The sequence below is a fragment of the Rhinolophus hipposideros genome (genome assembly GCF_964194185.1).
Source record: "Rhinolophus hipposideros genome assembly, chromosome: 21".
Taxonomy (NCBI): domain Eukaryota; kingdom Metazoa; phylum Chordata; class Mammalia; order Chiroptera; family Rhinolophidae; genus Rhinolophus; species Rhinolophus hipposideros.
In genome coordinates, this window is record NC_138067.1 from 50,186,476 (window position 1) to 50,243,181 (window position 56,706).

Here is a 56,706-nt window from a genome sequence, read left to right on the forward strand (position 1 = left end):
AAAGCCGACTGGAGGCTTTTATTGACCAGTATACAGGGGAGCAACAGTGTTTTATGGCACGGTCTGTGAGACTCATTCATCATATAAACATCCCAAGCCAATTTATCTTGGTCTTTAAACAGACGAGGTACAAGGTCCCACTATATCTTATTTAAGGTAAATATCTTCTCAGTGTTCAGTCTCTCAGATATTAGAGATAACTGGTCTTCCTTCTCCTCATTACTTTTCTTTTTTTTTTTTTTTCTTTCTTAACAATAACCCACACCCTTTGGACCAACTTCCTCATTACTTTTCTAACTGACAGCTGTGAGGGAAAAGCCAGAGCCGGCAACTGACTTTCCCAAGCAGGGGGAAGGGGAGGCAAAGCCCTTTCCCATATTTGTTTCAGGCTGCTCATTGGGGGTCCCCACCCAGTTCCGCCTGGCTTAGGTTGTATCTCCCGTGAGATATCTTACCCATCTTTGGCTGCAAACCATCTTTTGGGGACCAGACAGAGAGACATAAGGTGTAAACGCAAGGATGGAACAGAGTCCCAGAAAGGCACAATCTCACAGACTCTTCTTTCCTTAAGGAAAGACATGGAGGGACAGTTGGCTAGGCTGTTGTGTGACTACATGTTCACAAGGCAAACAAGGATTCTTTCTCTGCTAGAATCTTCGGAGGGATTGTGGCCTGGTCCTCCCTGTACCTCAACCTCAGAGTTTTAAGCCATCAAGTTTGTGGTAATGTGTTACGGTAGCTACAGGAAACTAATGGAGTAACAATCATGATTTTAAAGGGTGATTTAGAGGGTCTAATGCCTTCTCTGCCTTGCCTGCATGAATGCTTATCTCTTGCTTTCTGTCTCCAACCCATCTACTCCCCACCTGGAACCCTTAAAATGGGAATCAGATCATGTCATTCCTCACAATTAAAGAACAGCGCAATCAGAAGCCGTATGTGGGACAGAAGTTGTGTGCATCACAGCACTAGCAGGAGGGAGGCCCCAATGCGATCAAGAGGAGGATGCACAACCAACTAGGGTATGTGTGTGATGGAACCCACATGCAGCCACACGGATGTACACTCAGGGAAGGAAACCAGGCAGACGTGCAAACTCGGCGCGTTTCAATATACAGACCAGCGAAGCTTCTCTGTGTTGAGAGAAGTCAGGATGGCAGTGGCTATGAGGCGCATGGAGGGCTCCTCGGGGCCAGAGACGTTCCGTTTTTTTTGCTCTCAGAGCTGATTCTGTAGGGTGCTTGCTGTATGTAAGATGTGTGTGCTTTCCTTTACTTATTAAAGCCTCCATCAAAAAGTTAAAAAGTTCATAGAAAATGAAAGATGATCAGTGGTTGCCAGGGGCTGGTGGGAGAGGGAAAGGGGAGTGCTGATGGATACGGGGTTTCCTTTTGGGATGTTGAGGTGGTGATTGCACAACACAGTGAATGCATAAAATGCCACTCACTGACTGCATGCTGTAAAATAGGTAACATGACGAATCTGATGTCATGTGAATTTTAACCACATTTCAAAAACAGCTTTAAAAGTAGTGGACCCAAAATTCATCTTGTAGCCTACAAAATTGGCAGACTCTAGACAGTCATCATCTCCATGCGTCTGTTTGCCCTTTTATACATGTACTGAGTGCCTATGGTGGACTGGGCTAGGCATGGCAGATACTGCAGTGAGCACAAACAACTTGGAGTGCCTGTCTTTGTGATTCTCTGTATTTGAAATGTGTAGGAAGACAGGAACCAGCCACAACCCCAAAGCTCTTATCAAAATCTGATTTTTATGTGTGTGGTAAAATATACACATGAACTGTCCATTTTTACTATTGTAAAGCATACAATTCAGTGGCATTAAGTATATTCACGATGTCCTACACAACTACAACTGTCTATTTCCCAGATGAAATCTGTGCAGATGGAGTAAGAGATTGGAGTGATGCAGTCACTAGACCTCCCAGAGAAATAGCTTTGGGGATGACACCTGAAAGTTGGAAGGAGAGCCAGGTGCAGGTGTGGAGTGTGGGGAAGGGAGAGGGTGGGGAAGGGAGAGGGTGGCTGCCTGCAGGCCTTGGCTGCCCTTGGTGCCGTCTGAGTGATTCCTATAGTCTCAACCCTTGAGACCTGTCTGCAAAGCCAGGATGCAGACAATTTCTAATGGACAAGGACTGGAAAGGGTGAGCTACTGTAAAGGCTGGACAGGGAGCACAGGGGATGAGTGCATAAATTACACTGACTGCTCTGTCTGACCTAATGGCTGGGGCTGCGGGTAGGGGGCAGAGCCAAGAGGTACCTGTGTCTTCTGGATCTCTGAATAGGCTGACTCTTCAGAGAGGACCTTTGAGCTCCGCCCTGGCCTTGCTCGCTTGTATGCCCACTCTAGCTCAGCTAGTCCTGGGATGCCCCTTTTGCTCGAGTCTACCTGAACCTGGTTTCCAGTTGATCCCCCTGTCCCAATGCCATCTTGGCACTTCCAGAAGCCTTGGTTTCCCCATATGGACAAGGGGGCTGGAAGTGGCCCAGCATTGGGTGGTAAGGCGACTCTCCAAGGCCTGCTGCTGGCACCCTGTGTGGCCATGTACTGGGAAGGTCCAGGGCCCAGGAGGAAGGGGAGACAGTTTAGAGAGAACAGGATAGGCCTTGGCAGACCGTTGAAACCACAGGACTACTTACCAGAGTCTAGTGAAAGGCCTGGAACCAGGCAGCTGTCTGGCAACTTCTAGGTATGATGCACCCCTGCTCACTTCCCTGCTCCTTATGTGCCCAGTCAGCTTCAAGGCCTTTGCACTTGCTTCTGCCTTAACTGTCTTTCCTGCAGGTGTTTCGGGACAGCACCTACGGAATTCCACTTCTACACTCTTTACCATCAACTACTTATTTTGATTCTCTGGTCCCTGACCCACGTGCCCCCCTCCCTCGTCTGCCCCAGGTGCCAGGGTAGGTATGGGTTACACCCTTTTTGGGGCCCAGCGCAGGACGGGGTCGCCCAAAGTATCCAGCACATATTACTAAAGGACGGCACATCTCACCCTATGGGCGGCCAGCTACCAACTTTCCTTCCCAATTATCAGAGAAAGGAAAAAAGAAAACAAGGGCCCGCGGCCAGGGCCTCCGAGGGGGGGAGGGGGCGTGGCCCCACCCCACGCAGCTGAGGGGCAGCGCCAGGGTTGGAACAAAGGCAGGCGCCGAGACAAAGCCCCAAGGCCCCCAGTCCCCTCCGGGAACAAAGGCTACGCCCGTCTCTCCTGGACCAGGCACGCCTCCGCCGCCAAGGGTGGGCGCCTGAGGAGCTAGGTGAGGGAGGCTGCAACTGCTCCCCCTGCAGCCTCGGCGTGTGCGAGCCGGGGAGACTCCGAGCAGTGTCTTGAGGCCGGACGCCCAAGCCCCCGGCTCTGCATCCTCTCAAGAGCTGACCCCCACAGACAGGGTTCACTTTTCCAACCCTGCTTCCCTCCTTGGAACTCCACCGCCGTTGAGGTTCGGTTTGGCCACCTGGAAAACCATCCAAGTCAACATAGCTGCTGGCTGGAGACGGGAAGGGGCCAGGCGTGATCTCAAGACTCGCCGCTCTGTAGCCCCTTGGGACCTATTCGATTCGGGCAGGTTTCAGTGTTTTTCACGTTAAACAATGAAAAGGTTAAAACCGAAAAGTCAGCCTGCCGGACCAGAACGCAACTTCTTTCTGGGATGGGAACCCTCCGCCCCTTTCTCAGGCCCGCCGTCTCCTCTAGGTCTCGGCCCCGCCCCCTCTCCCGAACGCCAATTGCAATGACTGGAGACGTCTCCAGGCCGCCAAAGGGGCGGGGATTGAGGCGGAAGCCTGGGCTGACAATACGCGTGCGCAGCACAGCGGCCAGACTGTGGGGCCAGATGGGAGGTGGAGCACTCTCTAAAAGCTGTGAGCGCGGACTGTGCTGCGGCTATAACCTCAATGATGCTCCGCCCTGCCGCACGGGCGACGCCGGGGTGGTGCCGGCGAAGGTAGGAGGATCCAACTCAGGCGCGTGCGTACACGCTGCCTCGTCTATCGCCATCGGCCCGGGCCCCGCCCCCAATCTCAAGGCGCCCAGCACGCGTGCGCAACGGCGTCGGCGCCAGTTATTTCTGTCCCGCCCCCCAGACGCGGCTCTTTCTGCGAGTGGGCGCACGGGCGAGCGGTTGTTCGCGTTGCGTGTCTTGGGTCTCCGAGGCCACCGAGAAGGAAGCGCGGGCGTCGGCGGCGGCGGGAGGCGAGCAGGCAGCGGCTGGCCGTGCCTCGGCAGCGCCCTGCGCGCAGCGGGCGGAGGCCCAAGCGGCGCGTGGCGGCGCTCGGCCTCGCGGCGGCGGCGGCATCGGCAGCGACCCAGCCGTTGGCGGCGAGTGCATCTGCGCCTGCGCGGCGGGCCCCGCGCCCCTCCTCCTCCTGGGCGCCCGCGGCGGCGTGTGAATGGCGGCCTCGGCAGCAGCGGCCTCGGCCTCGGCGGCGGCGGCGGCGGCGGCCGCCGCTTCGGGCAGTCCGGGCCCGGGTGAAGGCTCGGCGGGCGGGGAAAAACGCTCCCCTGCCGCGGCCTCGGCCTCGGCCTCGGCCTCGGCTTCCGCCTCGGCATCGTCGCCTGCGGGGGGCGGCGGCGAGGCGCTGGAGCTGCTGGAACACTGCGGCGTCTGCCGGGAGCGTCTGCGGCCCGAGAGGGAGCCGCGCTTGTTGCCCTGCCTGCACTCGGCCTGCAGCGCCTGCCTTGGGACCCCTGCGCCCTCCGTCGCCAACAGCTCGGGGGACAGCGGCGCGGCGGGCGACGGAGCCGGTGGGTACAGTCGGGCCCTGCCCTCCACCCGGCAGCTTTCGATCCCGACCTGGCGCGCAGATTGGGTGTTTGTGCTCAGTGTGTGGCGGGTGAATGGGCTAGGCGAGAGGATAGGGTCCTGGAGAGTGCTCCGCCGGGCGCTGAGGTGGGGTGTGTGTCTTCAAGTTGGGTGAAAGAAGGGTTTGGCCTCTGCTCTGGGAGGGGAGGTCCGGCCCAGCATGGGATGTCTGACATGGAAGCTGGGGTCCAGTGGGACGATGGGATTATAGAGTCTGGATGTGAACGTGGGATGGTTTCAATTCTTTTTATTCTCAGCAGTCGTGGATTGTCCTGTGTGCAAGCAGCAGTGCTTCTCCAAAGATATTGTGGAGAATTATTTTATGCGTGACAGTGGCAGCAAGGCTGCCGCTGACTCCCAGGATGCGAATCAGGTATGTTTTGTTCTAGAAACAATTAGGAGGGTTTGGGCCTTGGGGAGGGGTCATCAGCTCAGTGGCATGGTTATATCTCCAAAGTTTACTCTTCCTACACTGTGAGCATCTGGGCAAGTTGTTTAGGCTAGGTAAAGGCACCACTTAACGTTTCTTGGATTGCAAATACCAGCATTTCTGGTGATTCTGTTTCCTGACTCTACTTTTGCCTGGCAGTGCTGTACTAGCTGTGAGGATAATGCCCCAGCCACCAGCTACTGTGTGGAGTGCTCTGAGCCACTGTGTGAGACGTGTGTGGAGGCACACCAGCGGGTGAAGTACACCAAGGACCACACCGTGCGCTCCACTGGTACACAAGGCGGATGGCGGGGGGCCTGGGCTGCCCTTCTACATAAATCCTCAGCTGATCAAGTGGGTTGCACATGGTGGATGTGTCCCGGGAGCTTCACGAGGGGGCACTACCTGAAAGGCCTGGTGACAGAACTCAAAATCAGGAGATTGGGGTTCTGGTATGCGGTCTGATGGTCCAGGTGGGGGAGGGGAGAGAAAGGCCCCAGGCAGGGGGAGGGGGGACACAGAAGAAGCTCACAGGAACCTACCTCATTGTGCCTCAGAGTGTACAGAGGGTTCAAGGTAGCTCATCAGGGGAGGCTCCCCCCTGCCCACCCTGTGGTGGAGGAACTGCCCTGTGCAGACAGGGAAATGCAGGGTATTTGGAGAGGGCTGTGAGGGGCCTTCTTGACCTGGGGTTCCTTGGCACCTCCCTTAAGGCTCTGTAGGAAAAAGGGCCCCAGCCACAGCGTCTTGACAAGCTCTGAGGGCTCGCCTTCGGGCCATTACTGACAGTTGTGTTTTATCTTTGGGGTGTGGGTGTCCTAAAGCGCAGCTGGATGTTTCCAGACTTTCTATGAATGTGCTCGCAGTGGTATGGCAACCGACTTGTTAGCTTTCTGGGTCTAGCCTGGTTTTTCATCTACAATTCTGAGTGGCTTTTGGTAGTTACACTGACAGCTTCAGCACAGAGGATAGTATTGGTGGGAAGATGATGGCAGTGGTGGCTTTGTGGCATGAGGAGCAAGGTGGGACAGGCAGAGGATCCTGGATTTTAGGCAAAGGTCAGGGTGTAGGATGAGTTAACATTGAAGGAGCTGATGCCTGGTTTGTATTCCAGTGTCACATAACTTAGGCTGGGTTGGTATTGCCAGGATTTTTTTGGGATTGGGGAGGAAAGTGGAACAGACTCCCAAGCAGCTTTCTAATGGTAACAGACTCTGGGTGGGGAGGGGGTTGTCAATGTGGTATACTGGTCTTTGCGTGGTATAACAGCACTGGGACCTGCTGCCCCCAGGGGGCCTGACACCTTTTTGAGAGTCCTGGTCTGACACCTCATTTCTGCCAGCCTGAGGAGGCTCTGCAATGCCACCTGTGGGCCTATGGTTTGTAAAGTACACGGCCTTCTCTGACCAAAGAAGAGGGGAGGTCAGCAGGCATGGCTCCTGAGGAAGCTGCCTGAGTGGTGCCTCTAGGCCCTGATTCGCTTTCTGTCTGTGCCAGAAAGCAAATGTTCTTCGTGCCCTGGATGCCTCAGTAGCCAGAAAGCCCCCCTGCTGGACAGAGCCTGCTGTGAGTGGAAGAGAAAGGGAACCCAGTGGGGGGTTCGGAGGCGGAGGAACTCTTTTGAGTGTCCACCTGGAGAAGGTTCCAGTAGAGGGACCAGCAGGGGGGAGGTATCCTGTCAAAGGCCATCATCCTCACACTGCCAGAAGCTGGAGGGGGTGGTCTCTTGGTCAGGCTTGGGACAGGAGGTTTTGAGAGGAAGGGTCTGGGCTCTGGGGCCTGTGTTCTTCCTGGGCCCTGGTTGCAGGGCCCCTGGGTTTTCCCAGTAGGTAGCCCAGGGCTGCAGGACAGGCAGGGAGTGAGGCCCCGAGTTGGACGTGCTGAGGTTGGGCTCCCTCCTTAAGGTGGTACCCATTTCCCAGGGCCAGCCAAGTCCCGAGATGGCGAGCGCACAGTGTACTGCAATGTTCACAAGCACGAGCCCCTTGTATTGTTCTGTGAGAGCTGTGACACCCTCACCTGCCGGGACTGCCAGCTCAACGCCCACAAGGACCACCAGTGAGTCCTGCGGTAGGGCCGGGGAGGGGCGCCTTCTGTGTCCAGCGCCCAGGCCCATCTCTGTCTGCCCTTAGGTACCAATTCCTGGAGGACGCAGTGAGGAACCAGCGCAAACTCCTGGCCTCTCTGGTGAAGCGGCTTGGGGATAAGCACGCCACCCTTCAGAAGAACACCAAGGAGGTTCGCAGCTCGTAAGTGGATGCCAGAGCCATGGGGTGTCCCCAGGTGAGGTCTGCCCGGCTTGTCCTGACCCAAGCTGCCCCCCAGGATTCGCCAGGTGTCTGATGTGCAGAAGCGTGTGCAGGTAGATGTCAAGATGGCCATCCTACAGATCATGAAGGAGCTGAACAAGCGGGGCCGTGTGCTGGTCAACGATGCCCAGGTGATCTGTGTGGTGGGAGGTTCTTGGGGACTGGTCCCCTCTGCTGGTCACTGACTGGCTCCATGTTTGGCGGGAGCGTCCTGTGGACTGGCTGCTGATGCTCCCCTTTCCTCCCATCCCTGCAGAAGGTGACTGAGGGGCAGCAGGAGCGCCTGGAGCGGCAGCATTGGACCATGACTAAGATCCAGAAGCACCAGGAACACATCCTGCGCTTCGCCTCCTGGGCCCTGGAGAGTGACAACAACACAGCCTTGCTGCTCTCCAAGAAGCTGGTGTGTGCTGGGGCAGCAGGCGGGGTGCAGGCAGGTGGCCCTAGCCCCCTGTGGTGGCCTCTCACTGCTATGCTCACATGCGCCCCGCCCCCAGATCTACTTCCAGCTGCACCGTGCCCTCAAAATGATTGTGGACCCTGTGGAGCCACATGGCGAGATGAAGTTCCAGTGGGACCTCAATGCCTGGACCAAGAGCGCGGAGGCCTTTGGTTGGTCCTTGTCTGTTCCTGCGCTGCTCCTTGCCAGCACCTAGGCACTGTGCCTCATGTCTTCCTCCTCCTTGCAGGCAAGATTGTGGCAGAGCGTCCTGGCCCCAACTCCACAGGCCCTACGCCCATGGCCCCCCCACGGGCCCCAGGGCCCCTGAGCAAGCAGGGCTCTGGCAGCAGCCAGGTGAGCAGGGGAGGGTCCTGGGTGGTGGGGGGATGGTGTGGTCCTCTGGGATGCCTGTCCACTGAGGCCCAACCTGCTTTGTCCACAGCCCATGGAAGTACAAGAAGGCTATGGCTTTGGGTCAGGTGAGTGGGTCTGCTGATAGGTGGGTGACCCCAGAGCACTGGACCACCACAGACCACAGTCCCTTTTCTGTCTTTGAGCAGACGACCCCTACTCAAGTGCAGAACCCCACGTGTCAGGCGTGAAGCGGTGAGTGTGGCTGTTCTGGGACAGCGGGTGGATATAGGGATAGGGGTGTTGACACCAAGCTATATCCACAGGTCCCGCTCAGGTGAGGGTGAGGTGAGTGGCCTCATGCGCAAGGTGCCACGGGTGAGCCTGGAGCGCCTGGATCTTGACCTCACGGCTGACAGCCAGCCACCAGTCTTCAAGGTCTTCCCAGGCAGCACCACGGAGGACTACAACCTGATTGTCATAGAGCGCGGGGCTGCGGCTGCTGCTGCCGGACAGCCGGGGACTGCAGCCCCTGGGGCCCCTGGTGCCCAGCCTCTGCCCGGCATGGCCATTGTCAAGGTAAGCTTGCCTCCAAGTGACGACAGCTGGGAAATGACTACTGCTGCTTACGCCTGCACCATGCTGAACACCCATCATTTTTCTTTTAGGAGGAAGAGACAGAGGCTGCTATTGGAGCCCCATCTGCTGCCACTGAGGGCCCCGAGACCAAGCCTGTGCTGATGGCCCTGGCAGAGGGCCCTGGTGCTGAGGGCCCACGCCTGGCCTCACCCAGTGGCAGCACCAGCTCAGGCCTGGAGGTGGTGGCTCCAGAGGGCACCTCAGCCCCGGCTGGTGGCCCGGGTGCCCTCGATGACAGTGCCACCATCTGCCGCGTCTGCCAGAAGCCAGGCGACCTAGTCATGTGCAACCAGTGCGAATTCTGCTTCCACCTGGACTGCCACCTGCCCACTCTGCAGGATGTGCCAGGGTGCGGGGCTGTGGGCACTGGGGTAATGGGCTGGCCAGGGTGGGGGCAGCTCCTTATTCTTTGTCCCATCTAGGGAGGAGTGGAGCTGCTCACTCTGCCATGTGCTACCTGATCTGAAGGAGGAGGATGGCAACCCAAGCCTGGACACTGGTGACAGCACTGGAGTGGTGGCCAAGCTGTCACCAGCCAACCAGCAGGTGAGGGTGGGACCTTTCCCTTGATGGTTCAACAGCTCTATGCCCCATCCCCACTAACATTCTCCATACTGCGTTCCTCTAGAAGTGTGAGCGTGTCCTGCTGGCCCTGTTCTGCCACGAGCCTTGCCGGCCCCTGCACCAGCTGGCCACCGACTCTAGCTTCTCCCTGGTGAGTCCTCGGACTTGTGGGGAGTTCTGGGCAGGACTGGGCACCCTGCTTCACCTCCCACCTGTGGCCTTTTACTGTAGGATCAGCCTGGTGGCACCTTGGACCTTACCCTGATCCGGGCCCGCCTCCAGGAAAAGTTGTCACCCCCCTACAGCTCCCCCCAGGAGTTTGCCCAGGATGTGGGCCGTATGTTCAAGCAGTTCAACAAGCTGACAGAGGTGAGCCTCAGGAGAAGGGCAAGGTGGGGGTTGGCTGGGGGAGGGGGAGGGGCTGGGAGGGCTGTAACCCTCCCTGCCATGCCACCCATCTTGCTCAGGACAAGGCGGACGTGCAGTCCATCATTGGCCTGCAGCGCTTCTTCGAGACGCGCATGAACGAGGCCTTCGGGGACACCAAGTTCTCTGCTGTGCTGGTGGAGCCCCCACCCCTGAGCCTACCTGGTGCTGGCCTGAGTGCCCAGGAGTTGTCCAGTGGCTCTGGTGATGGCCCCTGAAGCTGGTCCCCCTGAGCCAGCTCAGCCTATCGGTCCTGTCAGCCCTGCCCATCCCCCTCCGGTGACCTGGCTCCCACTCCTTGGTACCCCATTCCCCAGCCCTTCACAATATGGTTTTTACTTCTGTGGATTTAATAAAAACTTCACAAGTTCCTCAGTCTTGGTTGGTGAGGGCAGTGTTCTGGGGCTTGGTCTCTTTCTGCAGCTATCTCGCCAAGCCTTGGTGGGCCCTGCAGGGGTAGGGCGTCCCTCCTGGACTCGCCCTGATGTGAGTCTCAGTTGAGTGGGAGGGGTGCCCTGTGGGCAGGCAGGGGGAAGCCTGTTATCTGCTTAGTGGTGGCCCCTTTTCCTGAGCACCTCCTGGACTTGGCATGACTAGATGATGCACTAGTGAGCTGGGTGGGCTGAGGCGCCGCAATTCTAGCAGAGTATTGGGAGCCTGCTGTCTTGGTAGTGCTAGTGCAGTGTTGAGGCCGAGGTACTGGAGGCCTGGAAGGGATGCTGCAGCTGGACCCACAGCCCCAAGTGTGAACATGGGTGAGCTTGGCCTGCCGTACCCCTGCCCTCCCCAACCCACACCCCAAGTCATCTGGCACTTGTCCTCTTGACAGCCATGCCCTGAGTGATTCAGGCCCCAAGAGACCTATGTGAGGTCCGGGAATAAGTGTCCAGTATCTTTTATTACAGACAGGGTAAAGTGAAAGTGGGTGTAACTGGCCTGGGGTGGCAGGGGGCAGTCAGTCCCTCCGCAGGTTCTTGAGCCGTTCCTCCAGGTCTGCATCTGCGTCCACAAGGGCTGAGGCTGAGGCCGCAGCCTCTGCCTTCTTCCCACTGGCAGCCACACTGAGTGAGCCTCCAGTGGATGGGAGGTCTGCAGAGAGATGGGGGTTAGAGCCCCTTGTGGGAGACAGTGTAGGGAGGGAAAACCGAGCCCACGCTGTGGGCACTCACTGGACAGCTCGTCTGTCAGGCTCAGTCCCAGCTCATCCAGGACCTGGGACACAACTGCGTCACTAGAGAGAAGACAGAAACTGAGGGTCAGGCACGAGAGTGGCAGTACCCACTCCCACCCTTACTGGTGTCCCTACCTCTCCTCTTCATCTTCCTCATCGCCCATAGCATCGTCAATGGCGTCATTCATCATCTCCTCCTTCATGTCCATTATCTCTGCCTGCCGCTCAAACTCCATCATGATTTTCTGGATCTGGGGCAGCTTGAGCTATGGGAGGAGGGGTGTGTGTGCGCGGGAGCCTGGTGCCTGAAGGGTATGGGGGAGTGGGGCCCCAGGGTGGGAACAGGCTTACTACCTACCTGTCTGTTCATGGTGCCCATGGCCTTGGTGACGCCCTTCATGGCTTGTGCCATGGAGTTGTTGGACTTGAGAGTCTGAATCTTGAGGGACACAGCCTGGATGTTGGCCCGCATCAACACAAACTTGCGCACATAGCGCCGTGTGCGCACCAGATCCTTGGCCATGATGCGCACGGCATCCTGAGGAGACAGGTGGCAGGCAGAGGCCCTGTGGCTAACCCCAGTGCCACTGCTCCCTCCTTCCAGCCTGGTCCACAGGCTCCTCTGAGCTCACATGCTGGGAGGGAGGCTGGGCGACACAGTCACTACCTTGACTTACACACCCTGTCTTGGCCATCTCACACCTAGCAGTTGCAAGCCCGCCCAAAGCCAGCTTTTCCTTTCCTCCCCTAACCTCTTCCTTGCCTTGCCCATCCCAGAAAATGGCACCTCCTCAACCCAGCTGCTCAGGCCCAAACTGTCACCCATCACAGGCTCTGCTCACTCCTGGTTCAGGCAGGCTGTCTCCTCATGGCGCAAATGTCCGAGTACCCCAGGCCCTGTCCTTCTCGCAGGAAACCCTTTGTCTCAGCTTCCACTGTGGCCCGTGCTTCTGAGTGGTCTGAGCTCATCAATCACTTCATCTAACACTTGCTGCCTGGATCTTCACAGGCACGCTGCATTACTCATGGTAAATGGTAAATGGGAGGCCATTTTCCTCAAAGCACCTATCTGTTGGTGTCCTATCCCACTTGCTGCAGTCACAGCAGTGCCTGGCAGTGTCCCAGCTCCTGCCCAAACAAACTCACCATCTGGCCCTGCTTGGCCATCTTCTTGATGTCTGCAATGATTTTCTTCTCCTGGGTCTCCAGCTTTTGTCGTTCACGGTCTAACTCTCGCATGGCCCGGTTCAGGGCCCGTTGGTTCTGCCGCAGTAGCTCCTCCGGTGTCTTCCGGCGCCCAAACAACAGGTCCATGGCAGCAGGAGCCCGCTGGGGGGCCTGGGACAAGGGCAAAGCCTCGCTGCAGGGTGGCAAGAGGCCCAGAAAGGTGGCCAGAGGCAGAGCTAGGGTCACAGCGTGTACTGGGGAGGGATGAGGGAGCCAGCAGGGAGAGGAGGTGGGGATGGAAGACCAAAACAGTGCAGCCTGAAATATCGGGGTAGCCCTAGGAACAGGAATGGGAACAGGTTCTGAAAGTCATCCACAGCGTACCCACACCAGCCCCATCTCCATCACAGAGCCCCAACAGAGGCTCAAGGTCTCAGCCTCCCTCTCCAGACCCGGAGGTGAGGTCCTGTTGTCTCTGATGTAATGAGACTGGAGGTGGATGTGTATGGGTGCACCGGGGGCATTTGGGACCCTGAGCGACAAGGGCAAGGCAGTTGTGGGGGCTTGTGATGGCAGGGCAGGGTGAGTGGAGGCCCTCGGCGCCAAGTTGACAGCATACGGATGTTATTCGTACCGGGAGCTCCTTGAATGCTGAGGGAACCTGGTTTTGGAGAATATGGTTGGGGGTGGTCGGAGACCCCTGTACCCCGAGGATGGTATGTGTGTTGGGGCGCCCTGTAAACACAGGCCAGGGTCTGGAGTCGTTGGGGGCCCCTGAACATCGAGGACGGGATGGTGGGCATCGGGGCGCTTTGCACATCCAGGACAGAGTCTCGCGGTGTTAGGGGTCCTGCGCTCCAACAGCAAGGCGGCCTAGGGCACCCCGATGCTGAGGCCAGGGTCCCAGGGAAGAACGAGGTCCTCGACGCCCGGGCCAAGAGGCCCTCGTACTTGGCCGCCCACGAGCCGCCCCCCGGACCCAACGCCCAGCAGGGGCCACTCACCGGAGCTGGGACAGGGACCCGCTTCCGCTTCCGGGCCTCAAGTTCGGATTTCGGGCGCGCCCACCGACAGCCCCTCCGTTCGGTCGCCTCTGCCGCTGCCGTTTCCGGATTAAACGACCTGACGTCACACACCCCGCCCGCACCCGGAATGCTGGGAGACGGTAAGAACGTGCGTGCGCACGCGTCCTGGAGCAGGCCGGCGTGCACGCGCATGCGCACTACCTCCCGTTTCTCCGTGTCAGGCCTGAGGGTGTGTCACACGTTTGTGTCCCGCCTCAGGAAGCCGGGCCACACCCGAAGTGCCGGTGCCCGCAGGGTTGGTGCACCTTTCGACACCTTCCCCCAAACCACCCCAGAGGTCTTGCATTCCATCACATCACAGACTAGAGGGCCCAGGTCATCAGAGGGCCCCTGAAGTCTCCCTGATGCTTTTGGACCTCAGGCACCTGGTAGCACCAGGCAGGGTCCTCCCCTGTGGGTCCACCACGGCAGGAGGGGGCTGAGGTGCAAATGGCGCACTTTCCCCTAACATAGTCTGCCGGCCAGATAGCCAGTGGTTACTGGATCCCACCCTTGCCTCATCCCAAAGTGGGAATCGTCCCACACAGCCCGAGGCTTGGGGCGTGATCTCCCCACTGCCCCCGGTAATGGACACCCTGCTGAGGGGCGCCCCAATGCCACCTGGGACCACACACCTCCCAGCACTCTTGTCCAAGGAGCCCTGCTGGACATCACCTGCCCCTCCCCGTCCACAGAAGAAAGAGGCGGAGGCCATGCAGTAACATTCCCCTTTAATAGCCTGGAGGAACCTCCAGTGGTGGAGGGATGGGGTGGCAGGGCCCAGGCCACCCAGTCCCCTTGGCTACCCACCCCAGAGCCCAGAGTAGGGGGTTGGATGGCACCCAGCGGGGGGCTAGACAAGCCAATTCATTTCCCATCGCTGAGCAGGTCGGGGGAAGACAGAACCGACCTTAATCACACGGTGGTTCAAAAAAAAAAAATAACTAGGAGTGGGTGGTAGGGAGAGGAGGCAAGGCCAGGGCATGGGATCTCCCCCCACTTGCCGCCCCATGCTCCCCACCTGTGGGCCCCAATAAATATTTGCAGGGGATGCCGGGGCTGTTGACCCTGGCAGGGGTGGGTACGCGCCAACCCTATTTCAGGCAGCGCTCGAAGTAGGTGGAGCCGATGTAACCACCTCGCATGGAGCGCTGCACATTCTGCTCAAACAGTCGCCGGTTGTTCTGCAGGACCTCAGCGGCCTCCTTGTTCAGCGGGTCTTCGGGGTTGGGCTCCTGTGGCCAGTATGGGCAGGGGTCAACATGCCCAAGGGGCAGACAGCCAACCTCTCCAAACCCTACCCACCCAGCCCTACTCACCAAGAAGAGATACTGCAGGCCATAAATTATGGAGTTTATCGTAAGGACTGGCTTCCAGTCCTCTCTGTGGACAGAGAGCATCAGGTTCAGGGACTGGTGAATGTGCGGCTGCCACACGCCCTGCTGGAACTGGACATGTCAGGCCCAGGGCGTGGGACAGTGCGGATGTGAGAAGCTAGGGGGAGGGTGCAGAGTAGGCCAGGCCAAGAAAAAAGCCAAGGTCTAGCCATGAGGAAGAAAACATGGAGATGAAGAGATAGAAGGACACAGACCACAGGGGGTGGGGAAGCAATGAGGGGGGCCTGACAGGGCTGGGTAGAGCAGTGGAGGGCCAGCGCCTTCACCTGAGGATGTTGAGGCAGACGTTGCCCTCGAGGTCAATGTTGGGATGATAGACCATCGTCTCACACTTCACCTTGGGGGGGTCATGCGGGTAACCCTGGCCCACCTGACTCCAGGGAAAGAGAAGGGGAAGTGGATACGTACCTAGGCAGTGCTTGGCTGGGGCTTCAGCTGTTGCCTCCTCAGCCCAGGGAGCCACCCCTGCCCACCTGGAACTCACCTTAAAACTGAACACAAACTTCCCACTCTTGTAGAAGCCCTGTGAGGAAAGAGAAAAAGGTGTTAGGGCCCCATCCTGCAGGGACTGACAGGTGAACCAGGTCTCCCTACTTGGGAACCAGCCCCTGGACCGTGCCTGGGAGTCCAGCTGAGTGTGCCCTCACCTCATCAGGACAGATAACCAGCTTGAAGTTGAGGAGATCGTCGGGATCTGAAAAGCTGATGTCACACGTCTTGGGCAGGTTTAGCTCGTTGATGTCTGGGTTTGCACAGCAGAGAAAGGGAACAAAGAGGGAAGAGTGAGAGAGGAGCGTGCTTAGAGCAGGTACAGGTGCCAGCAGAGCCCCTATGGCTTCATCCAAGACTCCCAGGGCTGTCCTGGGCTTTGTACCCCACATCCCCAACTCTCTTCTTGCTCGTTCTGCTCCCCAGTCTCCAAGCAGGATCTTCTGGGTCCACAACAACACCCCAAATATGCCTCTTCAGTTGTGGCTGTGCCCTACCTCCCGGCCCAGGATAAACTCTGACTCTTCTGAACACACCACTCCCAAGTGATCCCCAAGAGTCTCTGATGACCCCAAACCCCAGGATCCCCAGCCATGACCTCCAACTTTCTAGTGGACGCTGCTCGTCCCCACCTGTCCACCCAAACTCAAGCACCATGGCACCTCCATACTCTAAACCATCCCCTCACCAGTCCCAGGTCTCCAGCCTCTCTCCTCTGCCTGTCATCCCAAACCCGTGAGTCCCCAGACTCACTCTCCTTGGCACCCACTATCCCTCCCTCCTCTACCTGTCACCCTAAACCCCAAACTGCCATATGATGACCCCCAGTCCGTCTCTACCCCATCTGACTCTCAGATTCCCAGTGATCCCAGCATAATATACAAAATCCTCTCCCACTCTTATCCCCAATCGGTGGCTCTCACTTTCCCCATCTCCTTTGCTTGTCAATTCAAGGTTCCCGTTTGACCCCCCGACTCTCAGTCCCCCGCCCCTACCACCACCCTCAGATTCCCGGTCCCCAATACCAGACGCCTGCCTGGCTTTCCAAATATCCTACCTGCCCCATCCTGTACCCCGCTTCTCTGATCCCCTTTACCCCCGTGACTGCATTACCCCACGCGATTTCCCCATCACCCCACCTCAGGATCTGACCACCGACCCCCCACATCCATGGCCTCCAATCTGACATCGCTGACCCTGGGGGGAACATTATCCAACTCCTGGTCCCCCCATAACCTGACCCCAGGCCCTGACCCCCGACCCCTACCCTTCTGGATACGCAGCTGCGCCGCCGACGCCTTCTTGCTGCTGCCCTTGGTGCCGCCCGCCGACTCCTCCTCCTTCTTCTGCTGCTTCAGCGAGAACAGCTTGATCATCCTGCCGCCGCCGCCGCCGCCGCCGCCGCCGCCGCGGGGCCCGGGACCCCGGCCACACGGCCGCCCGCCGCTGCCCGCGCCACTCGGACCCGCCGCCGCGGCCTTCTCCGCTGCTGCCGCGGCCCGTCCGGCCTGCCGCGCCGCTCCGCGCCCACCGCGCGGCCCGCGTCGGCTCCCGTAGTCCCGCTCCGGCCTGCCCCGGCGCCTCGGGCTCGCTCGGCGGTGCTCGAGCAGACTCGGCTCTGCTCGGGACTGTTCGGCCCCGCCCCCACCCGGCCGCTCCCTCCGCCTCCTCGCCCGCTCAGATCTCGGGCCCAGCTGCGGCTGCGGCTGCGGGCTGTCTGGGACGCGCCGTCGGCTCGCTCACTCGCTCCTCCGTGAAGGGGTTGCGGCAAGGGGTGGAAAGAGGAGGAGGCGGTGTATGGGAATCTCGGCAGCAGCGGCTTTGGCGCGGAAGTCCGCAACGGCCTCAGGCGTCTTACCACTTCGGCTATTTCCGCCGCCTTCCCGCTTCGGCTCTTCCCGCCCGGCCTGCGCTGTGCGCCTGCGCAACCACCGCCGCCGTCCCCGCCCCGCCTTGCTCAGCGATGGGGCATAGGGTTCGGGCTCTTTCGGCTGGGCTCGAGTATTTCCGCTTGTCTAGGCGTCCCTTGGTCACTTCCGGAGACGCTCGAGGATACAGGCCAGGGGCGGTGTCGCCGCCATCTTTGAGTGGGGCAGATGCGGTCTGCTTCGCTCGCTCTCGGCCCATTCCCACTTGCACTAGTGCAGACCGCGGCGGGGGTGGGTCAAATGGGGTTTTTTCCTGGAGGTCACAGACAGGGGCATGGTGATCGCTGCGGGCCAGATCCCAGGGCGAGGCCAGGGGCGTTTCCCAGCGAGTGCGGAGTCTAGTATCCTCGTGTTCTATCTTAAATCCAATCAAAGAACTCGCTCGGGGAGCTTCTAGTTGAGGTAAACTAACAAAATGTATTGTGCCAGAGTGGTCAGCACCCTGGAGGGTAATGCGGGTGGACACTCGGTTGGGGGTCGTTTTCGGCGCCTGTCATGAGCTCCAGCGGGGGCGCAGGACGACCTTACACCTCCTGCAGGGGCGCTGTGGGCGGGGCCAGCCTCCCCTTCAATCACAGCTCAGCCTGTCCCGCAGGGTTCTGCAACTTCCGCCTGTCACCGCGAACACCGTGAGGTGGGTCACGAGTGGCGTCACGACTGTTGGCCAGCAACCAGTGGGGGCAGCCGGGGCTCGGCAGCTGAGCCCTTCCGCGTCCGAAGGCGGCTCCCGCGGCACGTCCGTCCCCTTCTGTCCCTGAAACAACTTGCTGTCCCCTCCCGGAGTACTGTGGGAGACTTGGTCCCGGCGGTCCAGTTGGGGCCACGCCACGGTCGGCCAAGTTCCTCTGGGCCGCCTGTCCTGGCCCAGGCCCGTGGCCCTCACCTTGGCCCTATCCCCCATCCTCACCTCAAGGAGTCGCCTCCACCTCATCGCACCTTGGTCTGGCGTCTATCCCGGTCCCAGCCTCCGCGGAGGCTCTGCCGTGTGAGTGCCGGTTACCCTTAGCGTCCTTGGTCACCGTGGACTGATCCCAGCTGTATTTCTGTAATCGCTCCCCCTTTCGGCCCTTCCATTCTCAATGCCACCAACCCAGATGCTCCCTCCAGCCCCCTGGTTGTTCCAGCCTCACACTCCCAGCATCTTTTCTTGACTCCCGTGACAACTGAGTGCTGGAGGGGAGCCAGGGGCTAAGGATGGGGGCTCAAACCTCAAACAGCTCAGGTTTGGGGCTGACGTAATTGCAACCGTCCCACCGTTCTCAAGCTTCAGACATAGTTGGTCCTGGGACTCAGAGGTCCCCTCCAGACTCAAGCTCTCCGTTTAACCCTTCCTCTCCGTTGTTCTTAGCTATTCTGCTCTTGCTGATTATTTTCATAAACGCTCTCTCCACATTAGGGTTGATGACCGTCATGCTATTTCCAGCCAAAGTTTCCAGGTGGACGTTTCTATTGGCCAACCTGATCCATGTGTTCATCCTCAGGCCAGCTGCTGAGGCCCATCAGCTGATGGCCCATCTGGGGATAGGGTATTGGTTCCCTGGAGAAGTGACACTGGACTAGCCAGAGCTAGACTTTTGTGGTCTCTAACATCGTGGCTTCCCCACGGTGTGGTGGGACTCAACCATGCAAGCAATGCGAGGCCATTGGTCCGGATTAGGGAGGTAGGGCATGGCCAGACTGAACTAGAGGGGCGGGTTGGAAGTGGTGCATCTGTTTCTTCCTTGTCACCGTCACGACCACCCAAGTGGTAGAGGGGCACAGGTGGTTTGGGTGTCAAGAATTCCTGTAGGCCCTGGGCCTGCAGCCTCTTGGGAGGCACAGGGCTTGGCATGTGTAAAGGCCCTGAGGGAAGCTGGGGTCAGAGCCTTGGAGGGATGAGGCAAAACATGACGGGCGAGGAGTGAGGTGTTAGGGTAGCCTCTGGGAGCTGACACTGGGAAGATACTGTCCATTTTTTAAAGGGGGGGGCTGGAGCAGGCAGGGAGGCTGAGTGCTGTGGACCTCCAGGCTGGAGATGGCTGGCTGGGATCAGAGCAGTGCTTCGGAGTGGACAGATTTGGAAGGCTGGGGTTGGGGTGAGAATTAACTGGGTTTATATTGCATGGGGAGGCTGGGCTTGGGAGAATGGGGTAAAGTCCTGAAAGAATGTGGATTTCCAGATAAATCCTTCCAGCCTTTACACCTAAGAAATGTCTTCCTAGGTTTCAAGTTTTACACACACACATCCCAGGCCTGCTGTGGCCTGCTGCGCACGTTTCCTACGTACATTGTATGTGATAATCTTGGTTGGCTGGGGAGAACTGGGCCAGTCCAGGCCCACGCCCGGCAGCTGGCTTGATGTGGATGTGTGAGTCCAAGGCATCTTGGGCAAACAGTACGAGAGCCATGGCACAGGGGGCACCCCGCAAACGAGGGCAGCTGCTGCTAGGAGCCACCTCTGCAGGGGGACATGGATCTCCTAGGGTTGCAGTGGAAGTGTGGATGGGTGGGGTGGCAGGAGGACCTGCACAGGTGGGGAGGCAGTGTGTGTGTGAAGACCCAGACCCAGGGTTCCTTCTACTGTTTATTGAGCACCTACTGGGGGGTCAGGCCCTAGGTGGACCTGCTTCTATGTATGTGATCGCAGGCACAGCAACCCTGTGAGGTAGGTGTTATGTCCTGCTAATCGCACGCACAGCACCGAGGTGGATGCAGACGGGGTGCACTGAGCACTGGTTACTCCATGCTGTGGACGCGCTGGTGCTGGATGAGCTTGGTGCTCTGGTGGAAGCGCCGGCCACAGTCCTGGCAAGCGAAGGGCTTCTCGCGCCGGTGGGTGCGCAGGTGTTGCGTGAGCGTGGGCCGCTGGCGGAAGGCCTTGCCGCACTCGGGGCACGCGTAGGGGCGCTCGCCTGTGTGGATGCGCCGGTGCTGCGTGAGGTTGGCGTGCTGCCGGAAACTCTGGCCGCACTCTGGGCAGGTGAAGGGCCGCTCGCCGGTGTGGATGCGCTGGTGCTCGGTGAGCCGCGAGACCTGTGTGAAGCCCAGCCCACACTCGCTGCAGTGGTAGGGCTTCTCCCCGGTGTGCGTCCGCTGGTGGCGCGTGAGCTTGAGACGCTGGCTGAAGCGCTGGCCGCAGTCGGGGCAGGAGAAAGGCTTCTCGCCCGTGTGCACGCGCAGGTGCTGCGTGAGCGTAGGCCGCTGGCGGAAGGCCTTGCCGCACTCCGCGCAGGCGAAGGGCCGCTCGCCCGTGTGGATGCGCCGGTGCTGCGTAAGGTTGGAGCGCTGACGGAAGCTCTGGCCGCACTCGTTGCAGGCGAAGGGCCGCTCGCCGCTGTGCACCCGCCGGTGCTGCAGCAGCACCGAGCGGCGGCCGAAGCGCTCGCCACATTCCACGCAGCCGAAGGATTTGTCCCCCGTGTGCACGGCCTGGTGCTCCAGCAACACGGCGCGCCGCGCGAAGCTCTCGCGGCACTCACTGCACGGGAAGGGGCCTGGTGGCTCGGGCACACTGGGAGGCGCGGGGGGCCCAGCACCTGGGCCCGGAGGGTCGCCGTGGACGCGCTGGTGCTGCAGCAGGTTGGAGCGCTGCCGGAAGCTCTGGCCGCATTCGGCACAGTGGAAAGGCTGCTCGCCCGTGTGCACGCGCCTGTGCTCCTCCAGGCGCGCGCTGCGCACGAAGCCCTGGCCGCAGTCGTCGCACACAAAGGGCCGCTCCTCCGTGTGAGTGAGCTGGTGGCGCAGCAGGTGCGAGCTGCGGCCGAAGCTGCGGCCGCACTCGCCGCACACGAACGGTCGTTCTCCCGTATGTATCTTCTGGTGCCGCAGCAGATTGCTACGTTGGCTGAACACTTTCCCACACACGTCGCAACGGCCACCTCGCACTGCCCCGGTGCCTGTGCTCGGTCGGCCCCTGCCCCGGCCCCGTCCCCGGCTCCTACCCCTGGGGGTGTGCCAGCGGGCAGTGGCCAGTATGTGGCCCATGCCTTGGCAGGGATCCGCGTCCATGGGGTCCTGCTCACCTCGCGGGTCGCTGGGGAGCACGAGCGCATGTGAGAAGCCACCTTCTCGGCAGGGTGATCGGAGTTGGCCCGTGAGGCTGGACACACCGAGGTTCCAGGGGATTTGTAGGTGGGGGTTCATAGTGCCTGAGCCAGCAGAAACACTGTCCATCTGGAGCGCAAAGCCTGCATTGCACAAGGGGATCCACTCCTTCATGACAGAACCCACTGTGTGCCCAGACCACTCCAGCCCTGGGAAAAGTGTGAACTAGAGGGACCTGAAACTGGCCAAGGAAGTGACAGAGCATGAAGAGGGAAACTGAGAAGTGGGGACAAGCTTTCCAAGTCTGACTTAAGTTCGCAAAAATCGCCTTTCTGGAAGGGCTGTAGTGCAAAGGTGGGGCAGGTGGCCCTTGTACTATCCAGGTGGGTGACGATGGTTTCCAGGAATGCAAGGAAGTGGGTAGGTTTGATGTACCTCGCTTGATGCCCATGAAGCATCCAAGGGACAGAGGGTGCAGGCAGGCTGTGGGGTGTGAGTCAGGCCCAGCATTCAAGGAAACATGGACATGGGTGCCGTGGCACATCCATGGCACGTGGATCCCTCAGCCTGCATGAGAGCAAATGTATGGGTGTCTGTGGAGAACAGGAGCGGGCCCCAGCCGTGCCCTGAGCACTCCAGCATGAGATGCTGGGTGACAGATGAGAAGTGAGCAAGGGCAAATAAGAAGCAGGGACCAGAGAATGGAAAGCCCAGGGGAAGTTAAATCAAGGAGACTAAGAGAGTAGCAAGGGCTTTTCTGGGTGACAGAAAATCCTCACCATCCAAAGTCAGACATATGATACTGCATCAAAGGAAATAACTTGTACTCAACAGAAACCACCTGCAAGTCAGAAAATGAACTGAGAAACTCCAGAGGCAAAGAGCTAATGAACTTTTTAAGAGTTCAATTAACCAACAAGACCAACATCCTGACAAATATGGGCAAAGGATGTGAACAGGGGAAAAAAGTCACTAACACTTAAATCCCATAAAACATCCTCCACTCCCTCCCAGTAAGAAAACTACATTAAAGGTGTACTCATCTACCATTTCCACACCCACTGTAGGAACCCAAGCGTTTGTGTGCATTGCTGATGAACAGAAATGGGAAGCCAGTGTGGCAACATACATCAAAATGGGAAGTTTCCCACACTTTGATCCAGCAATTCTTTTAAGTACTTCTCGAACGGTTGTGTTCCCGTCTGTATGAAATAACCTGCGTTCAAGGTTTCTCATTTCAGCACTGAAAAGTAACTCAAATGTACGTCAGTGGGAATGTACACAGTGGGGCTCTACAGAGCTGTCCAAAGACGAGGTCACTTGCATAAAAAATGTCAGGTGTGGAGCAGGGTGAAGAGTAAGCATCCATTTGTGTTCTAAAGAAGGGAAATAAGTATGCATCTGAATTTGTGTTTGCTCTTCTATGCACAGAATCTTTCTGGAAGGACACATAAGCCGGTAATGTTGGTTGTTGGAGAGCAGGACCGTGTGACACAGGCAGGGGAGAGGCATTTCACTGTGTACTCCCTCGTGCACTCTGAATTTTCTAACGTGAGTGCATTAGCTATTCAAAATATTCTCATGATGAAAACACAGAAAATGTTCAGTTGAGGGGCAATGGGAGGAGGCAGGAGCCCTTGGGGGGTGGGGGGAGGCTACAGTGGCAGAGAACCTGTGTTTGATGATACAGCAGTACAGCCTGAGGAGGGAATGGGGCTGCAAAGGAACCCAGCAGAGAGCCTTGCAGTGGTAGTATGATGGGTGGTGGGGTGGCTGGAGAAAGCCGAGACGGGCTGCGAACTGAGAGAAGCAGGTCCAAACTTGAGGGAGTGACCAGCCAAATGGGAGGAGGGGCACATGCCAGGCCCTACTCTCTGCTCTGACACAGAGCATAAAAAGGGACAGCTGGTGAAGTTCGGGGGTGCTGAGCCTTGAGCAGTGAGCTGTGGAGGCCCAGGGACTGAAGCGGGAGTTTGAGGGTGTGGGCTGGGTCATCCCAGGGCACCCACAGACCTGAATACGAATAAGCTGTCTGCTTTTGGTGGGGCTGCAGAGGCATTCACACTGAATGAGCTGGGGCCCAGGCGATCCTTCCACTTTAGGGTTTTGATGGGCCCTGTGGCAGCCCCTCACTTAGGATAATGCTTGGGGTGGGGACAAACAGGCTCCTAGAGCTGTGATGGGCAGTGCCTCCAGTAGGAGAACGCACAGCCGAGCTAACCACCCAGTCTGGGAAGGACACAACTATTTCCAAGGCCTCAAAGGAGAGACCAGCATCCAGGAATAAAGGACATTATGAAAAAAGAATGGTAACAACCATGGCATGTATTTAAATTTGTTCCATCCTGAAACAACAGTAAACACCACAATAAAGTTCCTTTTTTTCTTTTTTAAAGCCATAAAATCCAGAAAGATGAAGAGAAGAGGAAAGGGAACAAACCCCTGACCTTTTCTACTCTGGAAAGCAGATGGGTAAGTGGTGACTGTAGCAGACTGGAGAAGGGGAATACTAAATCAGCAGTGGGGGAAATTGAAAAAAAAAAAAAAATCAACCTGTTTTATTCCAAAGAAGACTAGAAAAGTTTAGGAGTTGGAGGCACCAGGTACCGCTGGCTGTGCAGGTGAAGGGACAGGGGCACCATGCAGGTGGGGGAAACTGTTTTAGAAGCAGAAGCTGGGCAGGGCTCCTGTACATGACAGCCCTGGGCTCTGTCTGTACAGGATTCTGAGCAAGTGGTGAGCTCTGCTGTAGACCTCATTCCTGGCAAATGGCTGGGTTGTAAGTGGGAGACAATACTGAAGAAGTTGAGGAATTAAGTGAAGTCATACTGTGTGCTGAGACACCAGCCTCTCTTCTGGGATGATGGCAAGAGGCTGCAAGTATCTTCTTGGAGAACTCAAGAAAGCCCCGAAGATGCTCAGAGCAAGGAGTGCCCCAAAACAGCCCAGCCAGATTGCCCTACAGATCCTTCAATGGCATCCATAAACACTCCACCTTTCCCCTCACATCACTCAAGATACGGGTCTCCTTGGGGAGTGGCCCCCCATATCCTTCCCAGTCCCACACCCACCTGCTCAGAGCCACCAGATTTGTGGTCCCCCTTCTTACACATGAGCGGACAACTTAGAGGGAACAGAGACCACATTACAAAACAAGTTATTGCTGTTCCCAGAGGAATAAGAAAAGGTGTTATAACAACAGTAAGAACAACAAGAAGTGGCTGTAAAAACATGAATGTTCAAGGAATGAAAACACTCTTGGAAATCAAAACTATGCTAGCAGATATGGCAATCTCAACAGAAGGTCTGGAAGATATAATTGAAGAAATTTTCTGGAAAACACAACGAAAGGGATGGAAGATGGGAGTGAAGAGATAAGAACATTAGAGGACCTGCTCCAGAGGCCGACAGCCAAGGAACAGGCATTCCAGAAACAAGAACAAAACAATGGAAAAGGAAGCCCAAGAAACAGTTCTAGCCAGTTTCCCACAACTGAGATGTGGTTTTCAAATGGAAAGGGCTCTCCAATAATGAGATAAAAAAGGTTGAAACTGCCAAGTTAATAAAAATAATTCTTCATTCAGCTAAACTTCAGTCTAATGTTGAGTGTTAGACACATGCGTTATGCCCCACACCAGAGTTTATGGGAAGGTCAACCAGAACAAGGGAGTAAACCAAGAAAGGGGTCCAGGGAGCAGGGAGTCCAGGAGCCTGGATGATGGCTGACCTAGGGCCGAGTGGCTGAAGTAGACAGCACGGGCCTCTGGCCTGAGATGCTGCACGACTGGGCAGAATCCTATTGTCCTGCACACCCTCTCTCTCTACTAACTTGCTCTCCCTGTAATTCCCAACCCTCCCTGCCCCACCACCCTGTCAATGGGATGTGAGCCGAGTTTCAGGACCAGCCGGGATACCAGGGCTGGGAGACATGGGTATGGGGAACACAGGTCCCTCTCTTAGGAGATTTTACTATGGGGGGAGCCGCAGTGGGAGAAGTGTGAGGCCAGTGGAGGACTTGGCTTTTGAGGGCAGGACAGTGAAGCAGGTTGACGTTGCAGGGAACAGTCCAGGTAATAGGGCAGCAGGGCTACATAGGAGTGGGGCAAGCGGATGTGCTACTGCCCACACAGCGGGCCCAGCCCCACTGTGCCCCGTCTTACTCACCTGGGGAGAAGATGCCCCCAGCCTCCTCTTGCCACAGGACCTCGGGGTGTTCTCTCCATGAAGGCCCCTCAGGTTCAGTCTCGCTGTGGGGAGAGGCCTGGTCCAGTGCCATCCCACAGCCCTAAAACCACAGTGGTCACGGCTCGTCTGTGCCCTACTAGGCCCAGGGGGGTACCTACCCAATCCCCACCCACGGTGGCTCCTGGAGCAGGGAGCGAGACACAGCCTGTGCAGGGCTCACCTGGGCCTTCTTAGGCAGGAGAGTGGAAGTGGCCTCCTGGGGGTTGGCTAGAGGCCCAGAATCCAGAAACTCTGGAGAGGAAGGGTGGGGTCAGTCGGCCCAAGGCCATCTCCACCCCTCTGCCCTCCTCAGTGGTGTGCCAGATGCTGGGATCAGGTGGGGTGAGAGTTGGGGGCAGGCTTGGGGCTGGGCACGGCAGGGTAGCTCTAAGGGCCCAGCTCAGGGGTGGAGTAAAGCAGGATTAGGCAGGCTCAGGTCTGTACCCTGTACTCTTGCACAAAACGGGGGGCGATAGCCAGGGAGGGCAGGAGAGGGTGGAGAGTGTGGGCGGTCAGCTGTGGCACTGCCTGACGTGTCTGAGTGGGGTGTGCCCCACCAGCACTTTGGGGTCCTCCCTCAGCTGCACTCACCCATGCTCCTCAGTGACTGGCAGATAAGATAACCCCCCACTGATCTTCTCAGGGAGTGAACCCCATATGCCTCTCACACATGGAAACCCAGCCCACACATGGAAACAGCCTGATCCATGTCAGGGGAGTGTGGGAACACAGCTGTAACAGTCAGGCTTGGCGTGGGAGGGATAGTGACATCCACTGGCTGGGTAGGATGTGGGGGCCACCAGTACATGGGAATGGTTCCATCTAGCAAGTGACTGGCCCTGTGAGCTTCAGGCCAGGCTTCTATGTACCATCCAGTTAGGCCTTGGGCCCTGCCCACTTTGCCTGCCCTCACCTGGGTCCTCTGTAACCTCGGGCTCCTCTTTCACCTGAAGGCTCAGCAGTGACTTCTGTGTGTCCCCAAGAGGTGACTCAGGCCCAGATTCTGTAGTCCGAGGCTTGGTTTGAGGGTGGGGCTGGAAGTTGAGGGGCTCCATCTTCTCTGATAGCACCTCCTGACCCTGCACCTGGACTGTGACCTGGGGAGGTACCCCATCTTGATCAGTGGCCCAGGCAGGGCACTGGGCCAGGCATTCACCCCACTGTGGAACTCCAGGGGTCCTGACTGACTAGGTCCTCCAAGGACCCACTTCCCTTGGGGACTGAGCAGGGAGTGAGGGAACCACATGTAGCTGCTCTCCTGTGGTTGACACCCACGGCTGCCCAATGCCATCCCCCCCGCCCCCGCATCCCTTCCATGACTCCAGGTGATGTAGGAATGGGCCAGCAACGCTGGCCCTGGAGCCATCTACCTTTGTGACCACTTCCAAACTACAAGGGACAGGCGTCTAGCAGAGCATGGCACCTCCGAGGGTAAGGCAGAGCTGGGCACGTTCCAGCCCTGACCCTGGCCCAGGGCCCCTGACTCACCCATCTGCGGGGACCTCCCGGCTCCCGACGCAACCCCTCGACCAGGGCTGCAGCCTCCTCAGGGCTGCCTGGCCGCTGCCCCCGCACGCGGGCTTGGATCTCCGAGGGCAGCGTGCCCAGGAACTGCTCCAGCACCAGCAGCTCCAGCATCTGCTCCTTGGTGTGCACCTCGGGCTGCAGCCACTGGCGGCACAGCTCGCGCAGCCTGGCCAGGGCCTCATGGGGACCTGCCACCTCCTCGTAGCGGAAGTGCCAGAAACACTGGCGTGCAGCCTCCGGGCCAGGATCCCACAGGGCGGCCTCCTCCTCCTCAGAGTCCTCCAGCTTCACCACGACAGGCCTCTTGTCCTCTGGGGGTACGTGTCCTGGGGATCCCAGTGCTGCAGGCCTCATTGGAACTACGGGGGCTGGGCTTTGAGGCTAGTGTCTACCCCTGGGGGAGGAACAAGTTGCTGCAGTGAGGACAGTGGCACGGAATGGTTATTAGTGCCTACTGTGTGCTGTGCTGTTCCATCCTCAGACTACTCGGGACAGGCGTGCCCGAGTAGAGGGCAAATGAGAGACAATCACATGCCAGGGACCTGTGGGGCTGGTAAACCCTCCATGAGCCACCTGTTCCTGATCTCTCTAGCTCAGCCTGCAGAATCTCTGGTAGCTCCCGCTCCAAAGACTTCTTAGGGCCAGAAGTCACCTCCTCTCCCCTGAATCCTGCCCTTCTTCTACACGCACGTCATCCCTGCCCTGCAGCTCTCCTGGACAGGTAAAGAGCACCTACAACAGCCACCACCTACAACACCCACCACCCACAACAGTCACCACTACTATCCCCCCCAGGCTAGCTCATCATTGCACCATCCACTCTCCCACCCAGTCTCAAACCATCCCTTGCCATCCTGGTTCCTTCCACAGGGCAGCCTACCTTCACCTTCCCACCCCGCGACTGTGCAAGCCCCCAGTAGCATCCTCCCCAAATTCAGCCCTATCCTGAGCCCAACTTATCACACCGTGCAATGCCCCATCATATCCTGTTTCCTGATTTAGGTGGAGCTAGGAGGTGACGGGGGAGTTCCCAGAGGACCCACAAAGGCCCTCAGACCAAGGGAACGGGAGTCTGTGAGCTAGGTGGAAGATTCTGATCTCGCCTATTTGCCACGAATCCCTGGCAGGTCGCTGTGCCTCTGTGAACCTTAGTTTCCTCATCTGCAAATGGGGACGCCCCTCCGGTGTTGCTTCTGCTGCTGTGGGTAAGGCACGGACTTTGTGAGGGAATCTGAGTTTATTAAGGGGATGGATTCGATTTTGAGGGCCGCCTGGTCCCGTGAGCCAAACCTCTGATCCTCAAGGTTCCAGTTCAACCTGCAGCTGGCAGAAAGCCGGGCTATCGCCCAGCTGTCCGGCCCCTGCGGAGGTTCCTGAATTACATTTACCAAGTCTTAGACTGGAACTTCCGCTTTAGGGAGTTTCCCCCCCGCAGGTCCCGGTGCCGCCTTGGCAACCGGGGCGGGGCTCCCAAAGCCTGTCGCCAGGCAATGCTCAGTGACTGATGGGCCTCAGGCGACAAGGCCAGGCCTGCCAGGAGGGAGTGCCCAGGTCCCAGCTCGACACTCCCAGTCCCGCAAGGCAGCCGGAATCCACGAGTCGGCAGCCGCCACCCGGGTCCCCGCCCAAACCTTTCCGGGAGAGGTCCCCGCCCTCACCTCCGCGCTCAGCCGGCAGCTCCCAGCGCTCCTGCGCATGCGCACTCGCCGACTTCCCCTCCCCGGCCGGACTGTGTCTCCCAGAATGCTTTACGCGCCAGCGCAAGCGCCTCCTTGCCCTTCCCCCACCCTCGTCTCTGTTTCCACCCTCCTCCCCGTTCTCCGGGGGCTGCGTTGTTCCCAACGATCAGGTCACACTCCCGGACGCCTCTTCCCGCGGTCCCCGCCTCAGATCCAGGCGTCCGGGGCCCCGTCGACGTACGGAAGCTTCTCAGGGGACAACGGACAGCAGCACCTCCTTCCCAACGGCGCATACCTCCCACCACCTTTCCCTCAGTTCTCGCCGGGCTTTCCAGGGATTAGCAGGGTTCTGCACCAATCACGGACCTCGCTAGGACGCTGTCAGCCTGGGTCTCCATGGCAACCCCCTGGCGAAGAGGACGCACCTCCTCCTCCGCCTGTCCCGACCGCACAATGAAGCGGCTTCGCCGGGTGCTTTCTGGGAGGTGTAGTCAGCCGGGTCCCCATTGCGCGCGCGTGCGGCACGACGACGTTCCTCTGTGCTGGCGGGAGGTAGGCGGACCCGTGTGTCTCCATGGTAACCGTTTAGGCCGCCCTGGAGGTCTCCAAGGCAACCCGCGGACTCGGCGGGTGTCAACGAGGAAGCAAGGTGAGAGCGTGGGGAAGAGACTGGGGTTGAGACGCCCAGAGGGAGGAAGGGAGGGCGAGAGGGAGGGGGAGAGAGACACTCAGGGACAGGGAGAGATCCAGAGCTTGCGAGGGTAGACTCAAGTAACTGAACAGACTTAAGAAAGACATGGAGAGGGATTTCTACTCTGAGACCTAGAGAGTGTGATAAGAAGCCAGCGCGTCAGGGAGTCAGGCCCGGGGAGACAGGTGTGTGAGAATAGTTAGCAAACAGGGATGGAGGTTAGGAAGGGATGACAGTGAAAGGAGAGACAAGTGGAGAGGAAGATTAGATTCACAGAGACAAGAAGTGCAGACATGGAGAAATCAAGGGACAGACAAGGATACAGGAGTACAGAGACAAGAGGGGAAAAAGGGACAGAAGTCAGATACAGTAAGATGGATTGAGTGTTTTCAAAGATTAAGACAAGGTGACAAGACAGCAAGAAGAGAGAGAGTTGGAGGGAAACTTGTTAGGAAAACGTATCTAAAACTTGACAGTAAGACAAAAACGATGACTGGGAGCCCTGTCTGATTCACCAAGGAAAACAATTCTTTTTAAAAGTACTTTGGAATCCGGATACTGTGAAGTTAGATGCTAACTTGTAAAAGGTTGATAGGTTGCAAATGCTTTCTGCCCAGTAGAAAAGAGTACCTCAACGGTTAGAGTGGTCACCTGGTAGGATTCCAGGCAGGACACTGAAATGCCCGGGCTGCCCACTGCCCTCTAGGACACTAATGCGACTTTGCGTTTTTATTTTAATGTTCGTTTCATCCTTTCAATTGTTACTTCTCTCTCATCTTACCGGGACCACCAATGTCATCCTTCTAGTTCCCTTCATGAGGTAAATCAGTCTTTGAGACGTGCTCACTGAGTTTTGTTTTTAAATTTTTTGAAAATCATATGTTGACAGCCTGAAGGGAACCAGTTCTCCAGGATGGGGGGACAGACAGGAAAAAAGAGCCAGGAAAGGAAGGAGGTAGGGAAGATGATGAAAAGACAGAAAGTAGGCTGTGGGAAAGATGCAAAAGGGAAACCGTGTTTCCCCGAAAATAAGACAGAGCCGGACAATCAGCTCTAATGTGTCTTTTGGAGCAAAAATTAATATACGACCTGGTCTTATATTACGTAAGACCCCGTATTATACTATGTTATATTATATTTACATTATATAAGACCAGGTCTTATATTATGGTAAAATAGGACTGGGTCTTATATTAATTTTTGCTCCAAAAGACTCATTACAGCTGATTGTCCGGCTAGGTCTTACTTCCAGGGAAACGGAATTAAGCGGCGAGAAAGCCAGCTTTAGGTAGAGACAGCCTCGGGCGCCCCTCCCTGGACTTGGCGCGCATCGGCTTCGTGGCCGAACTACAGTTCCCGGCAGCCCCGATCGCCAAGAGCTCAGCCGGAGGCGCGTCCCACGCGGCCGCCTCCAATTCCGGCCGTCGCCGGCCAGGCTTAGCCTCCACCAAGATGGAGGCTGGGCTCGGCCGTCGCAGGGAAGCCGCGCTGTGAGGCAGGACATGGGGAAGGGCCCCAGCCCTACCGGCCCAGCTGAAGCAGCCGACCTGCGTCGCGGTCCAGAGGTGAGGGCAGTGGACGGCGCCTAGGCCAGGCTCCGGGGCCGGCATTTCTCATGGCTCGGACCAGGGTAGGGGGAAACAGAGAGGCCGCTGCGCGCGCAGCCGGGGCACGCGCTAATGGGCCAATCGGAGCTTTCGGCGACCCCGTGGCCTTCTGGGAAATGTAATTTCGAGAGACGAGCCCTGTCTTCCACGGAGACGTGGGGGCGGCGAGCCCTCCCCGGCGGCGAGCCCTCCCCGGCGGCGAGCCCTCCCCGGCGGCGAGCCCTCCCCGGCGGCGAGCCCTCCCCGGCGGCGAGCCCTCCCCGGCGGCGAGCCCTCCCCGGCGGCGAGCCCTCCCCGGCGGCGAGCCCTCCCCGGCGGCGAGCCCTCCCCGGCGGCGAGCCCGGGGACTTTCTTTCAAGACGGGGAAGGAGAGAATAAACGAATGAGTGGGTGAACTTAAAATTTTGGTTGAGCAGACGAGGGCGTGGTTGTCGGAGAGAGAAAGATGGGCGCGAGTCGTCGGGAATTCGTGGCCTCCCAGGCAGGAGCCCTTCCATGCCCACCTGCCTCCCTGGCTCGAGGGCCTTGTGGGCTTTGCCACCTGGTTTCCAGCCAGGTACAACGAGACCCTGAAGGACTCGTCCTAGGTGCTGTATCCTTTCCAGAAGTCCCCTGCGTTTCACACGCACTCCTTCAAAAAAATGTTTTTACTGTTTTGATCAGATGCTACTTTGACCTGGACAGGCAAGAAACCTGTCCCACCACTGTACTTCATTTAATAATGAACTCAGCAAGCGACTACTGGATGCTTGCAAAGTGCCAGGCACTATTCCGGACCTGGGTCCACACTAGAATGCTCAACAGACACAGCCCCTGCCCTCAGACAGTGTATCAGGGATGAACAGTAAACCATGGGGGTGGGGAGGCTCTGATTTGAGCAGAGACCTGCAGAAGGAGAGGGAACAAGCCATGCAGACCACAGGGAAGAGCCTCCAGCTCTGGACCAAAGGAACCATGGGAGCAAAGGCCCCAAGTCAGGAGCCCCCTTAGTCTGCTCCAAGGATGTGGTCAGGAACTAGCAAAAGAGAGAAGGAGGCTTTGATGCCTTTGAGGAAATTGGTGAGGACTGTGGCTTTTACTCAGAGGTGGGAGGCAGGAAGGGCTCTTACCTGACTTAGTTCTTCAGACTCATTCTGGCTGCCATGTGGAGAAGCACCCTTGTCATCCCCAGGTACTCCCAGGTATTAATTAGGAAGGTTTCCTTGAGTTTCCTATGAGTGCTGTTAAGTATTATTACAAACTTAGTGGTTTAAAACAACACGGATTTATTAGAGTCTTGAAGGTCAGAAATCTGAAATGGGTCTCACTGGGCTAAAATCAAGGTTCTGGCAGGGCTGGTTCCTTCTGGAGGCTCTAGGCTTCAGTGGTCACATTGCCTTCTTCTGAGTGAAATCTTCTGCCTTCTTTTACAAGGACTCCTGTAATTACATCTAGGGCCCATTTGGGTAATCTCCCCATCACAGGACTCAGTCACACGCAGTGTGTCTTTCGCCATGTAAGGTAATTTATTCATAGGTTCTTGGGATTAGAATGTGAACAACTTTAGGAGACATCCTTATTCAGTCTCCTGCACTGATGATTGATGTCTCTGAGTGAGAAGCATGGACAAGAGTAGCTCATCTACTCATCAGTGTCTGGGAATTGGGGGGATCAGGGTTTCTGAATGCTCTTGGTTCCCCCTTGTGGTTGCAGGTGGTTTACTGGGGAAAGAGTGAAGCCTGATCTCATGATTTTATGAGCTAAAACTAAGTGACATGCTCTTCTAGATGCAAAGAATGCTTGGAAGTGAGTGTGCAGTGCCTTTAGTATAGGGAGAGAAGGGCCGGGGCATGTCTCTGAGCAGGGCTCGGTGCTCTGTGTCAGCATGGGAGGGCTGGGCGGACAGTGGTTGGGAGTTCCATGTGCTCACATATTAATGCCTGTATGTCCCTCTCTTACAGAGAGGCCAAGAGGCTGCCATCGTGGGCACAGTGGTAGCTACTGTGGAGAGGCAGGGGGTAGAGAGCTCGTTGAGGTGTATAGTGCAAGATGGTGGAATGAAGACAACCCTCCACCTGCATGTGTCGGGGAAGGCACCCCTTGGTGGGACTGGCCTCCGCCATGGTGGCAAGCGGGACCGGAAGTCCATCACCCTGCACGTGAAGTTGGAGGTGCTTCGGAGGTTTGAGAACGGTGAAAAGCTGACACAGATTGCCTGGGCTCTGGGACTGGCCCCTCGATCCGTGTCAACAGGGACAAGATCTGGGCCAGTTCCCAGGCAGCTACGCCCATCAGTGCCAAGCAGCTGACCCGCTGCCGCAGTGTGGTGATGGGCCACATGGAACGCTTGCTGAGCCTGTGGATCGAGGAGCAGAAGCGGCAGGACCTGCCTGTCAGCACGCTGCTCATCCAGGACAAGGTGCGCCAGCTCTTTGCACAGCTGAAGCATGAGCAGGGTGCCAGCGCCCAGGCTGAGACCTTTGGGGCCAGCAATGGCTGGTTTGCCCATTTTAAGGCACGCCACAGTGTGCTGTTGATGGACAAGCCAGCTGTGGCTGATGCCCAGGCTGCCGCCTGCTCCCTCTCAGTGCTGCACACCATTTTGGAAGAGGGCCGCTACTCACCACACCAAGTCTTCAACGTGCATGAGATGGGCCTGTTCTGGAAGCGGCTGCCCGAGCACATGCTGCTGGTGCTGGAGGGGGTGGCCGGCCCCGGGCCCAAGGCCGCTAAGGACCACCTGACCCTGCTGCTCGGAGGCAACGCAGACGGTGACTTCAAGCTGAAGCCCCTGCTGGTGTACCCCTCAGAGAACCCGCATGCACTCAAGGGCTGCTCCAAGGCCAGCCTGCCTGTGATCTGGCGCTCCAGCCGCAACGACTGGCTGACACCCAGCATCTTCCAGGAGTGGTTTACTGGCTGCTTCTGCCCCGCCGTGGAGAGCTACTGCACCAGCCATGGCCTCCCCCACTGTGTCCTGTTGCTCCTGGACGGTGCGCCCTGCCACCCTGCCGACCTGGGAAGCCTCTCAACCCACATGCGCGTCGAGTTCCTCCCAAAGAACACATCAACCCTGATCCAGCCCATGAACCAGGGTGTCATCGCGGCCTTCAAGGCCTGTTACCTGCGCCGCACCCTTAGCCAGCTGGTCCAGGACACAGCTGGTGGAGACCGGCCCTCCGTGCAGGAGTTCTGGCGCAGCTACACTATCATGACTGCAGTGGATAACATCGCCCAGGCCTGGGCAGACCTGCAGCCTGCTACCATGAACAGCGCCTGGAGAAAGCTCTGGCCCCAGTGTGTGCCCGCCGGCACTTCGGAACCTGATGCTGTGCCCCAGCTCCACTGCAGCATTATAGCACTGGCCAGCCACATGGGCCTTGGGGACATGGCTGAGGCCGATGTTGCCAGCCTGCTGCAGGCCCATGTGGAGACCCCATCCTGCGGGGTCCCCCAGGATGCAGAGAATGGGGATGCAAATGGCTCGGGATGCCCTGGGAGGCAGTGCAAGACCTGGCCCCCAAAAGACCAGAACTGGATCTCACTGAGGCCATGGTGGGTATGGAGACTGAGAAAGCTGGGTCAGGTGCCCTGAGCCCTGAGCACCTCGCCCAGGCCCTGTCCCACTTCACTGCTGGCCTACGGGTCCTCACAGAGAACAATCCCAACCTGGAGCGCAGCCTGAGTGTGTCCCGGGGCGTCCACTGTGCCCTCACCCGCCTCTGGGAGCTGCACCGGGAAGGGAGGAGACAGGCTCAGGCAGCTGCATCCTCAGGAGGCCCTGTGGTGGTGGCAAGGGCATTGGCAGGAAGCCTGCGCTTGCCCCAGTGGGGCCTCCAGCAGGTGGGCGTGTGGCTAAGGGCACCGACCCGGAAGGACAGACCTCTGCAGCTGTGTTGCATGATTTGGGGCTTGGGCCTGACCTCAGATGAGCCTTGCCTGATGACATTTTGTTTCTGGAGGGCAAACACTGCCATTTCTCCCCCATGGTTCTCATATTTCATGTCCTGCAGTTTTTGTACAGTGACAAACGCACCGCCAGGCTTGGAGAACAGGATGGTGATGTTCTCTGACTGGCAGGTGAGCTGCAGGGCCCATGCATGTCCATCCATGACAGAGACACCCTGTAGCACTGTGGTGGCTCAGCACAACCCACCAGTGAGGTCTTCCTTGTGGTGAGGAGCCAGGGTCGAGACCAGCCCTTCTCATTTGCCAACCCTGACCTGTCACTCCCTACACCATTGTGTTGGCCTGTCCTACCCAATTTTAGATGAGGGTTTCCTGATCTCGGCATTTTCTTGTGTACTTTCCATGCCATCCTCACCCCCTCTGGCTTCCATGGCCTCTGTTGTTCTAGGTCTCTCATACCTTCCCTGCCCAGAGCCCATGGGCACATGGCTTTTGATAGTAGGGGTCACTTATTTGGTTTGGAGATGTTTTCCTCCCTGGGTTTCTGTGGTATGGTCGTCTTGGTTTCCCTTCAGCCTCTGAGGCTGAGGCTTTTGTGACCCTGATGGTCTTCCGGGTCTGGCGCCCTTTGGGAAATCCCATCCACTCCTAAGGGCTCAGTGGCCACCTCAGGATTGGCTTTTGGTGCACTGGCTGTAGCCTAGCCTCTCTGTGAGGTTAGACCCACAGCTCTGTTTTTGCTGGATGGCCCCTTTGGACAGTTTCGGTCTCTCCCCTCATTCCAGCTTGCTCTCCTGTCTCCCACACAGTAACAACAGGCACTCCAGGGTGTCCACTCTGCATACACAGCACATGGGCCACCAAAACACGTGGTCAGCAAGGGAAGGTGTTCCTGTGCTCCAGCTGGATGAGCCACAGGGGGTGAGACAGGGATGTATGGCCTTGACTCCATTCAATACCTGTACCTGTATGTGTCTGTGCCCATGCACGCACGCGCGCGTGCGCGCACACACACACACACCCCCCAATAAATAAAGATGGGAGAAAGGACTTCTGCCACCTCTGTCCCAGCTAATACCTGCAGATGGGCCTGCTGTCAACAGATGATGGGCTGGGGGCCAGGAAGAGGGAGGGCCTAGCCTTACTGGGAGAAAGGTTCAATGAGGCCCCTTGCTTTCCTGGAGAGCAGCAAGAGGGATGGCAAGAAGGGAAGTAGCGGTTCTTAGGACCCTGGTGACAGCCTGGGTTAGTTCACTGCACAGATTGGGAGCACTTGAAACGGGTTAGGTACTGGGGAAGTCAGGGTGCCTGAGACGGCCTCAGGAGCTGCCAGTCCAGAGGTTATATTCTATGTGACAAGGGCTATGACGGGCGACTCAGGAGGGACCCCAACCTAGCCAGGGCACAGGACTGGACATGATAGGGAAGGCTTTCCGGGGAGGTGGTGTCCCAGCCTTCAGGGACGTCAATGACAATCAGGAAACTGATCATTTCAAAATGCCACGTGTCAGAGGCAGCCCCGTATGGTGGGTGGGTTGGTGAAGGCCTGAGGCCCTACTGGGAAGAAGCAGCCGCCCCATGGAAGCTTAGTGCGGTACAGCTGCTGAAGGAGGCAAGTGACCAGGCAGGATTTGTTGAGGTCAAATCCCAATGGGTAGACCCAGCTCAGCCGTCTTGTGCCAACCGAGGGCTTGGGAGGCACCTGGACTTGAAGTCACGTGGGCAGTGCGTGGCGGCTCCAGGACGCGCGTCTTTGGAGCCAGGGACGGCGCCTGGCCATCCACAAATGCCCAGCGGGGCTCTCAACCAGCAGCCTGGCGTAGGCCCCTGAAGAACTACATTTCCGAATGGCCCTGCGGACCACTGCGCACCCGAGCGCTGGTGCCCACTCCCTCCTGGGAAAAGTCTTTAAGGGCTGGTTCTCTCCTGTTCCCAGAGAGCCTCGCCGACAGAGCCTGCCTCTCTCGCCGCAGGCACAGAGACCGCCCGCAACATCCCTGCGCGCAGGTGGAATGTCGGGGTGTGGGGGGGGAAGCGCAAGGCGCCGAAGAAGTCCGTGGGGCAGCCGGGAGGTCCGCACCTCAGGCTCCAGGGTGGTTGGTCGGTCACTGTTCCTGTGCGGTGCGGCTGGTCCGCCGTGGCCCCTGGGCTTGGTAAGTCAGGGCGCGATGCGGCCTGAGGCGCCGGAAAGCCCCGGGGTGGGCTGTGCAGCCGGCCGGAGGGCAGTGGGGGAGGTGAGGCGGAGAAGGACCACCCGTTTCCCTGGGACCCCCGGCGAGTCGGCGGGGCACAGCGGCACCGGGCCACAGGGACGGGACGGAGTCCGGCGGGGCTTGGCCTGCCTCGGAAGTGGTTCCGGGCTGAGCCTAGCGCTCTCCGTCGCCCCGGGCCTCTGCCCACTGAGGGGCGCTGGTGCCCTCTTTAGCCGAAGTTCCTGGGCCTCCTTCCGGCGATTGCTAGTGTTGTGCACACTGTCCGTTCGCTCTCCCACCCTGCTCCCCCTAAACTGTCCTCACCTTCTCTGGGTACACTGGATTTCCGCTGCCTTGTCCGGGTCCCCTCTTCGTTCCCACTGCACTCGCGCGCGCGCGTCCCTCCCTCCATAAGGCGAGAGTGGGCAGGGAGGGCGCTTCCCGTGTACAGGAGATTAAAATCCGGACCCTTACCTAGCCGAGGCTCTGCAGGAGCTCCCTGGCCATGCGGCCTTTGCCCAGAATGTCTTTTCCTCCATCTGTTAACTTCTTCAGGGCACCTAAGGGTGAGAAGCCTGGGGGTTGAGGGTGTGTGATATGGGGCCGCCCGGATCCGCGGAGCCCTGAGCAGCCTTTTAAAAAACATGTGTTGGCGTTGAAAACATTATTATTTGAAGTTGCAATGGTGGGAGTCTGTTGCAAAAAAACTCAGACCGTGTGCAGAGATTTATAAAGGAAAAAGTGGATGTGCTGCAGTTCCTTTCCCTGGAATTGCAAGCTGAGGTTTTGTTTTTCAGGACCCTTTTATGAACGTTTGTAACAGTAGCTGTTGTGTACACACAGTCATAGAAACCTGCTGCGGTTTGTTGTTTTAAATTTTAGCAGTGGTACATGTTGAGGAGGGCCACAGCTTTCTTTTTTTAATTTTAATTTTTGAGAAATTGTCACTCATACTGGAGAACAGTGTTTCTCCAGGTTCCATCAGCTCCATGTCGCTGTCCTTCAACCTAGTTGTGGAGGGCACAGCTCACTGGCCCATGTGGGAATCCAGCCAGCAACCCGTTGTTTAGAGCTCGCCCTCTAACCGCATGAACCATCTGGCTGCCCCACAGCTTTCTGCTTTAGCATTGGAGAGTAGACATCTCCCTGTCCATGGTTGATCTCTCAGCTAGTTGAGTCGAGCCCAGCCCCTCAGGCTCCGAGTCTGCCGTGGCAGAGGAAGGCCTTCCAGTGTAGGAGTCAGCTGTTGCTGTCCCTGCACCCGGCCCATGCTGGCTGCTCTGCAGCTGTCCCCAGCTGTCCCCAGCTTCCATCTTGCCCTTCCAGTCTGTCCCCCACATCACTCTTCCTAGTGCCCCTCAGACTGCATCCTTCACTCGTTCAGACCCTTCCTTGGCACCAACCCTCTGCTAATTCCTGCCAGTACCTTTGTTTGGCTGCTTGTGGGGTTCTCTCAGTTCACAGAGACTGGGCATGTCCACCCTTCCTGTTCCCTAGAGCAACCCTCCTACCTTGGCCCAGTCTGGCTTGAGCTCCTGAAAGCTTCCCTGCGGGGGTGGACTCACTTGAACTGGATCCCCAGAGCCAGGTGTCCTCCTGTGGAACAGATGGGGAGGCCAAAGTTGGAGGTATCCCCTGCCAGCTTGTCAATTACCCGGATTTGGGGACAAGTTTCCCCCACAGCAAGTGGCCTTGCAGGGTGTGCGTGGGTGGAGGGGCATGGGTGGTCCATGACCCTAACTAGGTGAGTATGTGTCCCAGCGAGGGCAGGGGACACCAGCTTCCCGAGGTGTCGCCATGGCAGCCGACCTAGCACCTCTCGATCAGGAAGAGCTTGTGATTGTCAAGATGAAGGATGATGAGTCTGCCATATAGGATCCTGAACCTCCTTCCAACCCTCAGCCCTGACCCCTGGGCTCAGTAGGGGTCCCCTCCAGTGCTTCCGCAGCTTTTGGTATGAGGACGCATCAGGTCCCCGCGAGGCCCTGGGCCAGCTGCGCGAGCTGTGCCGCCAGTGGCTGCAGCCCGAGGTGCATACCAAGGAGCAGATGCTGGAGCTGCTGGTGCTGGAGCAGTTCCTGGGTGCGCTGCTGCTGATACCTGGGTATGGGTGGAGCCCCAGGGCCCCATGAGTGGGAAGAGGCCGTGGCATTGGTGGAGGGCCTCGCCCATGTGTTGAGGCAGAATGGTAAGCCAGGGCCCCAGGGCAGGGCAGTAGGCCTGGGTGTGGGGGCTGCAAAGGGGCACAACCCATGGTCATAGGTCCTGAGTGCCTGCTGGCTCTGCCCAGGCCCTCAGTGATTTTATCACTGGGAAGCCGACTCAGAAGCTGCAACTTGTTTGGGGCCTTTTTGAGCCTCTGAGCCTACCAATTTGAGGTCAGCATGACATCTCACCCTCTCAGGGTGCACTGGACCTTCTTTCTCTTTTCTCCTTCCTCACAAAGTCCCTAAGTGTATGCCATGAGATAGGCCCTGTGGGTCAGCAGGATAGGGGACAGGCAATGTCCCTGCCCCATTGGAGCCTCGTCTGGTTGGAGACTTGGACAGTGAGACCGCCAGTCACAAGTAGGGTGTTTTTCTTTCTCTGGAGGGGTTGGGGACAAGAGGAGATGAGCACAGACATTGGCCTAGCCAGGGGTGGCTTTGCAGTTCCTGCCTTGTGATGTCTTCATCTTAGACTCCACATGTACACCTGTGAGGAAGTGACAGCCATCCTTCACCCTGGCATCTGTGTACTCACTGCTCACACACTCCTATCGCGTGCCTCTTGCCTGCTTGGCCCTCTGTATCAAGGCCCTCTGTAGCACTTGAACAGAAAACACATTACTAAGCTATAATTCACATAACGAAAAAGGGTACAATTTGTGGGTTTTTTTTTAAATGTATACATTCCCCCCCCATTGGGGAATATTGGGGAACAGTGTGTTTTTTCAGGACCCATCAGCTCTATGTCAAGCCGTTGTTTTTCAATCTAGTTGTGGAGGGCGCAGCTCACTGGCCCATGTGGGAATCTAACTGGCGACCTTGGTGTTATGAGCACTGCGCTTTAACCACTGAGCCATTCGGCCACTGCTGTGGGTTTTAATATTCAGTATTCACGAAGTTATACAGCCAACACCACTGTCTTAACGCTATAATTTAATTACCCCCAAAGAAACTTTATGCCTGTCAGTGATCACTCTGTTCTTCCCTCTTTTAATGTCCTGGCGGCCACTAATCTGGTTTGTGTCTCTGGGTTTGCTTATTCTGGGCATTTCAATAAATGGAATCATATATTATGTGGCCTTTTATGACTGGCTTTCATTGAATACAGTCAGTTCTCAATTTTTTTTGGTAATAGAAATAGGACTATTATGATATTGAACCTGGCCTTTCCTATTGTCAACTGATGGTGGTTGGGGCCAATTCACTGCCAACAGAAATCCCCCGTTAGGGCTGCGGTGAAGAAGGAACTTTATTCAGTGCAAACTGCTCAATTGTGATAGAGCTCGGCTGTGAGAGCAGCACGGCTATGGAACAGCTCCCTAGTGTTACAGCTCAATTATGAAGCAGCACAGCATAGCTGTGAGGCGGCCCTGGGGTCACCTACTCAGGTCCGGTTCGGTCCGCTCCACGGCCCTGCACTGCTCTGCTCCGCCCTGCTCGTGGGACATCTTCGGTGTCTCATCTTTGGTGATTCAGCCCCAGCGGGAAACAGTTTTCAGTCGGCAACTAGGAGACTGGTTCCATGATTACCCATGGTTCCATCATGTGGATGGCGGAGGTGGAGGCCTGTGACGAGACTGGGCCCCTTCATTCTTCATCAGTGATGAGGATCCCCAAGAGGGAAAGATTAGTTCCATCTTCTGGTGCCGTGGCAGGTGCGGTGTTTGGCCGGGGCCAGGAAGTGGATGTTCCTGAGCCTTGAGGGGCTTACGCGCAATCCGACTTCCAGTGGCCACGATGGCTAAGTCATCCATCAAAGGATAGACGAAGGTGGCTCCCTGAACAGGCCACCAGATTGTTAGGCATGGCTGAAGGAATGAGTTGTGGGAGGCCAAAATTGGTCTATTAGAATTTATTTGGCATGTTTGAGCTGCGAGAGGTCAGGTTAGAGCATAGGGAAAATATCATAACCTAGTAGGTTCTCAATGTTGTCGGTAGGTCCTGCTGCTTTAAAGGAAGTGATGTGTAACAAAACTAACTTTCCCACAAGCTAATTGACATGAATGCGAGTTAAGTTTCTATGGCATCTCATCACGTTCTAGTGAAACACGCTGAATGAAACGATGTTATTGGAGGACCTCCTCGATAAAGTTTTCAGTGTTCATTCATGCTGTAGCACGTCAGCACCTCTCCCATATGTGTGGGTGCATAACATTCTGTTGTGTGATATACATACACCACACTGTGTGGTCATTTGTTAATGGGTATTTGGGTGGTTTGCACCTTTTGGTTACTCTGAATACTGCTGCTGTAAACGTATCTGTGTTTCTTTGTGGGCAACCCTTTCCTTTTCCTTTCTCTCAGTTTTACACCTGGGGGTGGAATTGGTGGGTCGTGTACTCACTCTGTTTGACCTTGTGAAGAACTGCTGTCACACGACTTGTTTTCACAACACAGAATTTAACATCAGGAACTTGACCTAGGTGTTGGAATGCTGAAAGAACAGAAAGAGCCCTAAGGGCTCATGGCTGTTAGAGCCACAGGGAATAGGGTGCACTCCTAAGAGCTGTGGGGATAAAGGGAAGAGGTTAGATGAAATAAGAATCTCAGGAGGGGCTGGAACCCAGACCTCTGCTGGATGGCGTTGGGGTCTCTGGGGTACATGAAGCCGGTTCTGCACATGTTGGAAAAGCTGCAAATTGAACTCAGCCCCTACTAAGGAAGCCCTTAGTCCCACAGGACTGGCTTTTGTCTAAGCACAAATATGAGGTGCAGGTGACACTTGGATGCATTCGGCTGTGGTCCTTGTGGGGTGTTTGGCTGTAGTGCTGGTCTTCTTTCTAAGCCCACTGCCATCATTTTGAGGCGGCTGTCTCCTAAACAGTGGCCTGCGTTTGCCTCTTCCTTAGAGATCTGTCTCCTGGCCCTCCCACGGCCACCCGCCCTCGCTCGCTCGCGCTCCCCTCCCGCCGCCCGCCGTCCCAGTCGGTTCTCTCGTTAGTCCGCTGCCGCCTCCTCAGCCACCCGCCCTAGTCCCCGAGCTTGCGACTCGCGGACAAGCGACCTCGGCGCGCAGAGGCCGGACTCGGAGTCGTTGCCTGAGTGCCTTTCATCTGAGACTTTCAAGGCACTTTGTGGAACTTCTGCGACACAGGCCGTGGGTCTTGCAGTACATTTGTAAGCAATGGCTGCCATCCGGAAGAAACTGGTGATTGTCGGTGATGGAGCCTGTGGCAAGACTTGCTTGCTCATCGTTTTCAGCAAGGACCAGTTCCCAGAGGTGTATGTACCCACGGTGTTTGAGAACTATGTGGCAGATATTGAAGTGGATGGAAAGCAGGTAGAGTTGGCTTTGTGGGACACTGCTGGGCAGGAAGATTATGATCGCTTGAGGCCCCTCTCTTACCCGGACACCGATGTTATACTGATGTGTTTCTCCATTGACAGCCCTGATAGTTTAGAAAACATCCCAGAAAAATGGACTCCTGAAGTGAAGCATTTCTGTCCCAATGTGCCCATCATCCTGGTTGGGAACAAGAAGGATCTTCGGAATGATGAGCACACAAGGCGGGAGCTAGCCAAGATGAAGCAGGAGCCAGTAAAACCGGAAGAAGGCAGAGATATGGCAAACAGGATTGGTGCTTTTGGGTATATGGAGTGTTCAGCAAAAACCAAAGATGGAGTGAGGGAGGTTTTTGAAATGGCCACGAGAGCTGCTCTGCAAGCCAGACGTGGGAAGAAAAAATCCAGGTGCCTTGTCTTGTGAAACCCTGTTGCAAGCACAGCCCTCATGCGGTTAATTTTGAAGTGCTGTTTATTAATCTTAGTGTATGATTACTGGCCTTTTTCATTTATCTATAATTTACCTAAGATTACAAATCAGAAGTCATCTTGCTACCAGTATTTAGAAGCCAACCATGATTATTAATGATGTCCAACCCACCTGATCCACTGGGGTCCTTCTGACACTGCTCTAACAGCCCTCCTCTGCACTCCACCTGACACACCAGGCACTAATTCAAGGAATTTCTTAACTTCTTGCTTCTTTCTAGAAAGAGAAACGGTAACTTTTGTGAATTAGGCGGTAACTGCTTCATAACTAACAAGTTTTGCCTATCTGTCAGCTGCAAAATTCTCTGGTGAGTCACCACTTCAGAGCTTTTATTCCTTAACAGATTTCATTAGCATAGCTCTGGAGTGGCCATGTAGGTTTTTCAAACTATGTGGAGCCAAAAAGGCCCAAGTCCATGCAGCTGTGGCAAAGTTACAGTTCTGTGGTTTCATGTTAGTTACCTTATAGTTACTGTGTAATTAGTGCCACTTAATGTATGTTACCAAAAATAAATATATCTACCCCAGAAAAAAAAAAAGAAAAAGAGATCTGTCTCCTGATTTCAGTGCCGTTTCCCAGTGAATGGATGCTTAGGTGACACGCACTATCAAAAGAGACTTTGCATCATAACAGTGTGGATGTTGGTCCAGCCCCCTGATGGTCACTGAATGGACTGAGGCCTGGCACTCACGGGATCCTGTGGGGCCTGCATGGTTATGTTCACTCAGCCTGGAAATGGCATGGTTTCAAGTTCACCACAGCTCACATGTACGTGATTGACTCCTGCCTTTGTTCCATACCCTTACCTGATCTTGGCTCCTGCGTGACAGGGTAGAGGTGCTGGCCCTGGCTTTCTCTAGGTGGCCTTGGAGATGAGGGTTATGATCCTGGCAGGGAGTCCAGAAGTCAGATGTACCAAGCTCTTCCTTGGCTGTCACTGTTATGGTATGTTCGGGGGTTCCCAAGACCACCTCTAGGCTCACTGATTTGCTAGAAGGAGTCACAGAATTCAGGAAGGCTGTTGATATTCACAATGATGGTTTATTGCAGTGAAAGAATGCAGATTAAAATCAGCAATGGGAAAAAGTGCCTCGTCTGGGGGTATTAGGCACCAGCTCGCACTTGTCCTTTCCCAGGAGACTCTTGTGGACAGTGCTTTAATTCTCCCAGCAGTGATGTGTGACAACACACATGGGGTACTGTCAGCCAGGGAGGCTCACCTGAGCTGTGGCGTCCAAGCTTTTACTGGGGGTCAGTCACAGGCATGGAGCATGGCTGACCTTACTCAGTCTCCATTCCCCCCAGAGGTCAAACTGATGTGGTATGTCCAACGTCCCTGCTCTTAAGTCACAAAATCAGCATAAATTATCTGTGGTGTGGCCCAAGGCCTTAAGTAAACAGAGACAGTCTTAACAGGCAGAATATTCCAAGGGCTTAGAGGTGACCTCCAAGGAACAGGTCAGGGGCCAGACCTTCGTTTGGAATGTGTGGCGTTTGGACACCCAGGCCCGCTGACCCCACCCTTTACTGCATACCCCACTGCAGCAGAAGAAAGCTTCCAGTGACTGTTTCCTTGGCGTTTCAGGGGCCTTGGGTTTACTCCTGAGGTGTGTATGTATATGTGGACCAGAGAGGGTGGCATGCCAGGCAGGGCAGGGTGTTGTGTGACGTTCTTGTCCAGTTCATGCTGGTGCAAAGAACACGTGGGGGCACTCTCCACATGTTGACTGCCTGATTGGTTGATTGATTGGCCTGGGTGCCTAACCCCAGTGTCCTGGGTGGGCTAAGGACACTGACCTCAGTACTGGTGCAGGCCCCGCCCAAGGACCAGCGGTCTGGAGACCAGGCAGAGCCAGCCAAGCATCTTATGGATGGAGCTCAGATGAGCTGTGAGAACTTCAAAGTCAGAGATACCACATCCTGCTGCCCCCAACCCCTCTCCAACTTCCTCACCCCAGGCCGTGGGGGGTCACGTTCAGCATGTGTGCCCCGCCTCCCCCCACCCTCAGGCTTCACCCAGGAGCCTGCCCTGCAGTCTTCCCCAGCTTCTGGGTGTAAGGATGGGGACTCCCCAGGCTCACACCATCTGAATAGCAGAGTAGGTGCTTGTCCCCAGGTCTCAGGGCCCAAACCCAAAGGCACAGGAGTGAGGCTAGGGCCCAGGTGACATTGCCTGGTCTTGGCTTCTTCTTGCTGGGGACAGACAGTCCTGCCATGAAAGCCAGAATCCAGGTTTTTATTATTGGCTCCCAGACGAAATGGAAAATGGCATTGTGTAGGCCCAGTGGACACATCTGTGGGTAGGACTGAGCACACTGGCCTCGGCAGTGGCGGGGGCACCTCTCCTGTGTCTAGGGGTCCTTGACCTTGGCGTTGCTTCTGTCAGGCTCTGTGCAGCCCCAGCCCAACCCCAGCAGGCTGCTCCTCCCCATCTCACTTTTATGTTCACTTAGTTGCAGTTTCTGTTGCACAGAGATAGAAAGAAATACGCTTCATTTTTAAATTAAGAAAGTGCTGAATGTGCATTATGTAGTAATTCAAACCTTAACACAAGTATATAAAGTTCAAGCCTCACACCCATCTGCCTCTCTGGAGAGGGCCATGTTAACTATTGTGTGCCCTTCCTCCCTTCTTTGTGCACACGTGTGGTACACACGTGCATGTGTGAACGAACATGGTTACATAGACTTTTCAAAGGAAAACCTGCACCCCATTGTTCTCCGTCTTGGGTTGGGGGGGCCCTTCTTCTGTCACAGCAGCCCCACCCTTTCTCCTCAGTGGCTCCATCGGAGTCATTTGCCCAGCCCAGCTGCGGTATGTGGGCTATTGTCTGTTTTCATCCCAGAACACATGCTCCTGTCCTGGCTGTTGCCCTTTCTCATCTCCTCAGCCCTCTGGGCCTGCCTGTCCTCTGGATTGCCCCCAGTCTCCAGCGCCTGGATGTCCTGGGGCCCCCACTTTGGTGCTAAGCACTGTGGAGGCCAGTTCACCTGCAGTCCTCACGGTAGCTCCATGTGCTTGTTCTTTCTGGCCAGAGGACAGAGCCTAGGTGGGTCACAGCTGAGAGCTCTCCTCCCATTTCCCTCAGGGTTTCTTTGAAACAGATGCCTCTTGGGCCTTGGGCACATGCAACCTCCCCAGGGATGGCTCTGCCCGTGAGGCAGGGACCAAAGCTTGTCTCTGTCATAGGGCACATTTGTGTTTGTGGTCCTGGCAGGTAACCCAGGGGCTTCCCCAGGAGGAGATGGTTACTGAGCCTACATGGGGAGGAGGACAGATCAGCTGAGGAGCATGGCTGGGGGTTTCCTGCCTGGTGAGTGGGGAGGCTGTGTCACACACCCTGGCAATCCCTACCCTGACGGATGGTCCTGGAGCTTCCTCAGACACCGCAAGACCTGGGAACCCTTATGGTGGCCCTGTCCAGACCTATCCAAGCCGGACTCAGTGAGTCGCTGGCATGCTGGCAAGCCTTGAAGAACAGCCAGGGCTGCTTTACTGTAAAACTGCTCACAAATCAAGAGCACAGAGCTGAGCTCAGACAGGTGCTTTTCCTGGAAGAAGCTTGATCTGTCCCATTGAGGAAGGCATGGGAAGTGGGTGTCCTTCGCTGCCTCTGGGCCCTGAGGTAGGAGGGAGACCCATCCCTTGTCAGTAACCTGTCTAGGTTATTTTACCACGTGTCTGTATTGCCTCCAGCAAAAAAGCAAAACCATGAAAATCATGAGTCCTGACATCCTTAACCACATTCAGGACCATGAAAATGTGTTTCCTGTAGCTGGACAGCTTCCCCTCCTTTACTTGGCTGCCTGGAAGCTCAGAGCTCGCTTCTAAGTCCCTGTGCCCAGCCTGACTGTGCTGTTACCTCTTCCCCCTTTCCCCTAACCTGGTAATTTCTGATTTTTGCATTGAGTCCGACATCAGCTCGTGTATGGACCCACACTGGATGTTTCAGGAGGCTGGTGACTGGTGACTTGGGACCAGTAGCCAGTGGGGGGAATCATTATAAAGTGGTAGTGGTTTTTCAGAGGCTTGCTGCTTTCCTGGGAGTGAAGCACATTTACTCCCCCGACCAGAATTCAGCCATTGAGAAGTGAGCTCTGGCCAAGTGTGGCCCTGAACCTCCTACTTAGAGACTGGTCATAAGTCTTTCACAGGTTTTACATGAGCCTGTGGACACTTCCAACCAGTAAACATTTCCCATTTTACAGCAGGTCAGGGCCGGGGCTGCTGCAGATGCGCTGAAATCAGCGGGCACAGGGTGGGAACACAAATATTCTTTTGCGATGTCTGGAGAGAACGGTGTGAAGAGCCGCCTTCTCCCCGGCCTCCCCCACCTGATAGAGGTCTCGGAGTGCCAGCCAGTGTGGAGGAGCCAAGCGGGACCGCAAGGCCATCAGACTGCAGATGAAGCTAGAGGTGCTGTGGCGATCCGAGGCCGGAGAGAAGCTCAGCAGAATTGGGCAGGCTGTCCCTGTCTACCATGGCTACCATTCATGACAACAAAGACAAGATTCGAGCGAGTTGGCAGGTGACCACCAGGTGGATGCGCAGCCACAGTCTGGTGATGGAGAACGTGGAGCGGCCGCTAAGCGTGTGGATCGAGGACCAGAACCAGCAAAACGTGCCGATCAGCGTGGTGCTCATCCAGGAAAAGGCCCGCAGCCTGTCCCAGGACCTTAAATGTGAGCAGGGTGAGGGCGCCGAGTCCGAGACCTTTGGGGCCAGTCGCAGGTGGTTCGGCCGCTTCACGGCGCGCCACAATCTGCCCATCCTGGGTGCAGCGAGGCCCCAGGGCCTGGCGTGGAGGAGGCGCACAAGTGCCCCGCGCTACTGCTCAGGGTGATCCGGGAGGGCGGCTACACGGCCCGGCACCTGCGTGAATGAGACTGGGCTTTTCTGGAAGCGACTGCCGGACAGGACATACAGTTACCTGTCCACGGAGGACAAGGTGGCCCCCGGATTCAAAGCGGTCCGAGACCTCCCGACACTGCTGCTCGGTGGCAATGCGGCCGGCAACTTCAGGCTGAAGCCCCTGCTGGTGTACCCCTCGGAGAACCCGCGTGCACTCAAGGGCTGCTCCAAGCCCAACCTACCTGTGCTCTGGCGCTCCCACAAGAAGGCCTGGGTGACCATGAGCCTCTTCCAGGAGTGGTTCGTGCACTTCTGCGCGGCTGTGGAGAGCTGCTGTGCTCAGCACGGCCCCCAGCACTAAGCACTGCTTATCCTTGACAGTGCGCCCCACCACCCCGATAAGGTGGCTGACCTCTCAGACCACATGCGTGTGGAGTACCTGCCCCAAAACACCACAGCCCTCATCCAGCCCAGGAACCAGGACGTCGTCACCACCTTCAGGGCAGCGCGGGCAGGTACGAGCAGAGCAGTCAGCGACCCTGGACTTCTGGCGGGACTACGGCATCCTCGACGCTGTGTACTACATCGCCCAGTGCTGGGAGGAGGTCCCAGCCGCCACACTGAACCGCGGGGTGGAGGAAGCTGTGGCCGGAGTGTGTCCAGCACCACGCAGGTGGCTTGCATGTGGAAACTGTCCCACAAATGTGGCAGGATATTGTGGTACTGGCGCATGGCGCAGGTTTCAGAGAGGTGGCGCAGGCAGATGTGGCAGACTTGCTGCAGAGCCATGGGGCAGACCTATCCAATGAGGAGCTAGTGGCGTTGGAGCAGGAGTGGGCAGCCAGGGAGGAGGGTGAGGAGAGCTCTCCAGCCCCACGCCAGCTCACGGTCAGGCACCTAGTCAAGGCCCTGGTACACTTGGACGCTGGCCGCAGGTCGTCAGTGGAAACCACCCCAAGCTGGAGTGCAGCCTCCAAGTCTGCCGGGGCATCAACAGCGTGATCAGCTGCTATCCGGAGCTTCTCAAGGAGAAGAGGGGCCCACGCAGAGGGCTGGGGTGGGGGTGGGGCGGGGGTGGCTTGGGATTCCTGAGGCTGCAGAATTGTGTCAGGGGCAGGGCTTCCAGGCTGCATCCTTCATGTGGAAATCACACTGGTCTGAATGTTTCCATTTCATTGTATTCCCAAATGTTTTTTTAATCAAATAATTTATTATCTCAAGTGAACTTCTGAAATACATGGTTTTAAAAGCCTGATGAATCTTCAAGTGTGATTTTATTACATCCTGGGCCCTTTGGAGCAAAGCAAACCTAGTTTCCTAGTGGAAGCCCGTGAGAAAGCCAGGCTTACAGTGCACCACCCTGGCTCCTGTTCCTGGCATCTGTGCTTACTGTACTGCACTGTCCCTGTGTCCAGACATGAAGCTCTTGGAGCTGGGTGGACCTCCAGTCAGGAGAGCGGCTGTGCTTGTCTTCTGATCCTGTCACCCTTCAGCTGGGTTTTAGGCCCCCAAAGAGACTCAGGGATACAGAGAGTGGGCCTGGGTTGCAGGAGTGCCTGGCCACATAACTACCAGCTCAGTTCCTCTGGGGCCCTGGATCCTTCTTGTCACCCTGCCCTGTCCTCTGACGTGATGCTGCCCTGGCTGCCTGGCTGGGGAGAGGGAGAACTTCAGCCTGGGTGGGTGAGCTAGTGAGGCAGGCAGCACACTCACCAGGCCTCTAGCTTCCAGCTGGAGTCCCCTGGTCAAACCTGGTGCTAATTCTCCCTCTTTCCTTGTTTCCTCTTCTCTCCCTGCTCCTTCTGCCCCGCACCCCTCTCTCCACTGGTTTATATTTGACTCTTGCCATGCCCCTTTGCCTCTTCCCATGGACATGGGCTCATTCCAGGCAGTGGTGGCATTTTGAAACAAGGCCCCGGATCCCATGCAGAAAGATGTGGCCAACCAATGCCCCACAGGTAGGTAGGGGCAGTGAGCCCAGGGGATTGTTCAGGAGTTAAATTTGGCCTGACAGTTTTGCTGGGGAACCCAGATGCCCACACATCTTCCATCTGCCCTACATACACACCCGTGCACACCTGGCTGAGGTTTGCTCAGACCTACCTGGCCTCATGTGTGCGATGGGCACTCCCTGCTAGCTGAACCTCTGGCACCTGAGCAGACACTTGGGTGTTGTAGGGACCCGCAGCTCCGGGGTCTCCTTGAAGCGGTCACTGTGGGTGTATGGGATTGAAGGGGTGTATCAGCTCCTCCTGTTCAGGTGTCCACACCATTCAGTGTAGAATCAGAGTCGGATGAGACACCACCTTTGGGCCTATTCATCAGATCAGGGAAGTCAATACATTGTTGCTCATGGGGTGTGTATCCATCTCCATTGGGCGTCCCAGCCCACTGGGCAGTGAGTGCCAAACTTCCCTGGCCAGGAGACCTGGCTGAGTGTTTTCAGTAAACTGGAATGTTTTCTGCACCTGCATTAGTTTCCAGCAGGTACTTCTCACAGCTCCCACATCCAGGGGGGACCTCATGTGTGACACCATGTGACAGTTTTATCACCATTTCTACCATTTATGGTCCAAAAAGAGAGCAGACAAATTTTCACAAGGGACAAGTACAGTGAGATGGCCAAGCAAGTGAAACACCAAGCTGGGGAAATGGCAGTTCTCTCTGTCACTCTGCCGACTGAAGTGGTTTCATTTCTGTCTTCATGGTGGGGACATGCTCACTGAGCCCCTGTCAGAAGGCAGCGCGAGCTTTTGCTATGACACGGAAACGATATGTATGACGAGACGCATGAGGCCCACATTAGCACTGGGCACGGCGGGAAGCACACGTGCTGGGGTGCTGGAGAAGTACCAGATATCACGCAGGGGGGCTGTCCTGCTATACCTGAAGCCATGCCAGCCAGCCCTGCCAGCAGAAGGTGCACCCGTGAAAGATGGTTTGGTGAATTCCATGACATCTGGGAGTCCAGGAGATGACAGACAGTTAGATTCATCTTTTTTTAGTAGGGTCATACCACCCTGCTTGTCCAGCTGTGGCCCCTGACCAGAAGCACTGCAGACGTGTCCAGGTGTCTGGCAGACATCTTTGGGGCCCCAGTCTGGCAACAGCAGTGACTTTGCAAAGGAGGCGATTGGTGCACTGAAAGGCATGTGGAGTGGCCTCACGATTGTGAGCGGGCAGCCCTGTCTGAGCTAGAGCCCAGGCAGCACAGAATGGGCCCAGCAGGACATACAGAACAGGCTTCTCACCTATATGCAGGCTGAGGGAATCCACGTGTTGGCCCAGGGGCCGCATTTTGTCCAAGATAAAGAGCAGAGTGTTTCATGAGGGTATCCAGAGCTCACTGGCTGAGGCCATGTTTGGCCATGACATCAAGTGGGCCTGTCGCCATCCTCACTGTGCAATGGGGTGGTCAGCTGGCTGGAGATAGGGGAGGAGAGCCTGGAGGAGCTCCTGCAGAGTGAGAGGATGGACAGGTCTGAGAATGGAAGTGACAGCCCCCTGCCTGGTGGCTGGAGGTGCCAGGAGCCGGTGGGGCTGTGTGCTGTGTGCTCCTTGGGCTGTGCGGAAGCTCATGTGCGCGAGTCACACCCCACACATGTGCACCTGTTCTGTGGGCACAGGCGCTGGGGTCCTGGGGATGGACAGCCTCGCCGTTTACCCCAGGATGCTGCCACCTCCATTTAAAAAGGCAAAGCTGGGAGACGTCATCAAAATGGCGGCATGAGGTGAGCCTCTGGAAATCTCTCCTGGAATTTACAACAAATTGAACAACTATAACTCCACAAAGGACTCCATGTACAGCAGACAGGCAAGACGAAGAGTCTTACTACTGAATTCACCTAAAGGTGGGCAAATTATGAGCCAAGAATAATATACCCAGCAAAGATATTCTTTAGATATGAAGGAGGAATAAAGACCTTTCCAGACATACAGAAGCTGAGGGAATTTTCTAATACACGACCTGCACTACAAGAAATACTAAAGGAGGCTATTCGACCACCATCAATAGGGACAATTTGTGGCAACCAAAACATAGAAAGGGGGAGAGTAAAGGCCTGACCTGAATATGGGAATGGAGAAAGTAAGCGTGCTGAAGAAACTGGAATACTTTAAATATCAAACTTTCTTTTACATAAACTTAAGGGTAACCACTCAAAAAAATCCAGAACTGAAATATATACTGTAATAAAAGAAGAAACAGAGGGAAACATCATAGATTATCACCACACAGAAATAATAGACAACAACAAAAAGGCAAAGAAACAATGGAGACACAGCCTTACCAGAAAACTAAAGATAGAATGACAGGAAATCCTCACATATCAATAATCACCCTAAGTGTAAATGGACTGAACTCACCAATAAAAAGGCACAGAGTAGCAGATTGGGTCAAGAAACTAAACCCAACCATATGCTGTCTCCAAGAGACACACTTAGCTACAAGGACAAGCATAGACTCAAAGTGAAAGGATGGAAATTGACACTCCAACAAATGGTACCCAGAGAAAATCTGGTGTAGCCATATTGATATCAGATGAAACAGACTTCAGGGTGAAAAAGGTAACAAGAGACAAAGATGGACATTTCATAATGGTAAAGTGGACTATACAACAAGAAGACATAACAGTCATCAATATTTATGCCCCCAATCAGGGAGCACCGAAATATACCAAGCAAGTACTAACACAACTAAAGTGAGAAACTGACCAAAACACAATTATACTAGGGGACTTAAATACATCATTGACAGCTATGGATAGATCATCCAAACAGAAAATAAATAACGAAATCGCAGCCCTAAATGACACATTAGACGAAATGGACATAATTGACATTTATAGAGCACTTCATCCTAAAACATCAGACTATGCATTTTTTTTCTAGTGTACATGGAACATTCTCAAGGATAGACCATGTATTGGGACATAAAACTAACTTCAGCAAATTTAAGAAGATTGAAATCATACCAAGCATATTCTCTGATCACAAGGCTTTGAAATTGGATATCAACTGCAAAAAGAAAGCAGGAAAACCCACAAATACATGAAGATTAAACAACATACTTTTAAGGAATGACTGGGTCAAAGAAGAAATTAGAGGAGAGAAATTGTATCAAAAGATACATAGAAACAAATGACAATGTAAATGCATTTTACCAAAAGTTTTGGGATGCAGCAAAAGCAGTTTTAAGAGGGTAATTTATATAATTACAGGCCTATCTCAAGAAAACAAGAAAAATCCCAAATAAATAACCTCATGTTTCACCTTAAAGAACTAGAAAAAGAAGAACAAAGGAAACTGAAGGTCAGCAGAAGAAAGGAAATAATAAAAATCACAGCAGAGCTTAATGAAATAGAGAACAAAAAGACAATAGAAAAAATTAATGTGACAAAGAACTGGTTCTTTGAAAAGATTAACAAAATTGACGAACCCTTGGCTAGACTCTCTAAGAAAGAATAGGGAAGACATTAATAAACAAAATTCGAAATGAAAATGGGAAGTTATCACGGATGCTACAGAAATACAAAGGATCATCCAAGAATACTATGAAGGACTATAGGCCACCAATTTCAATAACCTAGAAGAAATGGACAAGTTCTTAGAAACATATAGCTTTCCTAGGCTGAACCATGAAGAACTGGAAAATCTAAACAGTCTGATCACCAGTAACGAAATTGAATCAGTCATCCAAAACCTTCCCAAAAACAAAAGTCCGGGACCAGATGGCTTCACTAGTGAATTCTACCAAACCTTCAAAGAGGATCTAATGCCAATCCTGCTCAAACTTTTCCAAAAAATTGAAGAAGAGACCGTACTCCCTAACTCATTTTATGAGGCCAACATTACCCTGATACCAAAACCTGCCAGGGACACAGAAAAAAAGAGAACTACAGACCAATATCTCTGATGACTACAGATGCAAAAATCCTAAACAAAATTCTAGCAAATTGAATGCAACAATGCATTAAAAAGATTATTCATCATGACCAAATGGGGTTCATCCCAGGGCCACAAGGCTGGTTCAACATATGCAAATCCATCAATGTGATACATCACATAAACAAAATAAAGGACAAAAATCATATGATTATATCAATTGATGCAGAAAAGCATTTGACGAGATACAACATCCATTTATGATTAAAACAATAAAATAGGTATAAAAGGAAAATACTGTAACATAATAAAGGCCATATATGCCAAACCCTCAGCTAATCTCATAATTAATGGTGAAAAACTGAAGCACTTTGCTCTACGTTCAGGAACATGACAGGGCTGTCCCCTATCACCTCTGGTTTTCAACATAGTGTTGGAAGTCCTTGCCAGGGCAATCAGGCAAGAGAAATAAATAAAAGGCACCCAAATTGGGAATGAAGAAGTTAAATTGTTACTCTTTGCAGATGACATGATGCTGTATATGGAAAACCCTGAAGACTCCACCAAAAAGCTATTAGAAACAATCAACAAATTGTTTATAATTGTTTCTGTAACGTGGCAGGCTACAAAATCAACGTACAAAAGTCCATTGCATTCCTATATACTAACAATGAAATCTCAGAAAAAGAAATAAGAAAAACAATTCCTTTTGCAATTGCAGCAAAAAGAATAAAATACCTAGGAGTAAACTTAACCAAGGATGTGAAAGACCCGTATGCTGAAAACTACAAGACATTTTGAAAGGAAATTGAAGAAGACACAAAGAAATGGAAAGACATTCCGTGCTCATGGATTGGAAGAATCAACATAGTTAAAATGGCCATATTACCCAAAGCAATATACAGATTTAATGCAATCCCCATCAAAATCCCAATGGCATTTTTTAAAGAAATAGAACAAAAAATCATCAGATTTGTTTGGAACCACAAAAGACCCCGAATAGCCAAAGCAATCTTACGAAAAAAGAACAATGCTGGAGGTATCACACTCCCTGGCGTTAGCTTGTACTACAGGGCAACAATAATCAAAACAGCATGGTATTGGCAGAAAAACTGACACGTAGATCAATGGAATAGAATTGAGAACCCAGAAATAACCCCCCACAAATATGGACAGATAATTTTTGACAAAGAAGAAAAAACATACAATGGAGAAAAGACAGCCTCTTCAATAAATGGTGTTGGGAGAATTGGAAAGCCACATGCAAAAGAATGAAACTGGACTGCTATGTGTCACCATGTACCAAAATTAATTCAAAATGGATCAAAAACTTAAGCATAAGACCTGACACTATAAACTGCATAGAAGAGGACATAGGTACTAAACTTATGGACCTTGGGTTCAAAGAGCATTTTATGAATTTGACTCCAAAGGCAATGGAAGTAAAAGCTAAAATAAATGAATAGGACTATATCAAACTTAAAAGCTTCTGCACAGCAAAAGAAACCATTGACAAAATAAAGATGCAAACAAGTGAATGGGAGAAGATTTTTGCAAACAGTGCCTCCGATAAGGGGCTAATATCCAAAATATACAGGGAACTCATGAAACTCAACAACGAAAAACCAAACAACCCAATAGAAAAATGGGCAGGGGACCTGAAGAGACATTTCTCCAAAGAGAACATACAATTGGCAAATAGACATATGAAAAAATGCTCACCATCACTAATTATCAGAGAAATGCAAATGAAAACCACAAAGAGATATCCCCTCACCCCAGTCAGAATGGCTATCATCAACAAGACAAATAGTAACAAGTGTTGGAGAGGCTGTGGAGAAAAAGGAACCCTCATACACTGTTGGTGGGAATGCAGACGGGTGCAGCCGCTATGAAAGGCAGTGGGCAGAGGAAGTGGCCTGGATGAGGCTCAGAAGGCTGGACTCAGCCTGTTGTCTGTTGGGCATTACAAGCCATCCGTTCCAGGAACCAGAATTTTTTTTTTTTTAATTTATTGGGGTGACAATTGTTGAAGCAGAAATTTTGAGGTGGTGACACATGGGCCATGAAAAGGGTGGGACTGGGTCATGAAAGGCCATGAATACCAGGCCATGCTGTACGAGTTCCTTACTGCTGTGTAACAAGTTATCCCCAAATGTCCTAAATAATAGCGAGTTTTTGTGGTGGTTGCACAACAGCTTAACCGTTTTTCCCCTCTCCTGCCTTTCCCTAAGAAAGGAAGGATTGTGGAACTGTGCCTCTTTGGTATTAGAGTTTTATGACTCATGTCTCTCTGCCTGGTCTCCAGAAAGGAGGGTTCGCAGTCAAAGACGAGTAAGATTCCTTACAGAAGGAACAACTCAAGCCAGACGGGACCCCATTTAGACCCCTGATGAGCTGCTGTAAAATAAATGGAAAGGAGACTTGTCTCCTTTCCCTCTTGCTTGAGAAAAGCAGCTGCTGACTCTTGCTGCTCCCTCTCACCTAATTGTGAGAGAGGTCCATTAGAGCGATAAGATCTCGCTCTTACTGCTCAGCTCATGGAATGGCTCATCATGAGAGACTTTCTCCCCTCCAGGAGGTGCATACCGCACCTTAGATATCATGGGACTATATGCTTCGGTTGCTATGGGACCTACAATTGGGCCCAAAAAGCATTTTTTAAATTTTGCAAGAGTTTCACAGGCTGTGCCTAAAATCATGTGATTCCTTTGCTTGTAATCAGTAAATACCCCAGTCGACCCTATTCAGTGCTCCAGTGTCTTGAGGCTGCGAGTCCCTTGGTCCTCTGTGATTTAACTGTATTTGAGTCTCTGTCTCTTTATTATAGTTTAACCCTCACCGCCTCCCTCGTCTTCCTACGGCTTGTGTTGTGCAGGTTGCAACAAGTTTTTTTGGGGAAGGGGCTGCTTGCAGGGAGCTGTGATAAAGCTCTTTCACATTCATCGCACTCAGG

At 55.2% G+C, this 56,706-nt stretch overlaps 6 protein-coding genes and 1 long non-coding RNA gene across 21 annotated transcripts; 4 read left to right on the top strand and 3 right to left on the bottom strand.

Moving 5' to 3' along the window:
* The first annotated feature begins 4,110 nt into the window (after positions 1 to 4,110).
* Positions 4,111 to 10,365, top strand: TRIM28 (tripartite motif containing 28). 4 transcript variants are annotated; one of them, XM_081032243.1, is made up of 18 exons: positions 4,111 to 4,771; positions 5,087 to 5,202; positions 5,419 to 5,551; positions 6,757 to 6,825; positions 7,182 to 7,317; positions 7,392 to 7,508; positions 7,585 to 7,699; positions 7,825 to 7,971; positions 8,066 to 8,180; positions 8,258 to 8,364; positions 8,453 to 8,489; positions 8,571 to 8,616; positions 8,688 to 8,940; positions 9,030 to 9,349; positions 9,423 to 9,546; positions 9,629 to 9,715; positions 9,796 to 9,933; positions 10,032 to 10,365. In XM_081032243.1, the coding sequence occupies exons 1-18, from the start codon at positions 4,417 to 4,419 to the stop codon at positions 10,206 to 10,208; spliced, it is 2,592 nt and encodes an 863-aa protein (XP_080888369.1). In that variant the 5' UTR covers positions 4,111 to 4,416; the 3' UTR covers positions 10,209 to 10,365. The 4 variants fall into 4 exon arrangements, with proteins under 4 accessions (XP_080888369.1, XP_080888371.1, XP_080888370.1 ...); XM_081032244.1 differs by having other exon boundaries at positions 4,118 to 4,771; positions 5,090 to 5,202; XM_081032245.1 differs by lacking the exon at positions 6,757 to 6,825.
* On the bottom strand, positions 10,328 to 13,458 carry CHMP2A (charged multivesicular body protein 2A). 4 transcript variants are annotated; one of them, XM_081032278.1, is made up of 6 exons: positions 13,333 to 13,454; positions 12,308 to 12,499; positions 11,520 to 11,699; positions 11,297 to 11,427; positions 11,160 to 11,221; positions 10,328 to 11,079 (listed from the first exon to the last, which is right to left on the bottom strand). In XM_081032278.1, the coding sequence occupies exons 2-6, from the start codon at positions 12,473 to 12,475 to the stop codon at positions 10,946 to 10,948; spliced, it is 675 nt and encodes a 224-aa protein (XP_080888404.1). In that variant the 5' UTR covers positions 12,476 to 12,499; positions 13,333 to 13,454; the 3' UTR covers positions 10,328 to 10,945. The 4 variants fall into 4 exon arrangements, with proteins under 4 accessions (XP_080888404.1, XP_080888407.1, XP_080888405.1 ...); XM_081032281.1 differs by having other exon boundaries at positions 10,858 to 11,079; positions 12,308 to 12,989; positions 13,333 to 13,458; XM_081032279.1 differs by having other exon boundaries at positions 10,858 to 11,079; positions 12,308 to 12,521; positions 13,333 to 13,455.
* A 648-nt stretch (positions 13,459 to 14,106) lies between these two features.
* On the bottom strand, positions 14,107 to 17,007 carry UBE2M (ubiquitin conjugating enzyme E2 M). Its single transcript, XM_081032284.1, has 6 exons — positions 16,546 to 17,007; positions 15,437 to 15,531; positions 15,274 to 15,312; positions 15,056 to 15,159; positions 14,712 to 14,775; positions 14,107 to 14,627 (listed from the first exon to the last, which is right to left on the bottom strand). The coding sequence occupies exons 1-6, from the start codon at positions 16,652 to 16,654 to the stop codon at positions 14,487 to 14,489; spliced, it is 552 nt and encodes a 183-aa protein (XP_080888410.1). The 5' UTR covers positions 16,655 to 17,007; the 3' UTR covers positions 14,107 to 14,486.
* A 2,751-nt stretch (positions 17,008 to 19,758) lies between these two features.
* On the bottom strand, positions 19,759 to 29,200 carry MZF1 (myeloid zinc finger 1). Of its 7 annotated transcripts, none has more exons than XM_081032253.1 (6): positions 29,085 to 29,200; positions 26,942 to 27,374; positions 26,367 to 26,550; positions 25,635 to 25,705; positions 25,394 to 25,514; positions 19,759 to 21,372 (listed from the first exon to the last, which is right to left on the bottom strand). In XM_081032253.1, exons 2-6 carry the CDS (start codon positions 27,332 to 27,334, stop codon positions 19,922 to 19,924), a joined length of 2,220 nt encoding a protein of 739 aa, XP_080888379.1. In that variant the 5' UTR covers positions 27,335 to 27,374; positions 29,085 to 29,200; the 3' UTR covers positions 19,759 to 19,921. The 7 variants fall into 7 exon arrangements, with proteins under 7 accessions (XP_080888379.1, XP_080888377.1, XP_080888375.1 ...); XM_081032251.1 differs by having other exon boundaries at positions 29,026 to 29,173; XM_081032249.1 differs by having other exon boundaries at positions 25,394 to 25,476; positions 25,573 to 25,705; positions 29,085 to 29,150.
* Positions 23,061 to 24,815, top strand: LOC308490286. Its single transcript, XR_013992186.1, has 3 exons — positions 23,061 to 23,538; positions 23,626 to 23,701; positions 23,951 to 24,815. It is a non-coding gene; the product is annotated as an uncharacterized lncRNA (long non-coding RNA).
* Positions 29,101 to 35,927, top strand: LOC308490279 (tigger transposable element-derived protein 1-like). 3 transcript variants are annotated; one of them, XM_081032274.1, is made up of 2 exons: positions 29,101 to 29,308; positions 32,898 to 35,927. In XM_081032274.1, the coding sequence occupies exon 2, from the start codon at positions 33,266 to 33,268 to the stop codon at positions 34,529 to 34,531; it is 1,266 nt and encodes a 421-aa protein (XP_080888400.1). In that variant the 5' UTR covers positions 29,101 to 29,308; positions 32,898 to 33,265; the 3' UTR covers positions 34,532 to 35,927. The 3 variants fall into 3 exon arrangements, with proteins under 3 accessions (XP_080888400.1, XP_080888399.1, XP_080888401.1); XM_081032273.1 differs by lacking the exon at positions 29,101 to 29,308 and adding an exon at positions 30,590 to 30,915 and having other exon boundaries at positions 32,898 to 35,897; XM_081032275.1 differs by lacking the exon at positions 29,101 to 29,308 and adding an exon at positions 32,371 to 32,457 and having other exon boundaries at positions 32,898 to 35,897.
* Positions 35,928 to 42,230: 6,303 nt separating this feature from the next.
* LOC308490284 (transforming protein RhoA-like) lies at positions 42,231 to 43,086 on the top strand. The gene has a single exon (XM_081032283.1). The coding sequence runs from the start codon at positions 42,369 to 42,371 to the stop codon at positions 42,948 to 42,950; it is 582 nt and encodes a 193-aa protein (XP_080888409.1). The 5' UTR covers positions 42,231 to 42,368; the 3' UTR covers positions 42,951 to 43,086.
* Positions 43,087 to 56,706: the final 13,620 nt, after the last annotated feature.

Coding starts and splice junctions, on each gene's coding strand:
- TRIM28 (XM_081032243.1), top strand. CDS start 4,417: ATGGCGGCCTCGGCAGCAGCGGCCTCGGCCTCGGCGGCGGCGGCGGCG. Junction 6,826..7,181: donor CCTGCTGGACAGAGCCTGCT/GTGAGTGGAAGA, acceptor CCCATTTCCCAG/GGCCAGCCAAGTCCCGAGAT. Junction 9,934..10,031: donor AGTTCAACAAGCTGACAGAG/GTGAGCCTCAGG, acceptor CATCTTGCTCAG/GACAAGGCGGACGTGCAGTC.
- CHMP2A (XM_081032278.1), bottom strand. CDS start 12,475: ATGGACCTGTTGTTTGGGCGCCGGAAGACACCGGAGGAGCTACTGCGG. Junction 11,700..12,307: donor TGGCCAAGCAGGGCCAGATG/GTGAGTTTGTTT, acceptor CTGTCTCCTCAG/GATGCCGTGCGCATCATGGC. Junction 11,080..11,159: donor CCTGACAGACGAGCTGTCCA/GTGAGTGCCCAC, acceptor ATCTCTCTGCAG/ACCTCCCATCCACTGGAGGC.
- UBE2M (XM_081032284.1), bottom strand. CDS start 16,654: ATGATCAAGCTGTTCTCGCTGAAGCAGCAGAAGAAGGAGGAGGAGTCG. Junction 14,776..15,055: donor GTCTGCCTCAACATCCTCAG/GTGAAGGCGCTG, acceptor CTCTGTCCACAG/AGAGGACTGGAAGCCAGTCC. Junction 14,628..14,711: donor GCCTGCAGTATCTCTTCTTG/GTGAGTAGGGCT, acceptor TACTGGCCACAG/GAGCCCAACCCCGAAGACCC.
- MZF1 (XM_081032249.1), bottom strand. CDS start 27,334: ATGAGGCCTGCAGCACTGGGATCCCCAGGACACGTACCCCCAGAGGAC. Junction 25,706..26,366: donor CGAGGTTACAGAGGACCCAG/GTGAGGGCAGGC, acceptor CTTCCTCTCCAG/AGTTTCTGGATTCTGGGCCT. Junction 21,373..25,393: donor TGGGGGCATCTTCTCCCCAG/GTGAGTAAGACG, acceptor TGTGCAATGCAG/GCTTTGCGCTCCAGATGGAC.
- LOC308490279 (XM_081032274.1), top strand. CDS start 33,266: ATGGGCCACATGGAACGCTTGCTGAGCCTGTGGATCGAGGAGCAGAAG.
- LOC308490284 (XM_081032283.1), top strand. CDS start 42,369: ATGGCTGCCATCCGGAAGAAACTGGTGATTGTCGGTGATGGAGCCTGT.